Raw genomic sequence first — 72,089 nt, forward strand, 5'->3', positions numbered from 1 at the left:
GATATAAAAAGTGAGTTCTAGGCCCGATTCGTCTATAGAAAAAGGCTTGTCCTTTTAGAGCTCATTGGATAGGAGAGAAGAGTTTTCAAGGCATTTTTCAGGACATATTTATTTATTTACTCTTTTTATGACTGGCCTAAGCGCCCCCGAGAACTTTTAAGGGGACCAAGAGTTGCAAAGATCGAGTGGAGCTTGGGAGAGTAGATTTCCAATCTGAAAAACCAGCATCTGCTTATGGTGCAAAATCCCATATTCGCTTTTCAGCTAACTAAGTAGAGTGCCCGCGGATATATATGTTCTTTTCAGGGATACGCTTTTTATGAATATGCAGTTCCAGATCTTGGTAGGATCTGTTTTTTCTTTTATTGGCGCCTGGAGGACTAGCCAACTACCTTGGGAGGGTCAATTGTTTTGAAAAAAGGTTGCATCTCCACGGAGTCAAGGGTGCTAAAGCGCTTTTCAGCCGGGCCATGGAAAACTTTTTACTTCTGATTTCTATCCTTAAAACTCCGATTTTTCGAACTCTTTGTCCCGATCTCTTAAGTAAAATCCGGTTGATGCCCAAATTCCCATTGAAATGCAGAAGTCGAAATCCATTTGGGTTAGGAGATATGAAGTAAGCAGTATTGGATGGATCCTTAGTTCGGGGCTACTGGGCCGGTTCTTGGAGATCAAAAAGTTCTCCCGTTTTCTTCTAAGTGTTGATGGGAACAGTCGTAAAGATCCTTTCTAGTAAGAAGATCCTTTCTAGTGGACCTCGGGAAGTAGTGTAAAGCATGAGCCCATCTCTTCTCCCGATATCACAAGAAATGCTTCTACCCGACCGGATTTCATCCAAGTAGATATCCGATACTTGACTCCTAAGCGGTAGGACATCCTTCCAGTCACTGTTCTCAAAGGACAGGCCAGATCACCGAATACTGCCATTGGTAGATCCTGAAAAGGATGAAGCGATAGAGCCTTCTCGTAGAGCGATAGAAGACAGATAAGCCGAACCCTATGCCAGCCGGGTCATGCTGTTATTGTTGATGATGCCGGTGATCATCTAGCCCTAGCCATGGATTGTGATGTGCCGGATCTAGATGAGTGAGCCTTTACATTCCGTCCCCAGTTGGTTCTTCCAAAAGGGATGGAAGCCCGCGCTATAACATGAAATCATGAAATAGAGAAGTAAGTCTAGTGGGCCCCGTTCAAATCAAGTTCTGCTTACCGCTGATTCCCCACGGGCTACTACTGATTCTACAGCTCTAGGCCCAGGCCAATCCAATAATACGAGTAGAGAGGTGGTAGGATATGAGTTCCAATCTCACCCACAAGGGTATGTGCTCCTTGGTTATCGAACTATTCCAAATAAATCTACATAGGTAGAGATACAGTGCCAAGTTCGTGGGATTTGACTTCCTTGTCCATGCCGTGCTTCCCTGACTCGAGAACGGATTATTCTTCTACCTCTCAGAGCGGAGCAGCTTTCTTCCTCGCATCGCGAAACAAGACAGATCTTCGTACAGTCCAATCAAAAGTCTATGCCGAATCCTCAGATAGGTAGAAGGAATTCACCTCCCCTCAATAATCAATAGCTCCACTCCAAAGTTATTTTATTCGTCACATGGCGTAGTTCCTCATTGGATTCAGGATTGCATTGCATTCATCCTTAGCTTTGCTCAGCTCCAAAGTTATTTTATTCGTCACATGGCGTAGTTCCTCATTGGATTAGATACTGTTCCAACAGAAATGATACCCTTCCACTCACTTCATTCTACTTCCAATACGGGACAGGATGCATATTCCATAACGGATTAGAATCCTTTTGTTTCCATGAAACCCCACCTACAAGGTTCGTTTTCCCACTTGTTGGGATGGCCTTCCCGGGTTGCCAGAGCTATTTAATGATTCCAGAAAGAAAAGAGTCACTGTGAGGAATCCAAAAATATCTGGGTGCCTGTGCTATTCATGATTTCGACTAGTTTAGTTCTCTTAAGGCCTATGGCCCGCGACCTAGAAGGAAGTGTGCTGCGTTCCTTCATCTCGTACATGGATGAATACCAGATTTTCCCTTACTAATTCTGATTATGAAAGCATCTCCTCTTCTCGAAGCAGATAGAAGAACTATTTTGGGTTGGCCCGGAACTTACTTCTAGTGATCTCTATGCCTTTACCCCAGACTATCAAGTAGAGCTTAGAGCGCTTTTATCCCTAAAGCATTCGTGCTAGCAATCATGCCAGAACTCACTTCCATGGACTGAGCTATTTCATGAAAAAAGAAAGATAGGTGTCGACCCAACTCAAGAACAAGTATTTCCAGCAAGTAGGAGTGACGGTATCAAATGATATCAAGTTGAGCATAGCCGCTGGGCTAGCATGAAAGAATGATGTGCTCCAGAATCTCGTACTAGAGACGGTAAGGTAGCACGGAATTCATTGAAAGGTGTGCCAGAGAGATAAACGGTGTGTTCAGTCTCCCGCGCATGTTCGCGTTCTCCACAAATCTTGCTTTCTAAGGGCTCACCTTGAGTGGTAGTTCCCGATCTTAGTTCTCATAGTGGACTCGCAATGACATATGGAAATAGATCTTCTCTTCTCCCTGGCTATCAACGGAAAATCTCCTATCATCCAAAAACAAGGGGTTTCTTACTTCGGGTGGCCAGTCTGCTTTCAAGACAGTTTCCTCTGCATAGGTTGAGGGGTTAGTCTTCTTGCTTGAAAGGCGGGGTATCTAATTTCGAATAGAGTTTCCTTGCTTGCCGCCTAGCTGATCTTGAAGATTGTGGAAGACTCCTACTGCCATCTAATGGTTCTTACCAAATCCCACTGTCCTTCTTTTGGGGTGCCGGGCTATCTACTATGGTATGCAAGAAATCAGCCATCTCTTCTATTGGAACCTTATGGTGACTATTTGCTCGCTCGGAAGTAGATCTGGATCTGGATATTTACTATTAGTATCTCTCTTTCTGGAGTGCCGTTCTAAGGTTTCTCTTGACTCAAGAATAGTAGGTGCGGGTCTAGTAGACGTAGACAGACAGTGGCATGATTCATATTCCGGACTTTCATATTCCTCTACCTAAGATAGATCCGCGCTCGGTGCGCTATCGCCTATATAAGTTAAGTTAAGTTAAGTTAAGTATGGAAATTGGGAACTCTTTATAGGAGTGAGTTGCTCATCGGAAACTCAAAGTCAGCAAGCAGTTCTTGGATTGGCCCGAGAAATCTCCATTTGCTAGTGCTCGTCCCACCATCAGCCTCATAGCATTGAAAGGACAGGATGGCATCGATTCCATTCAAAACTGGAAGTGAAACAAAGTCAAGTAGTCACAGACCCATTTATTCTTTTTTTGTCATTGGATTGGATACGTTACAGGGTTCGTTCACGACCCACACTCGAGACTGTTCATTTCATTTCCATATTCAATAGCAAGCACACTGTTAAGGCTCATCTTTATGCGGGTTCTAAGCTAAGCTGGCACAGAAAAATTCTTGGATTATGGACACGCTACTGATCCTCATTGATCGACTCGGGCCTGCCCCTATATATGTATTTATTTGATCAGGGCCTATTCCCACTATCACAACAAAAATAGAATTCCCCGGGTGTCTACGGAGCTCACTTCTGAGATAGAGCTGGCTTCTCACTACCGGCACTCGCTAGAAGAGAACTCTCTCTTGACTGATCCTGATCCCATTCATCGCAACAAGACTGGTACCAATATGGACTTGCTTCCTACCAATCCTTCCTATAATGAGTTCCCATTAAAGTAAAGTAGAGTTCCCACCTCCGCCTAGTCCGTTTTCCCGTGATTTTCGCTATCAACCAGATTTTCCCTCGTACGAGAGTCTGAAGAAAAGAATCAAGTATGGAATCCCGGGATTTTCGTCCTCAAGCCTTTTTTATTAGCGAAATGGGATGATTTCATGCCAAAAAAATGGACTTTCGCCGTATAGCGAGATAAAGAATTTGAATTGTCAATCGACTCTCTAGAGGGAAAAAGCGAGAATGAACATTTGCCGTATAGTGAGCATCAAGTTTTTCATTTGAAATTGACTCGTACGAGGGAAAAAGCGATAATGGACGATTTTCCCATTGAGACTCAGTTTTTTTCAAAAGAAATCTGATCCTCCGGCCAAGCCGAAGTTCCTGGAACATATGGATCAATCAAGTGGTAAGCCGCCCGGAAGAAACCTTTCCCTTGCCTCCCTTACCGAAATCAAATCAGGGCGACCAATCAAGCTAGGAAGAAGGATACCGACCTTCTCCATTGATCATATAGAAATGAATAACGAACTGGCTAGATGAGAACCGGCTGAAAAGCAAAGAGACTATTTCAACCAAGCAACCATGGGAACACAGACCCGCACCCACGATAAGAACTCTTTTCGGAGGAAGCTTCACCTTTATATGTATGCCATCCATTTCTGAGTGAGGCAGGCTATTATCGTTCTCCGCAAGGAATCAACCTTCGAGAAAAAAAGGGAGTCCATCTTTAAAATCTTATGCTGCCCCAAAATGATGGAACCAGCCACTAAAGGCAAGCTACATCTCTTCTAAAAGAGGAATTAGGAACGGGAAGTAGGACTCATTTCACAATGCAAAACACATAAATGAGAGCACTTTGCTTAAAGCTGAACCTACGAATCTGTACTTGCGCTTTTTCACTTGCTCCCCTCAGAAGAAGTTAGAGCTGACATTTATTCAGGAGGAAGTGTTGTTGGCCATGTAGGTTAAGTCTTCCTTGCTTTCAGGGACTTCTTTTTGTTGTCATCTACTTGGTTTCAGGGATCTCTGTATGTGTGCTGTGCATATACTTCCCTATACCCTCACTTCATCAGGAAAGCAGTCGATTCTCATCTCAGAAGATCTTACTAAAACGCATCGCTCATCTACGTAAATTCCAGTCAAGTCAGGGAAGTTGCTGAGTTGATAGGTCAAAAGTACTACTTTTGCCACTAGGTGAGATACACTTTTTTGTCAATCGAGCCTGCCGCCCAAGCGAAAATAGGGTTCCGTGGTTTTCCCACTAGGGGAGATAGACTTTTTCTTCTCTTCTCCCTGTGGAAAATAGGCTTGAGTCATTTTCCAGCACAAACATTTTTCAAAAAGAAATCCACTTTCCCAAGCTAAAATAGCAAGTACTACTTTGACAGCTATATGAGATAGACTTTATCTCAATCCATCCTCTCTTTTACGAGAATGAAGAGGAACAGGAATTTGGGAGTTAGTTGGTTTTCAAAAGATAGGAGTCATTAGAGTTGATACCGCATCCCTTATTCTTATTCGAAGGAAGCAATCCCACTACAGGCTAGCATTACCGATACTTGTACCAATACTTCTCTTAGCTTGTCATTTCTCCTATCTTTTGAAGAAGGAAAGGAAGAAGTAGTTTTAGTTAGAAATTAGGATTAGGAGAGTGCTGCGCTTGTGTTTTTGGAAGAAAATGCAGCTCTATCCTGGATAGATCCTTGATTCACCGCCAGCGGAGGGCCAGAAATAAAGAACTTTGTCTCAACGGAGAATCTCTTCTGCTCATCTCCGCGAAGAATGAACCCGTTACCACTACAAAGTGAGAAATAAACCGCCAAGGATATACCATTTTTGGCTTCCATATCTGCACGGGGCAAGGGAAGAAATATATCGTAGAAAACATCCTCTCCTCAAGCTAGGAAGCAGGATTGGAAAGCTATGGTTATATGCTGCCCAGGTCTTGCGGTATAGGACTTTACTACTCTACTCGGATGCCAGAATCAGAAGATATCATATTCTCCCAGTTGAGGTAAGAACCAAGGTCATCTAGCCTCTCATATCTTAGCTTAGGTATGGCTCGGTGCTGCTTACTCGAAAGGAAAAGAGAACTCGACTGTGTGTGCTACTACTATCTCCATATCAGGGTCGGGGGTATCCTTTAAGGAGTTGTGAGATGAGAATATTTCCAGATCTAGATCTCTTTCTTTGTAAGTGGACACCATTCCAGATACGGCTAACTGCTTGTTTTTCTTTGCTTGGCTTGAAGGTTGTATATGTTTCCATCCATTGATACGTTAATATTTCCATCCTTTCCTTTAAGCTACTCTCTTTCCTCAAGGTTGGTCCAACTTACTGATGTCGAATTCAAATAGTCAAAGCCTTATCTTATAGTTCTAACGTTGAAAGAGCTTAAGGATGCATTTCTTTTGAAGGAGGAAGGAAAAGGAGTTTCGATGCAACTACTTAATTCGTAACGTATATAAGTCGTGGGGACACCAAAATACCTCTCTTCTCTGTCGTCGCAATAGAGCAGTTACGATACTGCTTCCAAGGAATACTCTTTTCACCAAAAGCAAAAATCCCTTTCGTGGCCAGAGGAAGATAAACGGCGATACAGTCTGAAAAGATAGTTGGTCGTGTGCTAGTGGAAAACCTCTTTGATAGAGCAGGGGAAGTCCCCATTGGGCATAGTAGCTCACGTTGTATTGAGGCAGATTCTCCATCCAGGAATTCCAGTCTTTGACTCGGGAAACGAAGAAGGCCGCCCTTAGACCGGAGTCCTTGGGCACCCTATATACCCACCCCCGAATGGACAGGTAGCCAACCAACCTGGCGGGAGTCGGCGGCAGAAGTGCCTGCTTGGTACGGCTAAACACTTCTCTTTTCTTATTTTTTATCCACAATTCCTGGCTCCCTTTCTTAATTGGGTAGACTTGGGCCATTGTGCAATTACCATCCTTTGTGCGACCAGGCCCCACGGGAATCGCCTTGAAGATGTCCACCCCTTTCTTAGAAAAATGGAAAGAAAGGTGCTCAGCGACGACTGCCCCTTCTACCTTTACTTTTTTGCCACTCTGTCTCTTTGGAGCATCCGTTTCCTCATATTATCGATTCATAAAGGTCCATGAAAGGAAAGAAGACCGCTTTCCCTTGCTTCGCACCTCGTCATAGCCCTGAAAAGCTCACCCGGAGTTCTAGTTAGAGAATGGGGTATGATTCACTACTTGCCTACTGCTACCTGGGTCGTGAGATCGAAGAAGGTATACTATTAGACAAGGTTCATTCCAGCTTTGCTGCTCTTTTTCTTTTGATTCTTTCTGTTTCTGTTTACTTGAGCTAATTCTTTACTTGCTTTCGAGCTAACTTGGCGGAATGGAATCACAGCAAGAGACAGGGCTAATGGTTGGTTCTGTCTACTATATTTAGTATGATTTTTATATCTTCGACCTTAAGAGGCGGTTTACGAAAGAGAGAGAGCTCGTGGAAGACTTGAGAAATGGAAATATCTTTCCATTTCTTCCTAACAGGATGCAATGCAGGTACTGTTTAGTTTAGTAAAGAAGGAACAATCCTCGTATTGGAACCGGTCGAGGAATATCCCTCACCCTCGTATTTGAAAAGAAGTGAATCAAATACAATAGTAGGTAGGAAAGAAAAGCCATCCTTTGAGTAGTAACTTTACCAACCAAGGTAGGGATAGTCGAGAGCAGGATGCCGGCCTTATTCTGTTTAGAAGAAATGAAATTGATTCACCGGCAAAGAAACGACTACTGCGAGCAGGAGCGATGCAACCGACGGGAGGACAATCCTAATTGGATTGGCGGACTAGTGAAATTCATGTAATTTAGAGTTGGCAATGGGAGCTGGTGATAAACAGGTAAGGAAGCACTCGACGAATAGTGACATTTATGAATGCAAAGCGGGGCCAAGGCAGATATACGGATCAGGGGTATAAGCTAAAACAAGCAGAAGCAAAGCCGACTTCGAACGGGGATAATCGATAAGGCAAGGCAGCCCTCCATTCATAGGATTAACGGATTAGCTGGAAAAGTCATATGCCTCGGAGAGCAAGGGTGGTACACCAGGAACTCGGATTGCGATGCTCCGGAGAAAGTCATATCGGTTTAGTTTCGATCATATATGATATTTAAAAGAAAGAAGGATCTGCCAATGGTACATTGGTGCATTGGGGATTTCCAGGAAGCAGGTCGAATCGGAGCGGAGCTGAGGCCCCGGATGCTGATTAGCGAAAACAAGAACTAGCCCCGCAGGGCAGGACCATATTTTGTAGTAGTAGCTTTTCTCACTGGTAAAGCTGGATAGGTTAGAGGATGTGAGCTAGCAGCAGCAAGTTAAGTAAGGGATAAGATTGGTCCCTCTGTGTCCGGAAAGATACCTTTCTGATCGCGACTTCGGTTACGCACAAGAAGATGGGAGCTATTGGCAAAGGTAACCACCATCACTAGGCAACCAACATATGCTTTTCCAAAGCCAGAACTAGGATAGCGAGCTGGAAAGGAGAAGTGAACTGGTTGAGAGGAAGAATCAAGTAGAACCGATAGAAGCTCTTGTTGCCTTATTTGAATATGGACCAATCGACAACCTTTTCTTTGAAAAAAAAGAGGAATCATGTTTCCGACCTTGCCACCGGACTGTTTGATGGAGCGGGGAGCCTGTAACAACTAGAACAGACAAGAAGGCTTGCCAAGAATAGACGAAGGCCCTTAGCCGAGGAGCAAGAAAACGGATGTGCGAACAGAGAACCTCTTAAGGTCTCTTACAGAGAAGATTCTTGCCTGGGTCTTCGGTTCCGATGTTAGTCCAGTGGCAGTTGCCTGTCATATAGTGGGAGTCCTTCTTCCAGCGAGAGAATTGAAAAGCAAAGTGAAGTTTATCCAGAAGTTGACCCAAGTTTTGTCTGCTCGTGAGAAGACGGAAGAGGAACTTTCTGAACTGCTCGGGCAGGGTCACCAGTTGGCAAATAGCATTCGCGCCTCCCATCCGCACGTGAGAACTTGGAAAGCTCAACTGGGCTCGAAGCACACTTTCGCAGACTGATCTGCTTAGACTTCGGGCGTTGGGGCTTAAAGGGAAACCACGCAAAGCTCCGGTGATCCACTCTATTCTATGGCAACCTCCACCTCCTGGATGGATTCAAGTTAATACAGATGGATGCTCGAGAGGTCAGCCAGGACCGGAGGAATCTTTCGAAACTGCAGAGTGTACATGGATGCTTTGCGCTTTCGTTGGGCAGCGGATTCGCATATCAGGCAGAGTGGGTTGGGGACGGCTATCGCTATAGCACACTCCAAGGGCTGGAAATACCTCTGGATCGAGTCAGATTCAACATATGTTGTTTTTTTATTAATATTAATAAGTCAATGGCATCTAGGTAAATTGCTTACTCTTGCTGTGACTAATAGTTGGCCTATTCGCCAACTCGATGTAAATAACGCGTTCTTGCAGGGTTCTTTAACTGATGAAGTATTCATGGAACAACCACCTGGGTTTTCAGACTTTTTGACTCCTGATTATGTTTGCAAGTTGCATAAGCCTATTTATGGCCTTCGGCACTCGTGCTTGGTATAACGAGCTTCGTACCTTTTTAGTATATGAAGGATTCCTCACATTCCTCATTGTTTATACTTAACTCCCCATTTTAGGTTAGGTTATTTATATACTAGTTTATGTTGATGATATAATCATCACTGGATCCGCAGCAGCTGAAGTGAATGCTTTTATCTCTACTCTTGCCAAACGATTCTCTATAAAGCCAGCTTTCTTATTTCCTTGGAGTTGAAGCTCACTACACTGCTAATGGCTTGTTCTTATCTCAAAGGAAGTATATCAGTGACCTCTTGCATCGACTTAACATGGCTGATGCCAAGGCTGTCTCAACGCCTATTGCTACTACTGAAGTGCTTAAATTATCAGATGGCTCGCCACCGGCTGATCCAAAATTATACCGTCAAGCTCTTGGGTCCTTACAATATCTCTCTTTGACTCGTCCTGACGTCTCCTTTGCCATCAACAAGCTCTCTCAGTTCATGCATTGCCCATCCACACTTCATTGGTGTGCTGTAAAACGCCTCCTCCGATATCTAGTTGGCACTCTTGACTAAGGTCTCTTGCTCCGTAAGAATTCTCCTCGCACTCTTCACGCATTTGCAGATGCCGATTGGGCCAGTGATCCTAATGATCGAACTTCCACTTCAGCTTATGTTGTTTTCCTTGGAGCCAATCCTATCTCTTGGAGTTATAAAAAGCAAAAGACAGTTGCTCGATCCTCCACCGAAGCCGAATATCGGGCCATTGCCTCCACTGCCGCTGAAGTCAATTGGATCATGAATCTTCTTCAAGAGCTGAAAGTTCCAATCTCACCCACTCCAGTCATCTATTGTGACAATGTAAGTGCCACTTATGTTTGCGCCAACCCCGTGTTCCATTCTCGTATGAAGCGCATTGCCATTGACTTCCATTTCGTTCGAGATCAAGTTGCTACTGGTAAATTGCGTATTTCTCATGTTCATACTTCTGACCAACTTGCCGATTCACTTACTAAGCCCGTGCCTCGCCGGCACTTTTAAACTCATCGGAACAAGTCCTCAATGGCCAGCCAATCTTGCGGGGGCATGATTCAATTCTAAGCTAAACCCATTCAACTGCTGTAAAAAGGTCTGAGCCCTGCGTTGATAGAAAGAGCGCTCTTTTCATGAAACTAGAAATCTCGTAAGAGAAGAAGTGAGAAATCGGATCGACAAAGCACCATTTCCTCCGCTCAAGGAAAATCAATGCCGAAGACTGACAACCAACATCGATAGGTATTACAGTGCCTCTGAGTTATCTCGTACTCGCGGTTTGACCTACCCAACCAGCAACTGAAGTGGAAGACTGACTGACTCAGGTGTTGGCTTTTAGCTCACCTGCCAGTCAATATTCTTATTAGACCCGTGTGACAATGGTGTTTCCAACACAAAAAGTATGGTATACTCAAGTAAAGTACTAGCTTCACCGGAAAAACAACTGTAACTCATGTGTGATCGCGGATTCCACGGTAACTGTTTGTTGTAGTTCCAGCTCTACATTAGGAGCATAGGGGCTCTATCTACATACAGAGTTTGACCCACGGTACGGCTGAAAAAGGTAAGCCGGTTAAGTGCTTTAACCATTTAGTCAAAGAGACTGAGCGAGTGAATTGGTTTTCTGTTTTGTCAGCGGATCTTACGAGCTTTCATAGAAAGCATACTATACTATATATTTTACCGCGTACAAGGACAAGTGGTGGCACGACACGGAAAGTAGCATCCCCATAAGGATGAATTGTTGGTTCAAATCGGATAATCAATCAATAGGGAAAAAGGAAGGGATTACTGTAAGATGGAATGCTCGCGTCGGAATTCATTCTTCTCGTTACGGTAGCCTAAGAGCATTCAAGAGCTCAGTTAGAGCCTCTCAATTGATAGAGGCATGTTCATATGAAGCGCTACGCATATCTTATTTTACCAAAATAGGGTGGGGCTGGTAATTGAAGATCTGGGATCTATCAGTCAAAGTGGACTACTAAAAAAAACTTCTGTTGCAAGGTAATTTTTTTTTAAGTCTATTTAGCTTCTTCGTAGAAAGAACGGATTTGCTGCTTTCTTAGTAACAATATTCTTATGCTATCTGGCTATCGAGAAGAAGAATGGTTAAAAAAAAGGGAAGATAAACAAACAATTTCTCTCCCTTCCCCTAATCTAATGGAAAACTTTCCCGAATCTAAAGGAACTAGCCGTAAGATAAGATAAAGAGGTGGTCGAATACGGCCACTCATCCGCTTCCTAGCCGTAACAGATGGAATTGGAATCTCACTTAATGAAAGATGCACTATGCTTCATTCAATTGGACAGCTTTGCCCGTCTCTGGACTGTACTCTTTCAGATTCGGCAATGGATCTTTTTTTTTACCCTTCTGGGGACTAGTCTAATTCTTAATTAGCAATCTAATCTTGAATAATATCAAGCAGTGTTCCACAATAGCCTGTGCCGTGACCCATCCTCCTGTGACACTGACAGTAGCAGGAATTGTTTTCAGCACCTGGAAAAGGTTTTTAATCGGAGTCAGGCAACTCGAGAGCTCCAAAGGACATAAGAACTTCAAACAACTTTTCAGTGTGAACGAGATAGAAATTGTACTTCTTTTGCTCTTTATGTTCTTTGCCCTTATTCTTCATCTACTGTGGTTGTGGTACAAACTTTTTTGAAACGTCTGTCACGACTTAGTTTGAGCGGAATGAGATAGCTTTCACCTCTTTCTCCAATATCCATAAATTCTGAAGCTCGTTCTATTAACTACGCAAATGTCGTTATCCCGACAGGAGCAAGAGGAATTCGAAATTCATAATGCAATCAAATAGAGACTTGTTTTTTGGGAATAGGCTCCGAACATTGCATCGCCAAGAGTCTGAATCGAGCAATGAACTCCTGGGCTTTCTCTGTCGGTTCCTGGATGCATTTCCTCAAGTCGTCAGTAGTGACTGACTTCTTTCTTTGGAAGGTCGGAATCCGCCTGAATAAATCGCACATATGCTCCCAGGACTTCACGGAATTAGGAGGCACAGAGGTAGGTATACCAAGAGAAAGCTATGTGGGTAAGCGACGAGGGTTAAACCTAAATAACAAGTTTTAGTTTCCAGAAGTATCTCCACGCTGAGCGATGAACCTCGCCAAATGCTCTTTTGGTCCATCTTTTAGGTTCAATTTGGGCAATATGTATCCCGTGGCTCGTAGTCAATCTCTGGAGGATATGGAGGATCATAGGCTAGGTAACCTTTTCACTATTCATTTATAAAGGTACCTTCAAGTAACCAGGTCTCTTCATCCTTATTGGGCACTCCCACAAGAGACAATTCTTTTTAGCCTCTAAGAGACAACAAGAAGAGCCTAACCAGGACCTTGAGATAACAGCCCATAGGGTAGCCCCTACAGAGCAAAAATCTAAGGCCGGAATACCGGAGTTCTTTCTTTGCTTCCAAGAACATAGATTCCTTCTTCAACCCAGGTCATGACCGAGGGCGGGTATCTCACTCGCATATCTAGAGCCCAGCATCTCTCCTGAACGACACCTTCCGCAGACTCTACTGGTGGTATTTCCCGAGGCGAGGGGTGCATCCATATCGGTCAGGAAACGACAATGACTCTTCTTCTTCCGGGTCCGGGAAGCTATGGGCACCTCACAATTCTTAGACGACATTAGTGGAAGCGAACATTCGTAGCATTCATTGTCACCGATCATTGAAAAAAGAAGCCGTACGAGGTTTAGATTTGGCGGCTATAGACTCAAAGGGCACAGACAGGCTGCTGGTACAGTTTTTTTAGCTAACTAAAGTCCAACTTCCTTTGCCGAAAGAGGATGAAACGGATCAGCCGATTCAACTTAGCATTACCCGACTCGTAACTTCAAGCACAACCATCCATCTCAATCCAAAATCTCCGATCGTCTGTGATCCCTCCTCCGGTTTTGGATATATAGACAGTGCCTGCTCTCAAACCAACCAAGACAGCAGCAAGTTCCTATCGAGAACAAGACGACAGATCAATATGACCAATTTATCTAAGGTGAATACGTGAAAAAGTGTTGCTTAGCTCAGTGAAATGGAATAAGGAAGAGAAAGTGTAGTGTGATAAGGGAAGAATTTTTAGGTTTTCAAGCAGATAGATATACAAACAAGAAGAATTCACATCAGAACCCTTTCCTGCTTCCCTTTTTTACCCATCGGACTCACATTTTGATCTCCTACGCTTGCTTTCACAGTCCCCCTACGAGCAGCCCGGAATCAATGAAGGAGTTCATTCAGCACCGAGCCGAGCGAGCGTAGATTCAATATGTTGATTGTACCGAACGAAGGATTTGCCTTATCACGAAAGCCACATTCGTTTCGTTTGAGGAAGTCACACGTCCTGTTCCCTATAAATAAGGAGATTCATTCTTTTTTTCAGAAATCCCCTCTTCTTCCTCCTCAAGCCCCTATCACAAGACCAAGCGGATCTCATCCTGCAGAAGACTCAGAGCGGATCTATCTAATGGCATGGCTGGCTGTCGGATGTGATCTATTCTCGTGTCACATCGCTTTCTTTCTTCTCCCTCCATTTTCTTCACTACTACCGCTCCTACACATAAATCAAAGAAGCATTGTGGAATAGTGGCATTTCGTTAATGGCGAAAATTTTCTTAGTGAAAGGGTTGCCTGCGGCAAACTCAGAGCGGTCTCTGAAAGTGAATAGGAGCATAGCGGTATCATCCAAGCCAAACACGTCTCCTCAGTCAAGGGTCTTCTCGCGCAAAGAAGATCAAAAACATAACAACTGATTTCGCTTAATGCATGTCACCCACCCGCTCTCAATACAGCAAGTGACTCTCTCTCACAAGACAGAGAAAGATTACCGATTCACCCAATTTGATCAGAAGTGAGTTCATTGTTGTTGTATAGCGAAACCTTTCCTTGACAAAACCATTCTCAGCTAATAGAAGCCGAGCTATCTATCGGTTGAACGAAGCGAATGGAAAAGCCAAAGAAAACAGAAATCCATTGCGATTAGAAACCTGTGACTCTACAGCCAGGGCTCGATGGCGATGTAAGATAGAAAGAATGGGGAGTTAGGGCTTCGGTTTCCTCTGTGGCCAGTTCCAATTCCAAATCATTTGCCGACATGCGGACTCACTTCTCTTTTATGGGATGAAAGCCCTTGTCTATTTACGTGGGTGAATCAAGTACAACAAGTCAGGTCAGAGCTTGTGGTAGAAGATTGGGCTCTGCTACGCAGATCCACTCAACTAGGAAAGAAGTACGCATTGCTGACTGACTGTTTGAACGATCCTAGTTACTAGTAAGTAGCTAATCAAGTCAGAGTAGGGTGGCCGAGAAGCTTCTTGCCGGTGCCCCCCAAAGCAAAGCACAGACTCTACTCACCCACGCGTTTTCCACCTACGGAGGGAGAAATCATCGAAATATCCTCATCCCCTGAAAGGGAACCCGAAAACAGGACGAGAGTGGATAGGGTGACTAAGGAGGTAGTCAAAATTAGTAGTGAATTTTGGAAAGAGAAGATTACAAAAAGGCGAGAGCAGCATAATCGTTAGTTAGGGGTAAGAGGGGACGGGCCCGTATAGAAAGTAAATCCTTCTTTTTCCGATATGCCGCTCCGCAAGCAAGGAGTGCCACGCACGAGCGGAGCGAAAACTAAGCAAGGGGAATTCCGGCATTCCATGGAAAGCATGCGAAATCCTTTGATTGTTTATAGAATCAAAATCACTATATAGTCTTTCTTGTTCCACTTGCAAGGCAAGGAAAAATAAAATGTCAGTTTCGTTATTACAACCTTATTTTTTTATGTCAAAGACAAAAAGCTACGCGCAAATTCTCATTGGATCTCGGTTGTTCTTAACAGCGATGGCTATTCATTTAAGTCTTCGGGTAGCACCACCAGATCTTCAACAAGGTGGAAATTCTCGTATTTCGTATGTACATGTTCCTGCGGCTCGGATGAGTATAGTTATTTATATCGCGACAGCTATAAACAGTTCCTTGTTCCCATTAACAAAACATCCCCTTTTTCTTCGCTCTTCCGGAACCGGTACAGAAATTGGTGCTTTTTCTACTTTGTTTACGTTAGTGACTGGGGGGTTTCGGGGAAGGCCTATGTGGGGTACCTTTCGGGTGTGGGATGCTCGTTTAACTTCTGTATTCATCTTGTTCCTTATTTACCTGGGTGCACTGCGTTTTCAAAAGCTTCCTGTCGAACCGGCTCCTATTTCAATCCGTGCTGGACCGATCGATATACCAATAATAAAGTCTCCAGTCAACTGGTGGAATACATCGCATCAACCTGGGAGCATTAGCCGATCTGGTACATCAATACATGTTCCTATGCCCATTCCAATCTTGTCTAACTTTGCTAACTTCCCCTTCTCTACCCGTATCTTGTTCGTTCTGGAAACACGTCTTCCTATTCCATCTTTTCCCGAATCTCCCTTAACGGAAGAAATAGAAGCTCGAGAAGTAATACCACTAAAAACCTAGTTCGCTCTCAAATAAAAACCTAGTTCACTCGCTAAAGCATCCATGGCTGAATGGTGAAAGCGCCCACCAACCTAGAAAGGCTAAATGGGTAAAAAAGTAGGTTCGATTCCTGCCGGATGCACTGCCTCTTAAAGACAGAAACAGAGGAGGGAAAGAAGGTAGTATAGGGAACTTGCTTTTGGATTCTTATCGAAAGTGAATCCCTCTAACACTTCAGTTAGTGTTTTATGATAAAATCTTTGACACAACAAGTGTTAAAATCTTAGTCACTAGGCAAGAATGGAAAGAGCTTCTTTACCTGCTTGAGAGGGGAGTCAAACAGAGTCTGAGGAAGCATAGCTATAGCAACGTAGTGTTTGAGAAAAGTGTGCCTGGAGTAATAGGCCTGAGAGCTACCCGCGCAACTTTAAGAGTTAACTTCTAGAATAACCGGGAAATTTATTTTAGTATAACTCTAATTCTAATTGTGGGTGGTTCGTTACTTTTTAAGTGGTAAGCAAGTGATCCTCACAATTCGTTTTACCTGACTCTACTCTAATTGTAAGATAACTAGAAATAGGAGATGAGAAAGTCGAGTAGCAGCACTGATGGGAACATTTTTTGAAACTAGAATGGTTGATAATAGGAGACTCGCGTTGTAGGTAAGGCTTTTCAAAAGCCTCGACTTGGCTAACGCCCTTTGGTTTTTAGGATCAATTTGCCCGTGCTTGCTGGTGTCAGGGTTGCAGATAAGTTGTTTCGGTGCCATTTCCTTTGTTATGAATGAAATTTTGGAGCTCAGTTGATACCGAATTTGAAGATAAGCCCTTCCCTCTCGTGAACACCTTCGTTTAGTAGATCGGTACGGTTCCATTCAGAAGAAACTATTATACGTGGTCCCGTGGAGTACGAATAAGGCTTTAAAGTCTTCCTTCATATTGTTTGCTAGCTTCCTTCTCCTTGTTTCCTGCCTTTCATTCTTTATGAAATTCTTATTTATTTTCTTTGCTGACTGACGTTACACCAAGAATTTATTTAATAGCGTATATATAGCCTGGGCATCGATACCAGCCTTCCGTTCGCATGATATTAAGAAAGTGCCTACTACTCAATTTCAATTCAATTTCGCATTGGCAAATCCTTCCACTTGCTATCTAATGTAGTATATGAAGCCTTTCTTTTCTATTTCTTCTATTGGCTTGGCTGGTCTGGGGGATGCGGATCACGCGAAGATCTATAGTGTTTAAGTACATCTTTCTCTTCCTGCAAGCTACTGAGATATGCCTCAGCTGCAGGTGCTTTGTATCTCTGGTCAAGAGTTGGCAAGGGATACCAATGTTGTCGACCACCTACTTTTGAGCATAGCTTTTACCATATTCCTCCCTCGATTCGCCATTCATTCCTTCACAGCTGAGTCAATAGCTGTGTCACTGACTGAATGTAGTTCTTTTTTTTAAAGAACGAGGCCGCTAAGGTCAAGGGACCTGATCCAGAACATTGAATCCAACCATCAGCATTCGCAAGAAAGAGAAAGAACTCGGTTCAAAGAATCGCTTCGGTCTAAAAACGAGTCTTCCGAGATCATGTCTATGCGAAGAGCTTGAACCAAGCGTTCACACGCATACGCCCTCGCCCCTCAGAAGATTGGAAAGAATCCATCAGCGAGGAAATAGAGTTGTAGCAGCAGTGTCTCCACTATTTATTTATAAAAGTCCCACCCAAGTAAAAGAGTCCGAAGAAAGGCCTTATAGGAAAGCGTTACCAGGGATTAGAGTTAGACCACTTAGTAGCACCTTCAGGCTTATCCATCCACGCATGGAAGATTTATAGATCGACGTTCCGGAATGGTAGAAAACAAATCAATTCTAAGTTCTTCTCGCTCCATTCATCCACTCGCTGGGAAGGCTATTTTGATGCCTCACACAGGCAACTCCGCTAGGCGGCTAAGCAGATAAGACGGGATTTCACGTTGAGAACGAATGTAGATTCCTATCATCAAGAAAGTCGGCTACATCAATGAATTACTTTCCCCTAACATTGCTATTCTTAACAACCTAAATCAAAAAACCTCCTTTAAAGAGCAGAAGAATCCTTCTTAGATAAAGCAGCCTGAAGATAAATAAGAGCAACTCCTTCAAAGAAAATGAGAAGGGCCTCTTGAAATGCCTATATATAAAAGAAGGAAACGTTGTAACTACTTACAAGAATTAGCTGCGTATGCAGGTGCATGCAATAGTCTTTTAGTAAGGAAGAACGACGGGATTCCTTGGAAAGCTGGTAGTTCATTTCACTCTGTATCGAAAGTCCCAGTATATTATATATCTGTGTACATCCATCAACAAATCTAACATTTCTTATCTTACATTGAAATCGATAAAGACTAATAAGATGCAAAACCAGCATAACTTGTTCTTTGCGAGTACTGTGGGTAGACCGAGGGATCGATCGGCATTTCACTAACCTTTAGAATTAATCAAACGTATGGCTAACCGATTCCTAGGTCATAATTTAAAGCTTCACTTTTCTATAGCCTTCTAATTCTATCGGGCTAACCTATAGAAGGTTTATAAAAAAGGTACGGTGCAATCAGTAAACCTCTTACTGACCGGGCAGGGCAGACCAGATGAGCGAGATTGATTGAAAGCGCTGTGCCAACTTGCTTACAAGATTTTGAGACTTTAGTTTAGTTTAGTTTAGTTTAGTATAGTAAATCCTCTTCATAAGTTATTTCGTACAGGCTATTCAAGGTCTATTGGCTTTATTGCTTATGTGGTACTTCGACCGCGAAGCCCCGCTTATGCACCGAGAAAGATCGTAGATAGGAAAGATCTGTTATGCACCAACGACGGCCCGCCCCTTCTCTTTACCTTTATCGTCTCATACCTCAGTCCATTGCTGGCTTGAATGCTGTCTCTCTTCTTCTTTGCTCGCGAGAGTTAATAAGAGGACGACCCACCGGGGGGAGGATGGAATGAGTCGGCAAGGGGATCAACAATCTTCTTTCAGTAAAGGCCCACACATTCTCCTTAATATTGGGTGGGATAAAAGGACTCTGAAGAAGGAAACTCTCTTCCCGTCTTGCGTAACTGACCACTGCAAATCAAGTCGAAAGTGCTTATATGCTTAACACGTTTTTGTCTCAATGACAGGCCGCTCGAACATTGTCTGATTTTTTTTTGAAGAGACTCGATCTTATGTATCTACTTATTGTCTTTTTGCCTTTGCTCGGTAGTTCCGTAGCCGGTTTTTTCGGACGTTTTCTAGGATCTGAAGGAACCGCTATAATGACCACCACGTGCGTTTCATTTTCTTCGATCTTATCTTTGATTGCTTTTTATGAAGTCGCACTGGGAGCTAGTGCTTGCTATCTCAGAATAGCTCCATGGATCTCATCGGAAATGTTTGATGCTTCTTGGGGCTTCTTTGGCGACCGTGAAGTCACCGGATGAATTGCCGAGTAGATAGATCTGATCCGGACGCTGCAGTTGTTCCGCGGTGATACGGACTCGACCCGCTCCTACCCACCCTGGGTGGGGTATCATAGCATGTCGGGAATCGAGGGGGGACATACTGGACGTAACAACTCCCGTCGGTTGGGGGCTCTGCCGCCCTGCCTTTCGATCGATACACAGTTGAGGAGGCCGATCACGAACGTGACAGGTGCGGGAGCGATCCTGGGAAGGCAAGGCTAAGACGGCGCCTTGCATATGGGTAGCAAGAGGGCGCTTATGCCCCGACGGTGGGGCCTTATGGGGAAGGGCCCAGCCCAATAGGGACAGCACACCCCCCACTTTAAGCGCATTTCTGTATCGACTGAATAACTCTATCTAAGGGTGACGTCGGTGGAACCGGTGAACCACGCGAGCTGGTTAGATGCGTGGGGCAGAGGGCTCGTAGTACCCCCCTTTTCTTGATCCAGCCTTTTCTTCGTCGGTAGTTAATCACCTAAAATCCAAGGGGGTCTGGCCTGCGCGCCATACCTATACCCATACAGTGCCAGGCAGGCGGTGGACTCATTTTTGGGTTAGGGAAGGGAAGAAGGGGCCTAAGCACGGCAGATGCCGTACACTTGAGTGGCAAAGGAAAGCGAGACCGTACTTCTTTTGCCAGGCCTGTTCTTACATAAGCATAAGGTTCCCGCAGAAGATCAAGTTGGTGAGCCGTGTGATGGGAAACCTTCCCGCACGGTTCGGAGAGCACTGAAGACGAATGAGAGGTTCACCACCACATCATTGCAAGGGGAGCTCGCTCGATTCGCAGATTGGTCTGACTCGTAATTCACTTTTGACTCCGTGTTCGATAGCCTGACCGTAGTGATGTTAATTGTGGTTACATTCATAAGTAGCTTGGTCCATCTTTATTCCATTTCATATATGTCTGAGGATCCGCATAGCCCTCGATTTATGTGTTATTTATCCATTTTTACTTTTTTTATGCTAATGTTGGTGACTGGAGATAACTTTCTTCAATTATTCCTGGGATGGGAGGGAGTAGGTCTTGCTTCATATTTGTTAATTCATTTCTGGTTTACACGACTTCAGGCGGATAAAGCAGCTATAAAAGCTATGCTTGTCAATCGAGTAGGTGATTTTGGATTAGCTCTTGGGATTTTTGGTTGTTTTACTCTCTTTCAAACAGTAGACTTTTCAACCATTTTTGCTTGTGCTAGTGCTCCCAGAAATGAATGGATTTTTTGCAATATGAGATTTAATGCCATAACTCTGATTTGTATTTTACTTTTTATTGGTGCAGTTGGGAAATCTGCACAGATAGGATTGCATACTTGGTTACCCGATGCAATGGAGGGTCCCACTCCAGTATCTGCTTTGATTCATGCAGCTACTATGGTCACTGCTGGCGTTTTCATGATAGCAAGGTGCTCCCCTTTATTTGAATACTCACCTACGGCTTTGATTGTTATTACTTTTGCGGGAGCTATGACGTCATTCCTTGCGGCAACCACTGGAATATTACAGAACGATCTAAAGAGGGTCATAGCTTATTCAACTTGCAGTAAATTAGGCTATATGATCTTTGCTTGCGGCATCTCTAACTATTCGGTTAGCGTCTTTCACTTAATGAATCACGCGTTTTTCAAAGCATTACTCTTCCTGAGTGCGGGTTCGGTGATTCATGCCATGTCGGATGAGCAAGATATGCGGAAGATGGGGGGGCTTGCCTCCTCCTTTCCTTTGACCTATGCCATGATGCTCATGGGCAGCTTATCTCTTATTGGATTTCCTTTTCTAACTGGATTTTATTCCAAAGATGTGATCTTAGAGCTCGCTTACACAAAGTATACCATCAGTGGGAACTTTGCTTTCTGGTTGGGAAGTGTCTCTGTCCTTTTCACTTCTTATTACTCCTTTCGTTTACTATTTCTAACATTTCTAGTACCAACTAATTCATTCGGGCGAGACAGATTACGATGTCATGATGCGCCCATTCCTATGGCCATTCCTTTAATACTTTTGGCTCTCGGGAGTCTCTTTGTAGGATACTTGGCCAAAGTGTGACCTGTTAGCCCATAAGTAAGTACTGTGACGAAGCGGCTGTTGCTCACCCGATACGATCGTACGAGGTCACAATTTACCCAACACGATCATCCGGGGTGAACAAGAATTGGGGATCGGATGCGGGCGAAATTCCCGCCAATGGCTGAGATGTTCAGTCGACTCCCTCCCCCTTTGTGAGGGTCTGGACCCCTACGAGTGAGCAGAAAAGGGAGGAGGAAAGAGGCCCTGGTGAACCGTCATAATAAGTGAACAAGTGTAAGCTTTGCTGCCCGACAGTATGGAGTACTGACCACACCGAGGGACAGGCCCTGAAGCGAAGGACAGGAACGAGCGGAATCAATGTGTTCCAATTTCTGGCCTTGCACCGACCATCCAACGGACCATGGACTAAACGGCCACTGCCTGAAAGGACTATGCTATGTCCAGGGGACCGCCGCCCTCCACAAGGTACATCTTGCGCCTATGGGCCGCTATAACTATCCAAGAAGACACTCGAAAAAGGATGGATAAACAAACCTACCCGGTGGACTGCCGAGCTACAAGTCCTACGACACAGGAGCGGGATTCTCTAAAAAGCCAAGGTCGTGGGTGGCCAAGAGGGCCCACTTGGAGACTTGGGATCTCAGCAGGAAATGTGAAGGTTGCTTAAAGCCGGCCGATAGGCGAAAGAGAATCCAAAAGTTTTGTTCTGATCTGAGTAGGCTCAACATAGGGAATACCCTAACCCTGGGAACCGGGGCATATAAATCCGCTTATGGCATTCACCCAAGCATACAGAGACAGATGGAATGGAATGGAATGAAAGAAAGAAAAAGTAGCTCCGCAGCTCACCCAGAAGAAGAAAGACCCGCCGCTAACCTAACGATTTGGAAATCCCTGGTGGGCTGGGCCTGAAAGACAAGTGTGTGTGGATTTCTACATCCTCGTCTTTACTTTAAGACACAACTCTTCTCTTTCTCGGTCAAATGACTTGCGATAGTCTACCTTGAGTAGGACCATAGGGATCTTATGTTTGTGGCGAAAGATAAGTGGTTCTGTCACAACCAATAAAGTTTCTATGAGTGAGCGACCCACACCGATTGATACGTGTCAATGTCAATAAGTGGATGAGTGTTGTTAAAGACAATGTTTGTTCCTCTTCTTTGAAACGATTTTGATGAATCTCGAAATGATACTGATTGGCCTGAAATCCTCGACGGTGTTGGCATCTTTTTTCTTTGGGAGGAGAGTGATGGATGCCTGGGTTAGCCTCCAAACATAAAGGCCATTGCTATGAAAGAGCTGCAAGAGAGAAAGCAGTTGCGGGTGGATGATGTCCCAGAAGGCTTGGATTACACAGATTCTACCAGAGGATGTTGAGATGCTCCCATTGCAACTCACTGATGGAGAAGAACTGGAGAGCTCAGCTAGAGCTGGAGGAGGTGGTAGTACCAGTTCCCTACTGGTACCAGTGGTGGCTTGATCACTTCAAATTGGAGGGACTATTGGGCCAAATTCCCATATTGTAAAAAAAAGGTTTTTTTTCTTCCTGGTGGTGGTTTTGTGTTTCGGTGAATAATAGGAAGAGGCCGCCAAGGCGCGGAGCGATGAGTATAGCCCATTAGGAGTAGGAGAACCTGTTAAGAAAGCCGGAGCAGAAATCCAAGCTTCTGGTAATTTATTCAATTACTTGTACTTGAACTGTTTTTTCTTTCTTTGTTGAATTATTTATTTCTCTTTTGGTATGTTGGTTATCTAAAAGCATCTGTGACTTGTTTTAGTACTTTCGTCACAACTATGGCATTGGCATGGGCCTTTGCTAAACTAGACTATCAGAGCTCGATCATGGCAAACGAAGGAACTCAGACCCGATCTAGACAACTTGAGGAGCAAGTTAGAGCTATGAGAGAATCCATGGATAAGATCCAAGCAGATCTAGCCGAACGGATGCAACAACAGAGTGAAGAGTTTCAAGCTCAAAAACAATTACAACAACAACAGTTTGAGAAGCAAGTAGTTGAGTCTATTTTTTAAATACAGAGAGAGGTTAGTGGCTTCAACCTCTCACAAAGAGGGATAGAGGCAACACCTTTTGACGCCCTCCAATTTAGACTCACACTGCAGGGGCAATAGAACAATTTAGAATATGCGGTAGTGTTAGTAGTTTTTTACATCTATTAGGCATTTTTGCAAATACATGGATTTTGTGTGTGTAACCAAGACAATACACCTCAACGTCATCTTATCGAACACATAAAGGGGACTGGCCTCTTTCACTAAGACAACAATTATGGCCGTGTAGATGCTGTATTCGATGTTTCACAAAACAAAGACAGAGGAGGTTGTAAGAGAGACCTTGTCAGTGCGAAGGAGAGGAAAGGCGTGTCGAGAAGAAGACACCTGTCCGGAGAGGTGCAAAGGAGAGCCGCGAGAGGAAATGCAATTCTCGGGTGAGGGAATGGGAGGCTAGCAACCTCGTTTGAAGCGGATTTAAAAGCAGGGAATTATCATTCGAGAAATACTCCCCCTCTTGCAGCGAGAGCCCACTCCTACCTAAGGAAGGGGCTTGTAGATCTATATTTGGATTAAGGGGCGGTATGGATGGAAGAGCGCTTCTATTCTATTGGTAGGCAGTCGCTGGCCGAGGAGGCTGCTCTCTCTATCTAGAATGAAAAGAGGAGAGAAGTAGCACGCACTGGAGTGGGAGTGGTTCCAGTGCCGAAATCGCCCTTTCTCTTATTCGTACTAAACTAAGGGGGAGGAGGGCTTATCTTAATATTCCATCTTGTTTGTTAGCTGACAACTCCATCCATCTTGCTTGTGCTCATTCTATCACTATCACTATGGGGCTGGGGCACCACATATATAAGCATTGGGAGATCGATCTAATTCTACCAAAGGCAAAAGAAATGGGAAGCAAAGTGTTGGTTATCTAGCTAGTATAGAGATGATGCAGTATCTTCTCTTCATTGGCGAGACAAGCAAAGAAGTAGATTCAAAAAAGCAAAGTCAAGCAAGCAGCAACATTGGTGACTTTATTGAGTCTTGTCCTAGTTGATCTGGAAATGCCCGAAGAAGCCTTTGACTCATCCAATGCTTAATTGGTTGTCCTAATTTCTTTCTTGAAAACATGTACGAAATGAAAGACTTATGTGAATAAGATCCAATTCTATGAGAACATTCACAATTGATCGATAGCTCACAAGCTACCTGCTTATAGGTGGGGCATCAGTTGTAACAAACAGGGGAGTCAGGTAAGAAGAATCAGCCTCGGAAAAGAAGAATTCAGCGCTCATATCCTCGTTTCCAACATGCATTCGTAGGCAAGTTTATAAGGTGGAGGAAGCAACTGTTTTGAATCCTGCAAACAGAACGTTTGAATCTGATCAGTCTATTGATAAGTAAGCACTTGAGCCAGAGAGACAAGCAACTATAGGTATAAATAATTCAGCAGAAACTCTTGGTTTCAGTTCAGCAGTGTTTACGACGCATTGAGCAGAAACGTTGAAATAGAAGCAGAGTTTCTTTTCTGTTGGACTTTGTGCTTGCCTTTGAAGGAGGAAGAGTGTGGTGCCTGCAGAGATAAGCTGTTGAGATGCAGAATGAAACCAGAAATGCCTTTGTTGAGAAGCTTGTTCATTATCCTTTTCAGTTGTTCAGTGTACGCGTCCTGAGATGTGCAATCCTTTAATGAGAGGAGAGTATCATCTTCTAAGGTAATGAGAAATTCTCTGGTCTTCAAATTGAGGGCAAATGGGCTATGTTTATAGAGCCAATCATGACATCGTATTCTTTCAAGTCCAGGACTCTAAGGTTGTTGTTGAAGGCATGTTTCTGAATAGAGAATGCAGTGTCTGCTATGATTGCCCCAGATGTAAGTTGGCCTCCCCCAGCCACAGCTATTTTAGCCGAATTTTTGGATATGGCAAGTGGTTTTAACTGCGAAAGACAAATCAATGAATGTACTTGAACTGCCGGTATCAATAAGGGCAATGCCTGTTTGTCCACCAACAGTGACCTTGACTTAAAATGTGCCAGCAGTGACCAGCCCTGAAACTGCATGAGCCGAAATATGCATGAGATACTCATTTGGAGGGGAGTCCTGATCCTGTGGGATTTCATTTCTTCTTCTTCTTGTACTGCAATCTCTTCTGTGGCATCATTTGGTGTGTAAGTTTCCTGCATGACATTGCATTGATAGTAGGGATTAACTTGCATTTGTGACCGGGGACCCATTTCTCACCACATCTCCAGCATTCACCAGCTTTTCTAGCTCTCTGTTGTTGCACTTGGGGAGCCGCACCGCAGGTTGTTCTTTAGTTTTGTCTGGTGTGGTGGTAGCAGGTTCTGCACAAAAGGAGAGTTCTGTATGGAGCAGCAGTGATTTGTCTCTGATATGAAGAAAACTGTTTCTTAGGTGGGGCACTGCGTTCCATGTCTTTGGCCTGCCAGTACGCATCAGTCAGGGACTCTGGATGGAGAGGCCTGAGTTGGTGTTTGATGTCATGACGAAGGCCGTTGACAAAGCATTTTACAAACCACTCTTCGGTTAGCTCTGGTGTATCTTGTTTCAACATAGTCATGAAATCTTCAAACTTATCAATATAAGCATTGACTGTCATGTTGTCTTGTTTCAGTGCATTGAAAGTTTCAGCAACTTCATAGGGACTGTATGCAGAGAAACGATGAGTAATCATGCGACAGAAATCTGACCAAGAGGAATCTTGCCCAGTGGTCTAATATGAATAAGAAATGGCAGCTATAACAGAGATTTTTCTCAATCGCTCAGCTTGAAGGTAGGTCCTTGTCACTAGAACGAAATGCAAGGGTTGGTGGATCGGTGATTTCTGATAATACAAGCAAGGACACACCTCTGGCTGTATCTTGTGAGCCAGCCCTTACCGAAGGCATGATGGAGTGAAAGATCGGGACTCTTGGCTATCAAAAGAGCGAGCCGAAGTAAATTCGACAAGAAAGCTATCCGATGTATATTCGTTGGATATGATAATGAGCGAAAATGGTGGAAGGTTTCACTCCAGCAGGGGCCGCCGTTCCGGACCCAACCCAACAGAGGCAGGGGTAATTCTTTGCAGTCTAATGAGGCTGGGACAAGCTTGCGCGGTAGCTGTAGATAGGAGATAGGAGTGCGGACCAACACAAATACTCGAATAAACTGAGCCCTGGCGATAAGAAAGTATTTCACAAGTTCCGAAGTGCCGTTCAATTCAATTCAAGGAAGACGCATCCCTGAAAGAAGGTCGTAGGGAGAGAGGGTTCTCGATACCGGGCATGGAAAAGGCAGAGAAGGTTCTCGATACCGGGCATGGAAAATAAGTTCCTTTGGGCTTTTGAGTCGGAGGAGACTGGCCACCTTTCCTACGCAAATCTTCAGCGCAAATGCAAATATGACTTGAGATTGGAAATAGCAATTCCAGGCATCCATGCTTCTTTAGGCCCAGACCCTATAAACCAACTTTAGGAAATCTTATGAAATACGCCGGTCTTAGTCTTAAGCAGCCTAGCACTATCGATCAAAGCGACAACCCTCTAAATAAACTTCCATTTTCTTGAACACGGGTAAATGCCATTCTATCTCAACTATGGCGCATTTGACCGAGGTTTTCGTCTCAAGTCCACTCCTGAAGCCCTGCCGATTGAAGCAGAAAGGCTCTTCTTATTCTTTTTAGGGTATGGTATCGGACTCGAAACCTTCAAAGTCGCTGCTACGTGCTCTGTGGTGCGTCTCAAAGCCCTATTCCATGTGGGGGTTGGAAGACATTTATTTGATCCCAGAGGGAGGAATAATTAGACCTCCCTCTGGGTTGAGGATACGTAGCAGTGGAAGATGCCGGTACATTATACGTCTACTCACTTCCTAAGCAAAAATCACGGCAAAACTTTCTTTCTTTTCGAAAACTGGATTCGGGTTTCCAGAGGTAGGGCAAAAATACGGGGTTTCTTCCCTCGATCAATCATCCGGCACCTTGACTCGTAGTGCCGCACTGGCACTGATCTAGACTAGAGTTCGACACCCGTGCTTGTGAGCGAGGTTTTCACTTCTCACTCGTATTGATTGATGCCGTGGACTTGCCAGAGAGGAATATAGGAAGGAGTGTCAGCGCTATTCAATACTTTTTGGTGTCGACGGAACTCAAGCAAGGAGTTCCCATCAAAAAGGTGAGAACGAACTCACTCGATCTTTGCTAGAGGTATTGGCCAACGGTGCGGCTTCTGAACCAGACTAGAGAAATGCTTGACTGCCCGATATGAGATCCGCTATACTTAAGAACTGTGGCACTTGTTAGGTCTGGGCCAGGTACGAGCACTTAGAGGTTTGAGCAAGCATTCATGCAGAACGTAATCTGAACGTAAGTTTTCGATTAGTGAATGATGTGAACCAGTGGAATCTCGTACTAGATAGAGACTGCCATCCATCCGGACTAGAGGGCTATCTACATTTCTGTGCTCGTATCACCTTTCAAAGACAGGTTTCAATGGGGGTCAAATCTTTCTTCCCTCGGAGCTTTGAAGCTGTTTGGTTCGCCATTAGAGCAGCACCTTTCTCCGCTAAAGCCCATGCTTGGAATAATAGGGTTCAGTGATCCCCGGTCTCTGGGGAGTCAGTCTCGTATCCAGTCCAGAACAGCTCGTTTAGTCAGCAGGCTTATGCGCTAGTCGCCATCTCCAGATCCGGCTAAAGAGTTCGTTTACCCACACTGGCATCAACTTAAACTACTTCTCTCTTTTATGTGGATTGCTATCCTACGACGAGCTGTGCTTACTCCCCCTAAGTGGCATACTTGCGCCTGTGCTTGAAATCAAAAATATATTGCCTTTCCACAACGGATCACATTCCTCTAGCCATGACTGAGATCTATCTTCTACCAGGACACGGATACGAGTATAGTGCCAAAGAGTAATGCCGCGAAGAGGTCAACCTTTGCTTCCGAAAGCCACTGTTTTATGTTTATGTTCCTGAGGTCCCTCCTCTCCAGGGGTTCAACAGAAGGAGTTTAGGCCGGTGTCCGCCCTCAAGAGTGCCAATCCTGAGATCTTAGAGTTGTAGACCGAGTCGAGGGCTGCTTCTCAATCAAGCGATCGGCAACAGCCACGAGAGGAGAGTGCACTATTCATTCTAAGTGTGGGATGGGATCAGCTTCTAAGCTTTTAAAGCCCCCCCATCTGCCCAAATCTTATTAATCTCAAGCGGACCTGGTGGTTGGAAATACTATTAGAGGCATAACCTACGTACGTGTATCATTAGGTGCCGGGTGGGTAAGTTCTTTCAGCTGCAATATGGGGCTTCTTCTTTGTTGGAAAAGCTTTGATAGAAACGGCAGGCTTCTACCAATGGAAAATAGGTCGAGACCACGAACACTAGACACTAGGAGATTGCTTTCGCCGTCGGCATATGCGGAAGTATTCGTTCTTTGAAATATTCGATCCACAAGCAAGCTCTAGTCAAGTGTATTCGAAGATACAAAGCATAGCTAGGAACAATGCAAGATTACACAGACTGTACCCATGATAGTAGTGGTGGCTAATGGAAATTGAATTTCCACTTTTTCACATAAATCACTACAAGGCCTGAAGAGGAAGTAAAAGTCCCCAATGGGTGAGATGATGTGTGGCTCAGCCTCTACTCAGATTGAACGTTCTGAAAAGAGCAGTTCTTGAGGGGATCTTGTACCAATGGTGAAGATTGAGGCAATGGAACGCCTAAACCAAAGAAAGAAAATAAAGCAATTAAGGCATTTGATACTAATGGATATAGCCCTAGCCTTCAGAAAAGGAAATCCAATAGTGCGTCCGTGTCCAATTCGAAGTAAGACCCCATTCCCATTCCAGTTACTTCATAATGTGCCATACCTGATTATGGCCACGATTCCAATTTTACATAAAACCAAACCAAGGTCTGGCGAATCCTCTTCCCAACTGGCCTGGAATGAGATCCAGAAAAGGACCTGGCAAGAGATACGTCTGTCTTGTTGTGATGCGAGGAATAGGCGAATCTGTCGTGATAGAAAACAACCCTTTGTTGCTATGCTAATGGATCTGCTTAGGGAACTGGCCAGGGTTCAGTTGAAGACAGGAATGGAAATGTTTCCCAACTAGAGCTACGGCACTTTTCCAATAAACGGAAGCTCAAGCCAAGCCTAAAGCGAAGCATCCGCCTCCTCTTTACTAGCGAGTCTAGTTTCCTACAGGGCAAGGGCGTAGACTGGTTTCGAGTCCTATAGGAGGATCAAAGTATTAGAGCTCAAGTAGTTCTCTTACGACCTAGTCAATACGCATTGGAATCATGGCATCCCCTCCACCGTAGTAAAGTAAGAAGTAACGGGTCTACGCCCAGCTTCCTTGTTCCGGAAATGAAGGATCCATGCAGAAGTGGACTCTCTTTCCGTTCTGTTCAAAGAGTTGGCCTGGTATTCTAGTTACTCTAGACCTATTCCCTTCGAAATAGAAACTCTTGCCAGAGCTGAGTAGAAATCATCATTACCGCCGCATTTACTATACTAGACTAGCGCCTAAGATAGCTATAAACATGGTATGTCTTAGAGCGATATGAGTATTCTTTACCAGCACCACCCAGGGATCCAACCACAATCAGAAATGGATACGTTATAGTTTCCATCCTTGACTTTACTAGTCCTATAACCGGCATCCAAGCAAATAGACTTGTCTTTCTCTTTCTCTTTTTCCCTAGTCCCTAGTAATAGGAGATCCTTCCTGTTCTGGATATGTCCTCTATTCCATCCGGTTTGGACACAGATTGTCAACGGTGAGGTGACATGACCTTGATCAATAGATCCCTTACTCTGGTCCCTAGTTCCTTACCTATTTGATAGGGAAGCGTTTCGATATCACCTACCATGAACTCAGATGGTGTTTGCTGACGAAAGAAAAAGGCTGGTTTTGGCCCATAGTGAGCAGCACTGGCACTCAAAAGGGATCCTTCCGCCTGCCGGGAATAAGTACCGGCACCCTTACAGGAATCAAATCTCTTGGAACGAGATCAAGGGCCGAAGGAAGTCAACTGCGAATCGGTTCGGTAGTGAAGAAAATATCTCTTGTCTGCTCTTCATCTTCAGCAACGCGTGATGCGATAGTGCCAGAGAATATCTTCTCTTCTCTTGTTGGTAGGAAAGCAGTGGTGAATGAAAAGCGGTTCTGTTCCCTTCCGGGTGAATGGATGGGAAATGGAAATAGACTAACACTCACACAAAAGAGACAAGGAACCAGAAATGCTTACTACTGACCAGCTCCTATTCCTATGCCAAAGAGGGATTCGAGTTTCAGGGGTAGAGGGAAGCTTTAGGAAAGGATAGATGCACACACAATCTGATAAGCCTGCCGACTAATCTCCCTAACAACCGGCGCTGGATACCTGAGACCCAGCTGGCACTTCTCTTGATCCAAGCGTTGGTCTAGTTTCCATCGGAAAGTTATATGTTCTTGTTAGGCGGTAGCAAGCAGTATCAAATTTCTGTCGGTTCAGTTCAGAGAAATAGGTCTAAATAAACCGGGCTTGTCCCGTAGATTGTACTATCCCCCTTGCCCAACAGGAACTGGAACTGGAGCTCTTGCCTTCTATTTCAATTAGTTGCTTGATGGAAAGCAATAGGCAATCGGCTAGATTGCACATCCAACCTGTTCACTGATTTATGCTGCAGGCACTTCAGAAACCTGAGCTGGGTTAGGTAGCGGTTCCACTTCTCAAGTTTGGAGCCTCTAAAGAATTCTCCGCCTCAGGATCTGGGTCATAGAATTTGAGCCATTGGACCTTCCTCTTTTCTTTCGAAAGGACCTTTTCTCTAGGACCGAACAAGAAGATCCATACTGTCTACTTTTGAACTATGTAGCTATTGAGAAATCTAGTGCGGAGCCAATATCGTGTTCATGGTGGCCGGCGCTTCCGAAAGACATCACGTCCTTCTCTTTAGTTTTAAGCAATGTGGTCTTCCCTGGTTGAGTGAGTGAGCCCGGTACCTACAGCCTGATCTAAGCAGTATTCCGAGGGGATAGAAACGGAAAGCAAGACGAAATCCTGTGTTGAAAAAGAACCTTGCAAGGAAGGAATGAAGCTATGGATATATTTGAGTAAAAAGAGGAAATTGAAGCCCAATCACAGTGGTGAGCAGAGCCCTCGTCCCCGATATCGATATTTATTTTCCTTCGCAATCCATTCCTTAGAACCACTTAATCGGATTTTGAAACAGGCAGCTAAAGAGAGTCCCATGGGCATGCATGGGGGGAGAGTCATTCCTAGCGGTAGGTGGGTCGTTTCCTGCGTCTTATCATGGCAAGGACACTTTTTACAGGTCCATCAAATAGAAATCCTTCTCTTCTGGGAAACCTAAATTCTAAACCAAAGTGGTGAACTGGTTGGCACTCTGCACTCTTCTACTTCAGTTTCTACCCCTGTCCTGTGGTATAGGCAAATGCACTTTACTAGTTATGCGGCCCGCCCTAGATTACCAAGTTCCTCTTGGAGGAGGAGGTACCAGTGCCAGTTTCTAGAATCGTATAAGGATCTGCTTCTCTTCTGCTTCTGCCGCTCGCTCTCGCTATAGTAGGTAACCTCCCCTCCGGTCGATAAACAAGAGAAGTATGTGGCAGCTCGGTGTTTGTGATTGAACTGATATTTATGTTATTCCTCGCATCGCAACAGGACGGATCTTTAGATTGTACAGTAGGAACGGAAGGCCCCGCACTCTCTTTCCTTGGTTCTTACTTCCGTTCGTGGTAGGACCTCCATCCTTCCACTCACTCATACTGTCCGTCTCATACTCATAGTACCTATATTCCTATCTTATCCTATCTTTCTTTTTTAACCGGACAAAGAAAAGGGAGATTGTTCTACGATTTTCCTCAGTGCGGAAAAGGTGCAAATATGTCTCGTTTTTCTGTCTTTTTTCATCGTTTTTGATGGTTTTTCTTGTTTGTTTTTCAGAGGGAAAATAAGCCCTTACTTAGATGGGGTGAAATGAAAGAAAATGAAACGAGTTGACTGCACAGTAGAATATGGGGAGTCGTCTAGTGAAGTTTGAAGGAAAGCCCTCTGGGGGTTAGGCCAATCCAAGAACTGCTTGCTTCCCCCATTTCTACTGCAAATAGCCAATGCCATCAACAACAACTCTGCGTTTCCCAGAACGATAATACGACCGAGAAAAGGAAGGAGTAGCATTCCTAGAACGATTCGCTTTACTCTTGACGGAAGTCCCTTCCTCTAATTGGGTAGCTTGACTCTTATCTTAGAATGAATAGCCTGCTGCACTAGAACGATAATACGCCTTTCCTAGAACGAGAATACGACTGATCTCCTATTCCTCGCTAGAGAAGAGATTCTTTGACAACTGCTCCTATTCCACGCTAAAAAAGGCCGGGTATCTTCTGGCGCACTACCCCAAAGGACAGTTCCGATCTCCCAATCCGGAAGTCCGTATTCACTTGTTCGAAACGAAAGACTGTTCTCACAACTGAGTGAGCATATTTCCAAGGCATTCCAGAGTAGGTGCTTTCTGGGCTTAACTTAAAGGGCCTATTCCCTCCGCTTCTCGAAATTACATACTTAAATATCAAGATCAAGTCATCTGAGTTCCGTTTCGCAAGTAGTATTCGATTCTATTAGCACGCTCCTCTTGCGTCTGCAGATCCCAAAATACGGATTCTTACGGCAGCAGCAACTGATCCATGTTTCCCTTCGCCGGAAAGAAAAGATAAGTTCAGCTAACAAGCAAGTGCCACTAGGGAATCAGACTTTTGCAATCAATCAACGGCAGCACTCTGTTCGTAGTGTAACTCGAGTTAACGAACTGATTCGAATAGTGCCGGTTCCCATGTTCAAGAAAATGGAAAGCAGTTGAGTGCGAATGCCAATTGAATGAAGTTTCAAAGTGGGGTTCTCCGTCTGCTCTAAGTACGAGATAGAAGTTATCTCGCAATAATCCACAGCGTAGAGGCTGCCATAGCAGGTAGGAGTTTTGCCATCATATCGGATCATCCGAACTAACCGGAGTAGGTTATGCGAACTCATCTCAGCCATCCCATCCCTTGGAGCTTGGGATCTTAAGTGTGGAAACAAAAGCTAGGCGCCACTATAGTCGCTACAAGGAGTGCAGTGCAGCTGTCTGTCTTTCGAGTAAGTAAGTTGATCAGTTACTATCGGTAGGGAGGTTGGTCTTCAGTCGATAGAACTGCTATTTCCGGTACCTGCGCCTGTGATCCAATGCTCAGGGCTGCTTCCTAAGTCGACACTACTGTTTGTTTCTGGAATTGCACTTGTGTGACACCACTCTTACCTCTTTTGAACTTGTGTGAAGTCGGTACTAGACTATGTCGGGAACGGAGTGCCACTATTGTTGGGTTCACTGGAATCTAAAAGTGAATCAAAATGCTTAATGTGGTTGGGGAGGAAAGCTGCTTATAAGTCCTCCTCTTCTCTCGCCAATAGAGTGACAGTCCAGTGTTCTTGAAACAACATACTAGGAGAAAGAATAAAAAAGATTGGTCACCTTAGGGCGGAACTTACGGATTTGAATCGTTTTAGTCAGGAGGATACCCATGCCCAATGGACTGAACACAAACTGAATCTTGTTCTGGTCGTTACAACCTAGTGGTTGGCGCCCTTGCAAAGCGTAGTGCTTCTTTATCCAATTTGGACCCTATACTTTCTTACTTTCTAGCAATTAGGTAGAGCCTCGTCCAGGCTGTTTTAGAACGGAAGTCTCGTAGCGACGGTCAGATCTTCAATAATGAACTCAATGGGATCTTCCACCATAGTATGCTTTCTGCTCCTGAGGTGAGACATTGACAATTGCCCCTTCTTTTTAGTCAACTTCGGGTTCGTCAGGTAGTCACCGCGCTCTCAATTTCTTGGACTTGAATGCCTTGCTTCTTAACCACCTTGAGTAGAGTTGGGGGATACCAGACCATGTGAGGCATCATAAACTTGGGTTTTCTTTTCTGGAAAGTATCGTGCAAGAGAGGATCAAAGCTATCGAAAGTATCAACTGCAACGCCATTTTGAGGGTCAGGAGAAAGCAAATCCCTCAAAGAGTTGAAGTTGACAGCCGTCTTTCAAGTGGAGGTGCAACAAAGAAAGCCATCCATCTTAGCAGGAAGTATGTCTATCTACCCTAGGAAGTGAAGATTACAGGTACGAATTCACAAGTAAGGAAGAAAGACTAATTGCTGTTTTCAAGGATCGCCGAAGAGATGAACTAGGTTATTTACGGGAAGTCGTCCAGGAGCACTTCGTTAGATTTGCATGTGTTAAGCATATAGCTGAAGTAGCCTAAGCGCTTCAACCTGCTCGCTCTTACAAGACGAATCTCTTTCTATACGCAATTGAAATGAAACTTTGGGCACTTCTGTAAGCCTTGCACCTCTATCTCCTTTCCTTTCCTTTCTAACATGCAAATAAAACCTATGGATACCATTTTGTGATCTCGTGTACGAGCATCAACCAAAAAGAGCTATCCGGGTTATCTACCCCGCTGTTGAGCCAACTTTTTAGTCTTTTCGACCGCTTATCCAGATCTATACTATCTAGATCAAGGTCGATAATAGATTTTATAGTATCCTTCTGCTCCGCCGGGGTACCGGGCAGACCTAGCCCATAAAAGTGACCTTTTTCTACTGCTTTGGTTGCGAGGGTATCAACCTCCTCTTGCACCCGTAGAATCTCCTTCTCCGTTTTACGAAGCAAGGTTTCATCCGGGTGCCCTTTCATCCAATCCGATGGGCCATCCGATGGGCCTGCAGCCTCCGCCCTTGTCGTTGCAAAGAAGAAGAAAGAAAAAAAACAGAAGGAAAGAAGGAGAGCACTCCCACTCCCGTTATTAGCGAAAATCTTTATGGCCCAAGTTAGGCACAATTGAGCGAAGGCAGCCACTTCGCGATATTGTGCCAATTTCTGTTTCCCCAGACTTGTTTCATAGCTTTCGGAATAGCAGCAAATACCATATTTATACCCTTCATATCCATTCCACTAAATCTCATTGTGACTCTCAACTTTATAAAATACAATACAATCTGCTCCCAAAAGAGAAAGGGAGACTTGGATTTTGGTTGGCGTGGGTTTTTCCAACGAAACGCAAAAAAGAACAAATAGACTTGATTCCATGACAAAACAAAATGCTAGTTGCCTACAGCAACTGCTAATTAAAATAATTAATTGAGAATCATTAAAAAGTAGTCACTACTGTGTCCATGAACGACCAGATCAAGATAGATCCGATTTAATGCTAGAAGCTGTTCTTCTATAGAGTCCCCCGAGAAAACCATATTTGTAATGATATCCCGGAGTGAGAATCCCTCCGGCAATTGCGCATTACCAGAAGTTTGCTCCAAAAGCATTTTTAGCTTATATTCCAGCTTTTGTTTGAGTATTTCCATTTCCAATGTGTGGGAATGGATTCGTTCAGCCAGCTGCCCCGCTTTATAAGCGAAAAAAATGGCAACGGAAACAATGATTCCGATGCCTACATAATCAATGAATTGGTTATCCATAAATGAAAATAAAGAAAGCTTGATTTGGGTTCCGCTTCTTGCTCTAAGCAGAAAGACTTCTCTCAACTGGCCTTGGTTTTTCCAAGGAAAGGAAATTCTATCTTTAGTAGCGATCACATGACGTCGACCAGTATACGCACATCTTTTTACAACTTATAGAATAGATTCCTGTCCCTTCTCTCTTTTGAGCAAAAGGACTCATCTGGAGCATTTGTCCCATCGACGAAGGCCAATGAGATTACTATACGCGTTTTCTGAGGAGCAACATTTCACTTTGAAAACAATTCTGATTTTATTTTATCACTCGATCCATGGCACCCAGCATCTTGACCTCTAGCCAATATCTTTGATAGTCCATCTGTAACTAAATCAAACAAAAGACAGGGTTTCGAGGAGTAGAAGGCTTCCAGGAATTGGGAAGAAGAGAAGGAGCACTAGCCTCATCACTATCGAGAAGAAGAAATCAATCCTAGCCCTGCAGATGGAGATAAACGGGAAGATCGTATTCATTAATGGATTCTTATATTCTGGATTAGGTTTATAATTGTTGGATTAGAAGGAAGTAGTGCAATCAGAAAACGTAACGAATTGGAGGAAGAAAGGCCCTATTGTTAATGAGAATAGTAATTCACTATCACTACTGCTCTACTTTGACACAGGATGACATCACTGCCGTTCCAGTGACTTCGGAATGTTTGTCCTAAGGCCTCCTCATCTGGAGGTAGGAAAAGTAGGTTTACAACGCCTGTCGCCATGATAATAAGAAGTTATTCGTCATAGGTAGAAAGAAAGACCCTTTCTCTAAACCCCTACCCCTAAAGCTTTGCAGAAGTACGAATTTGGAAACTTGGAAGAAAAGGGAATTTGGTTGTTGCAAAGCAAGGGGAAAACTCATCCTCAAGTAAGGCAATAGTTGCTTACACAGAAACAGAACCAGGATAGGATTTTCCAAATAGGAAGGCCGTTTCCGGTATTTGGATAGGAAGGAAAGGAATCAGTTCCGATCATCACGATCCAACTCGTGGAAAAGCCGACTAGGAAAGCCGAAACCGAGGGTTCTATGGACCGACCCTTAGCCGTTGAAAACCGGATAGGAACTACTGCCGTATCTCCACTTCAGCCGCAAGCGAACGATGTCCTTTCGGGGAACTAGAACTATTGCGAATCCGCGGATAGGACCCGTGCCTTGTCTGCTTTGCCCTTAGCCGTGCTCTTCTCGGAACATGCCAATCACAAGCATGCCTTGCCAATACAACTAGAGAATCGTAGGCCTCGTACGTGCGTATTGGTTTCTAGCGCAAGGAAGCATATGAACTGCACCGGTAAACCAACCCGTCTCCTACAAGGATTCGCTGTTCCTATCTTTTCCATTGATGTGCAAAAGCACAGGGTGATGCATACAAGTTGGCAGATGCCTTGCTTTGCCTAAGAGCTTATCCGTGTCAATATCCCTAGCTATCCAGATGCCTCCTCTCTTAAACCAAGGCATACTCTATTCGGAACAAATAAACAATACTTGCGAAAAGCGTAGCCTACACGAAAAGCATCGTATCTAGTAGCAAAGGAAAAGAAATGGTTTCTACACCCTCCGGGGTTGACGCCAGGGAAATATGCTTTTTATATTTCTAATGAAATAGCCGAGGATACGATCTGTTTGGAGGGCGTAGTACTAGGTTTGTTTTATCCTGGTTAACCTGAATGTCCTTTCCGTTGTTGCCGTGCCTTGCCCCAAAAGGAAGGTTCCGCTCAGTTATAGTTGAATTAAAAAGTAGTACTTTCGCCTATATGTGTTCCTAACTTTTTTGCAATGGGTGACCCACTTCCTTTTCCAAAGCTTAGTGAAAATGCTATTCATTGATTTCCCCGCTATATGAGATCAACTTTTAAAAATCCATCATCTACTTTCCGAAGGGAAATCGGGTTTACTACTTTTGCCCATATATGAGAATGATCCTAACTTTGTTAAAAGGAGAGCCTAGCATTGGTACCGTGCCCCTTTGCCTTTGTTAGAGGGATAGGAGCAGAACCGGAGACATGGGACTGGATTCGATTAGTATTGCGCTCGTAAAAGGAATAGGAAGGAATAAACCTCAGATGAAAAGGAATATCTCTACTCTAGCGCTCACTACGTTCTCTAGCGTTATTATTGGCGAAAGAAGGTGAGCCTCTAGGTGCGGAGCCTGTATATACGTAATTAGATCGATCTATGAACAAAGGAAAGAGTCAGTCCGGAAAATCTCATATTGGCGTACCTGATAACAACGCTCATATACGTCAATTCAAGGAAAGGATGCTGCTCTGGCTCGTAGGAACGAATGCTTAGGATAGGAATCGCGCTAGGGGATGATTCGGTTGGGATAACTGATCATGGGGATAGCCTTGCCATACCAATCATTACCCGGTATGGAGGGGGAAAGCATCCAATTGTATATTCCTTACTCCTGGATTCGATTAGGCTGGTTTAAAAGAGAAACCCACCCTAAAGCCGAAACCTTTTAACGGGATAAAGGTACCCTTTAACGGATGCCGAGGAATGGATATCGATGGATGAACTACAGTTAGTTACGAGGATAGTAGGATAAAGGCTAGGGGTAGTAGGCTAGGCGAACAGACGCATTGGGATTGGAATGAACTGCACCATCATTTTGGCATGATTCAGATCTCTTACCTGAGGAAGAACTAACTTCTATCCGTATTGGAGCATCAATTCACTGACTTCTATGCGAGGCGAGGAATACTTTCTTCGGGGAAGAGAGGAACGAAAGCATAGAAAATCGATAAACAGAAATGAGTAGTTGACACGGGAGACTAATTGCTTCAGCCTAGTCCAGAGTTTTCTACAAGCCGAGTAAAGTGTTCCTTTTGCCAATAACAACCATTGCTAAAAGCAGGTGCCTTTCCCCAAGGATACCGTCAACCGATTAAACCTTTGCTAATGGTGGAATTGCCAAACCTTTGCCCATGCCGAAAAAGAAGCCAAGTCCGATTCAATAATTACCTTTCTTTTGTCTCTATCTTTGGACTGAATCAGAAGAAAAGCAAGGCTAAAGGAAAGGAAGCAGGCCAGGTTGGAGAAACTGGTTCTGGTCCGGAGCTCGGGGATAGCTCCTCCCCTATGATCTCTGTTCTCTAGTGCTTTGCCTCCCAAGGGTCAGATACTTCTTGGGCTTGAGCAACAGGAGAGGACTCGTTTTCCTTCTTAGCAACAGGCCGTGGTTTTCCAAGAAAGGGTCTGGATCGCATCCGTTGGGAAAGGTCGAACTACCGGTATTAAGCACTGCCTTCTCTACCGGAGAATCACCCGCGGAAGAGATATCAGCTCCGGTATAGTTGTACCTTACTAGAGAGACACGCCACTCCAGCACTCTCACTCTTTAGAAGAAGAGACAAGAAGAGCATTGTACCAATTCGAGAAATCAAGCTCATTCGAATACTGGAGGGATGTACTACACTACAGGCAAACAGATCTCATGTAATGAACGCGTACGAAGCACTATAAGTTAAGTGAAGTTTCATTCATAGCTTTCTCTGGTTTCTTGGTGGATATGTCTCCAGGTCTAAGGGAAGGCAAGGCTTCTTTCTATCTTTGCTTGGGAATACCATTCCTGCTTCTCCATTTCTCATAAGAGCATTCCTGGCCTGCTTCCTTGATCATAGCTTTGGAAAGGAAAGTCAATCAAAGTCAAGGGAAAGTAAAGTACCTTAGCAGGATAAATGACATTTGATTTGCTATTGCCAAAATCTCTGCTGCTCAGTTTCTTCCTTGTAGAAGGAAGTATGAGTATTCCAAAGAGGGATTAGAGATTCCAGTTTCTTGGTAAGGCATCTTCAAGTCATCTTTGCTTTGTGTATGCATGCATGGGCATAAAGAGAGCCTGAATTACGCATATAGCAACAGAAAAGTAGAAAAATGGGAAGTCGGAATAGCATCTGATCGGAAAAGACTAAATTAGTAGGACGTAAAGCTCGGCTCGTACAGTATAAAACGGATAGGAAGTGAAGACAAAGAGCCTGGCTTTATGCTCAGCCCCCACTAGCATCCCACCCAAGACTAATGAACGGGAGGAGGCCTATGTTACCCATATATCGATGTCCTTTTTTTCTTACTAATGTATGCATGTTTCTCTTACTTTTACTCCTTTCCAACATAAAGTAACTCATCTCACTTTCTTGAATTGAATGTTAACCTATGTTATTAATGTGCATGTACTCGCGTTGATAGTCCTTACTACTAATATTAATATAAGGTCTTCCCCCAGTTCTGAAGTTCTGGTACTAAATTAAATGCCCTAACACTATTTCTCAAACCAGAGTGAACTACTCCATCCACGTGTTCAATCAAAGGAACTGAGACATTGCTTGATAGAAGAAAAAGACTTTTGAGTTAGCGAAAAGAAAATCCTCCTCAACGGATCAAACAATACTACCGTACCCGCCGACGCCGAAGTAATATCGATCGAACCTATTCCACTCGCACTGACACTATAGAGAGCTTCCACCTTTCAAGCTGTCTTGCCTTTACCCTGAGAAGTAGCACTTGGGGCCTCACGGATGAGAATCCAATTTCCACAAAATTGCATTGTTTGCTTTTTCACATACATAAGCCTAGGGCACGAGGAGATAGGGACGATACCCTGCGCACCCTCTCTAAAGCAGTGAACTCGATAGCGCAATTCCTGTTTTTTTTTTGTTTTCTCTCTCTTCTATTTTGAATATTAAAATATGCTCTTTGGAGCCGGGAAATAAGATCGGTACTTGAATAAAGAGATATAGATAGAGATAGTAAGTTTTCCATTCATTTAGGTTGGCGGAAGGATAGCGATTTTTTTCATACAGCTCGGGACAACCATTATTACAGGGGTCAAAGACCAACGAATGGCTTGGGTACTACTTTCATCACTTATTGCTAGGATAGGACTTTCCTTACCAGAAAAACAAGGCGCGAAGCGATGCCGCCCTCTTGGTTTTGATTTCCTCACAAGTATACTTTTCCGGGAAAAAGAGATTCATACAACTTCCTTTCTGCCTCCACCTTACTCACCGGCTCTCGCTTGTCAGTTTGGCTTTGTGAATTTGAAATACCCTCTCTCCTCGCTTCTAGGCTAGGGATTGGCTCGTATCCTGGTTGAGAAGAAGCAGTTTTCAAGCTTGACTTTTCTTGTAATAAATGATAGAGCAGAGCACTCGCTCGTCAACTCGCTACTCTCTCCCCTTCTACTTGTCTAGGCTTCATACCCGAAAGATCAACTGGCGCAAGCACATTCTTGAAAGATAAGGCCAGAGAATAGTAGGTATAGCGCTGTTGTAGGTTAAAAGGAGGAAGAAATAGCTGTACGAGTTGCAGAGCTGGTGACAAGTGCCACTGTACGCTAGAAAGAATGAGTCCCTAACAAAGTAAAAAAAGATAGGTCGAAATGCCTGTATTCCTACTGGAAAAGTGCGTGATGGTTACTCTTTATCATTGGCATACTTGCATTCCTTTCCCCAACTATCCGAGTTTGGGTTTCCTACCAGTCCTTTCCCTTCGCCAGTCTTAGACAGTTCGCTTACCCGATAGGCTTGGCAATTCCACTACTTTAAGTTGGGATTTTTTCATGTATCTTTCCTTTTGTCCTCGAAAGCCTGTCTTCCCCGAGAAGACAGTCTTCCTCTATAAAACAACAACATTAGTGGATATAGACTAGGCTAAGGGACGGACTTCATCTCTGTTCTTACCCAAGGAAACTGGGTATCGGGGCGGTATAGTATAGTATAGGAAAGGAGTAGATCTGCCAGTATCTGCCTTCTGTTTGGGGCGCCAGGTCGAATACGTCAAATAAAAGACAAAGTGTGGAACAGCAGATCTAGTTTCTTGGCATGTTGATCGATCAACCCTTTTGCGGGTCTATAGTGCCAGGGCTCTCTTATAGACTTATAGATGGGTTTCTTGCTTTGGAGGCAGGCTATTGGAGTGCGAGGGTTAGCCAGTTAGTTCTTTCTTATTTGAGGTAAGGTGATCCGCTATAGGCTATAGGACGAGAACGGGAATATGCAAATATACGAGTGCCAGACCCGATAAAATATACGAGTGCAAACACGCCCTCCATGATCATTGCAAGGTTTAGAGCAGTTAATAAGCCAAGCCACCAGCATCCAAAATAAGTAGCGAAGGATATTAATATGATTGCTTAGCACGGCTCACGCACGTTGCTATACATCAAAAAAGCTTCTTCGTCTGTCTGTCAGCAGCGTATACAAAGGCTGCATGATAAACCTATCATTATCCATCTCACGAACCCACCCTTGGGACGAACTCACTCCTGGTTCTCAAGCTTCCTGTTTCTAAATCGAGGAAACAGATACCAACCAAGTCGTAGACTTACCACTTGAGTATGCTCATACAGCCAAACCTTTTGATTGCAAACATTAGTAGTTAAAGCCATACTGTAATCACCCACCAACAATACAGGACGGAAAAAAACAAACTTACTGCATTTTCTTACCAGCAAAGCAAAATGCGGCCCAAGCAGCGTAGGCTTGTGAATCTTCTCATCCGCCATAAAGTCTTGCACACACTTACCCATAGCATAAACAGAGTTCAACAGGTTGTCACCAACAGACTGCCCCCATGCATACTCCCACAACCCTTCAAGATCACCAACATAATCCCAGAAAAACATTTGAACAACGTACCGGACGAAAGGTAAGTGCGAAGGGCGAAGTTGCGAAGGAATAGTTGTTACTACTCTTAGTTTAGTTTAGTACCCACGGTCCATTTGATCATTTGCTGCGGTACCAAAGTTCAATCGTCATCTTCAGTTGAAAGAGTACACATTATATTGAGTACCTCCCTATCTTCGATCTCTCTTGTAAGAAATCCTACGCATCCCTCCCTTGTCAGAAAATAAATAGGAATATGAGCCTGTACTCACTCACGCTGCCGGAGTACTTTTTGAGTTGAGGGTAACGTAGTAAAAATCCTTTATTTCTGGGGATTTGCCTTTTCTTTCAAAATGAATTTATGCTTAGTCTAAAATTGGTAAATACCAAATAATAATAATATAAAGATATAATATATATTATTATTATTATAAATATGTACCAGTTTCCTGAAACTAACAAATAGAGTTATAGCTTTGATTGACTTACTAGCTTACGGGAATGCTTTGAATCTCAACTTACTTTTTTAGAGGGGGGGATTACTACTGCATGGAAGGATGGTATACTGGAACGCAGGTGTTCTTACTCTTTCTCAGGTACCTGAGAAAATAGAGTTGGCTGACTATAACATGGAAGGCCCCAAGCGTCGCCTTGAAAATTATGTGGAAGAGTTCCGGCTTGCTTGCATTAGGATCCATCCCTCCAAGAAACCATCAATATATGAAGCATATGGCTCCTCTTTGAGTTCTATTTTCTTGGGGTTGGGATGAGAGCACGATATGAGCATGCGAATTTCTTCGAATCTACCATTGGAGAGAAAATAAGGGGTTATGTGGATGGGGGATTTGGAGATTCTTGAAAGAATGTTTTGGCTTCTTCCTATTACGCTTCAACACAGAAGAAGATTGTTAAAAGGTGCTGGAAGGAGGATATATTTTTCCAATTGTTTCAATTGCCCAACCTCGGAATGGCCAAGGTTTAATGATTTCATGTAATTCTTCCGCTTACAGGTTTTTAATCGGTCTGTATCTTTGGACATCCTCGGGCGTATTTATTGCAATCTTTTTCCATGTTTGGCCAATAAAACCCATATCTGTGTATCAGCCATCTCATTCTTCTGCCCGCTTGATGTGCTCCAGCGATTCTTTCATGGACCTCAGCCATTACCAATAAAGCCCCCCTTTACCTTCTCTTTCTATTCTATAAAAAGGCGAACATCTAATCTAGGCCCGGTCGCCTTTCTATGAAGGCGAGCAGCCCAGCCCCCTTGTGGAAATTTGTATATTAAGGAAGCCGTATTTCGCAATAGCAGCTCCGAGAAGCTGGGCTTAGGGTGCGCCTCCTGCGGTCGTTTCAGTGACTCAATTGGCTGGCTTCCCTCAGCTCAGACTGGTGTCGCCACCTCTCCCAGGACCGGAATGATTATCCCTGCCCGATGGGTCTACATTCATCCCTGAATGTCGTCGGGTACTCTTCACTTCCCCGCCATTCTTGTAACCGTCACCTGTAATCCGCGCAGGTGTGTCCGCACCCCCTGGAGTGGACGAGAAAGAAAGGATTTTTTCTCGGAGCAACCCCCAGACCCAGGAGTTCACTTTCCCGTATGAGCATTCGGTACATATATAAGTCAGTGGAAGAGTCAAAGGGTCACCACTACTGAGGGTCTCCCCCCTTATCTTAGAAGGGTCGTCTGAGGGTTCGCCGCGGTTCATTGCTGTGCTTACACACTAGGCTACCCTTCTCCGAAAGCTCCGCGGGACCACCTATCACTAGTCTTCGGCCGGAGGGGTTTATTGCACAAAAAGGCCGGGACGCAGAGGAAAGCCCAACGAATGTCAGATGCAAAGCCCCGCACCTCATTAAGATCATATTGGCATACTCTCCCAAAAAAAAAAGAGCAGACCCCATTGAAGACGGGAGTGAGGTACAACAAATTTCCGTCCACCTTCTCACGGAGCCGTACGTGGACGTTACCGCTCATACAGCTCCCAGCCAGCAAGCAGTTAGCTTTCCTCTAGAAGTCATGGAAGTGTGGATAAATCGACATCAAACTCTAGTCGACAGAAGGTTTTTCTTTTTTTCCCGCTCGCAGTAGTATAGTAGTCCCAATATTCCAATACTACAGCGTTAGCAGCGTTTTGTCTCGATGAAAAATCTTCTGGTGACCATGAGGATTTCTTCTCTATCCTTTGGACTTGAACGATCCAATTTCGAATCTTGTTGGAGATTCTTTATCTGGCTTTGACGTATGGGGCCCTTTCCCCACTGTTTGAGAAAAGTTTTTCATCTTTCCTTTACATCCGAACAGGACGGGCCGGGCCACTAGTCCCTGATCTGGACGCCGCACCTGGAACTCCTTCTACCTGTGGTTGTGGGGTTGGCGCCTCCTGAGCTGCTTGAGCAGCACCCACAAGGGGGTGGGAAGGAATAAGACTACATAAGAGAATACTCTCTTTTTACTTTATTGACTGGTGTCCCGCGGATCTCTCTCTTTAGGCGCTTCGTTTAGTTCGTTTATAGCGAGAAAGCCCATGCGAGTCAATTAAGTAAGCTGGAAGGCACTTTTTAAAAAGCCTGGAACTTGATCCAATCTCTAACCAATTGCGGCTTGTTAGAGCACCTAAGCAACGATGCGAATAATCGCTTGCCTAATTCAGTAGGGTTTTCATTTGATTTCTATATGATAATATGCAGTAGCCATCCATCCTGGAAAGGAACAACCATAAGTGATTAGAGCGATGCTCCTTTTTTTGCAAAGAGTTGAGTTCTTCCTCTTTCGCGCAGGATAGCCATGGACTCTTCCGAAACATTCAGATATAGGAAAAGCCAGAGCCAAAGCCAACGCGTCAAAGTGGTTCAGCAATCGACGTAACAGGTTCAAATACTCTAAGCTAGGTATATAGAAGGTATATTCGATTCAACAATCTGAAGTAGTGGAGTTAGCCCTCGGTATACCATACTGTAAGCCTCAGATAATCACTAGCTTATTCAAGAATAATATAGTATAGTAAAGTCGTAGAGGAAGAAAAGAAAGAAGAGAAAGAACTGGGAGTATGAGGACAACTTACAGGGAGAAGGAAGGTGGAGACAAACAACAGGAGCTATTCAACCATCGTTAGAGGCAAACCAATGATTAGAAGAATGCTGGAAGAAGAGGAAAGCTGATTGATAACACTTAACCAAACATCGCAAGGACAGGAAGGAGTATCCTGAACGTAAGGCCAATGGCTAGCATACTTCGCTGAACACTCAACTTGATCTATATCGATAGACACATCTGAGAGAATCATAGTTCCCCCTCTGGGGATAACTAGTTCTTCTCCCGAGTCCTTGTTTTGTATGAGATAACAGCAGTCTTTACTTAACCGAGCATCGTAGGGCTTACTTCATCACACATAGCTGTCTTTACTTTCGTTTCGCTAACCGCCCAAAAGCAGGTGCGCACACACAAATGCTAGGCGAGATACGTAGTTCTCTCAACCCTTCCTATCCATCATTACAGACCGGAACTAGATCGGATTAGGTAGAGCAAGACCTTGAGCCTCTTGAGAAACCAATAGAAACGACAGTAGCTAGCTTCACCAGAAGAGGAAGAAAGACTTCTATAACTTAACTTCCCTATTGAGTAGAATGCATGGCAAGTTTCCACTGCTTTAGGCTACTCTACTAAGACTCGAGGGCCGACTTCACGTAACTAAACTAAATGGCTTAACTAAACTAAAAAGGAACTAAACTGGGATAAATCTTAACTAAAGGCGTACTGTACTTTGCTTAACACTCACTATATTCAGCTAAAGCTGGATGCGTATTATATTATATCTTGCCTTGCCTTGGTAGAGCGAAACTTTGAACCCAACACAAGCAACTCTCCAGGTTTAGCGATATTGATGGGTTCCAGCCTCATTCCACTACTTACGCTTCCCGCAAGAGAAGAGTCTTGATTTCGATTCGAGAAGGTAGTTATTCTTCTTCCGATAGTCATATTGATTGATTCGAAGAGACTAGAACGATACACATTCCCTGCATTTCTGCCAGGAGGCAGAAATGGATGGTGGAAACGGATGCACGAAATACCAAAATAGGAGCAACTTATTAAATAGGGCTATCTATACAGTAGGTCAAATAGGATCAAGTTTTGCCAATTCCGAATTCAAGTACGAAAACTAAGAAGTTGGCACTTTTAACACAAGGAAAAGGGAGCCCACATAAAAAATCGAAAGCGAGTTGGTGCTTGGGAAAGATACTGGTACCTTTAGACTAGGGTCAATAATTCATTAACATTTTTTTTATTTTCCTGGCTTAAGGCTTTCACCGCAGTATTGTCTTATGCTTTAGCCAAGTATAGCTCTTAAATCTGTCTGATTTGCCAATCCAATGAATCATGATTTCCCTTGCTTTTCAGATAGCCTTGACATGAATGAAATGTGCACTTGACCGTTATCCCTTGCTTTGATTACACTCTCTCTCTATTCTTATCTCTTGTCCGGCACCAATCCTTCTTCTTGATCCCAACCTACTAAGAGTTTTCCGATCGTCATCCAACCAGTAACATGTGATGACCGAATCGACTGCTCTGTGAAGAGTTGGAAGTCAAGCTAGGGGATATTCTCTCTCAACCTATTCTTGGGACATTGGCCAAAGATAATAAGCGAAGAAGGAAGGCAAAGATACTTGGATTCCATTGATTATCTTCCATTTCATCCTGCACTTGATTGCAAAACAAAATCAGAAGCTGTTCTCAGATCCGTTCTCCGCTGATACCAATAGGAAACCTCAGCTGGAAACTCTCTAGATAGCTTCTTAGCGCTTAGCTACTTTCTCCTTCTGCGCCGCTAGCGCTACTACTCCTAGTGATAGGAATAACATACTCTTTTTCGCGATGAGGCCCATCTTGGACCGGTAACGTATTCTAATGATCTGGATCTCTGGCTTATCTCTTACTTGACGGATTCTATTTCAGCTAGTGGGATTTCATTTAAGTGACGATAATCAGGAAAGAACAGGGTGGATTGGCTCTGATCGATACCATCTAAAAGTGCTTGCTTCATTCATTCGTGACATTACTGGTTATTCTTATTTAGTTTCGCCTCGCTCTTGGAATCATGCGCATGGCTCCATGCATATTCATGGGGGGCCTAACGAGTGCTACGAGTGAATGCGTAGCTTTGTCTTCTCTTATTCAATTTCGAGTTAGAGGTTAGAGGGAAAGAGAACTCCCCCAAAGCAGCCATTCTCTTAAGAAGAGCTATTATCCCTTGTTATTTCTAAAATGTGTATCACCATACTGAATCTAGCGCAAAGCTAGGAATGATTATCGGAAGTTGGCTACTTACTTAGACTTAGGTAAATCAGTTCCTTCTCTAAGACCTAACTGCGCTGTCGAGGGTGATCTTGAAAGAGCACATGAAGGATAGGGAGGGACCGGAATTCCCCTTTTTTAAAGAGCTGCTTGTACTCAAGCTTGAAGGTGGAGATCTTATAAAGGTTGCCAGTAAGCAAGAAGCAAGCAGGTATCTATTAACAGCAATAGTCAGAGTCATATAAAAGGTAGCCAAAAAGAAGCATCGAATCCATCAGGTTGTATGAAATGAAAGGAGACCCACAGTCCCACTTCTCCTTCCCCCCGCCCCAGAAATGGGGCGGGCCTCGTTCTTCTTGACGATACCACCGTTCAAAAAGACTACACCTTCTCCCTAAAAACGGAAATCTGGTTTGGCAGTCACAAGGAAGATTGTGTACCCCAACTCAAAAAAACAGGCACGGGACTAGCCCGCTGTCCCGAGGACAAGAAAAAGGTTGTGTTTAGCCTTTTCGTGCGCGATCCCAATCGTGGACCGTTAAGTCGATATGGGCTTTATCTTAGGTTCCCCCGTATAGGTATAAAAGAAAACCCTTTTCCAGTTCATGTTATCGAGGACCTGGGCGATTTTTACCCGCTTCTCGGCGCTCGCCGTAAAAAAGTATAGCAACACACAATTACGATTATGATCTTATATAAAGACACACTACATAAAGATACCAACCGATACACAATTACGATTATGATCTTATATAAAAAAAAACGACCTTTTCAACCTTGAGCATATCATTCCGAAACACAATTACGATTATGATCTTATATAAATACACACTACCTTATTGAGCATATTCAACACATATCTTCCAGGGTGTCGGATAACATAATGTTTTTGCCCCACCCATACTATCACACAAGTCGTGATAGAGCACAAGGGATAATTACAAATAACAGGTACCGACAGCTCAGTCAAGAAGACAACAACGTCTCAAAGACTGACAGATAAAATCCGCCAGGGAAGAGGCTCTGAAAATGGAATTGAAAAATGACAAAGACATATAGAATATCCTCAGGACTACTGCGGGAGGCTGTAAAAAAAATAACGATAGCTCGGGACAGCGCCTTTTTTGTTGATAAAGAAATCTTGTCAAAGAGTTCGGAACTCAAGAATAGTTTGATTAACCCGTGTCATAATGTTATAAGGGAGTTTGTTAGAGAGTCAAGAGACTGCGACTCTGACGATTATAAAAGAGAGTACAGGCTAAATGATTATAGGCTGGAGCTGACTCAGCCACCCTCTAATATAAGTTCGGGGGGTGATGTGGTAAAGACTGTTAGAAGGTGGGAACTTATAAATCAAAAGTACAACGCCGATCTATGGATACCCCCTGCTAAAAAAGGGGTTGTGATTACACCTGATATTATAGACAAACTCTATCTCTTCTGGGATAACTTCCTAGGAAGTTACGAAAAAGAAGGTATTAACCGCAAACAGAACACAAATCCGGTATCTAAGGGGAAAGTCTTTGACTTGCTAGCCAGCCGTAGTAGTAATAATACGAATCAAACCCCCGAAGAGTTAAGAGAGATTCAAACTCAAATCGAGCATTTGACTATCCACTTTGATGAGGGTAGCGTCCATGAGTCTGCAGGCCAGTTGAAGGGGAAGTTCTTCAATAAGGATAGACAATCAGCTAGGGATTACCTTCTTGATAAATTGAAGGATGATAAAGATAAAGATATTGTTAGAGGTATGGGCACCTATACACTGGAATGTGTAGCAATACATGTGTTAAGCAAGCTGTTTAATGTGTTTTCTTTGGAAAAGACTAGTGTGCTAGCAGCCGCATTGATATCAGAGCTAGATATAACAGCTAAGACGGAATATAATAATGCACTATTAGCTAAAATGCAGCGCGAAAAGGAATAAACTGAAAAGCTAATAAAGCGCTATGATGAAAAGCTGGCCAAGGCTGCAATGATGAATGAAGGTACTGATACAAATATTGATAATATACACGATGATAAAAAGCTTAAGGGTATGGAATCACCTGTGGGTATTATCCCTGTCCTGGGAACAGATGGGAGACATATAGACCAATCTATACAGAATAAATCGAGTAGTAATAAAAAGAGCACTAAAAAGAGTGATGTTATAAGGAAACGAATACGTAAAGGTTAGGTTGGGTTTCTGATGTATATCATTTATTATATGAAACCAAAAAGAAGAAATGACAAGAAAGTTGTATATAGATGGAGGATAAAATTACGATGTGGAAAACAAGACAGGGGTTTTTTTTGTACAATGACACTGTACAACAATTTGGAAAAGGGATGTAGCGCAGCTTGGTAGCGCGTTTGTTTTGGGTACAAAATGTAACGGGTTCAAATCCAGTCATCCCTTCCTATTACTTCTCCTATGGGCAGTAACGAGGGATCAATTGAGATCGATTCAAATTGGACAAAATTAAGAGTTTAATTTTGCTATATGCATGCGGTACAAAAATCATCCTTTTCTTTACTGCTTTATCTCCTGTCGTAAGAAAGCGCTCTTAGTTCAGTTCGGTAGAACGTGGGTCTCCAAAACCCAATGTCGTAGGTTCAAATCCTACAGAGTGTGATTCTTTTCTTGTTATGTAAAATAAATAAAAGATTAGAACAGTCTCTATTTATATAAGATCATAATCGTAATTGTGTTTCGGAATGATATGCTCAAGGTTGAAAAGGTCGTTTTTTTTTATATAAGATCATAATCGTAATTGTGTATCGGTTGGTATCTTTATGTAGTGTGTCTTTATATAAGATCATAATCGTAATTGTGTGGTCGTGGTTGATAACACCCTTACCGTTTAGTTTAGGACAAAAACAACGGGCTAGTTCTTCTAATTTACCTTTAAAAAGGTGGTATGAGTCTTGGAACGACAATATGTTCTTTCGCCTGCCCTTGGGGGATACTGTATAGACACTTATCTTGTAAATAATACGGTTTCGAACCAAGGGTTCTACTACCAAACCCCTGTGTTCCATTGTTAAATGCCTTAGTATAAAAAGACCATCGAACTGACCTAAATTATGAAAGTATACTACCAAACATGTTCTTGCTGATCTGGCTTCTTTGATCAACCTGTTCATCATAACTGTGAGCATCTTTGTACTCATTGACTTAAAATCTTCGTATAGTATTTTGTAGTCATCAGCATAGAACATTATAATTTTATTTTCATCTAATCCCTTATCCGTATCAATCGTCATATACCCCCCTGCGTAGGGGACGTGTGTATTGTATTCGTCGTTTTCTCCTAATTTATAGGGAATCGTTTCTAGATCGGCCACTATGAATTTCGTTTTGTTCTTTATCACTTGATTTTCTTTTGTTATATAGCAATTATAGCGAGCTACTTTATGCTGGTTTTTGGGCGTCATAGGTTTTTTAAAATTAGTGATTTCGCAATACTTATAGAAAACATTCTTTAAAGAATTATCAGATTCTTCTTTAGTAGGAAGTCGTACTACATCTAAACACCCATCGGTATAACAACTTATCATGATAGCCAGGACCTCAGAATCGCCGTAGTTTTCTGCAAACACCTTGACTGCTTTATAGATTTCCTGGAAAATGAACTCCTTAGGAATTAGCGTACCGTCCGCATATGTAAGCCTAATGGCTGTGGTTATGGTAATATTAGCTATATCGTCGTCTGTTTTTAATCTAAGTTGAAGGGTGAACTTGGCCCCACCCTGGATTTGCGGATAGGCATGCATATTCATGAGCTCCATATAGGCTATACTAAGCGTCTCAGTGCTAGCAGGTGTCGGGTATGGTTCCTTGAACTCCTGTACAGCAGTGATTTGTCGTTCATACAAACAGTAAGATCTGGATCTTCCTCTGTAGTACTTTTGTAACTCGTTCAGATATCCACGGAAAGTATTGCCATTTTGTAGAGTAGAGCAGTCATTTTTCAATTCCATTTTCAGAGCCTCTTCCCTGGCGAATCTTTCACTCTACCCCCTCTGACTAAGACTATAGAATGTTCCTGCGAATTATGACCTTCGCCTGGAATGTGAGCAAATATATCATGTCGATTGCTCAACCGTACTTTTGCTATCTTACGTAGAGCTGAATTAGGTTTTTTCGGTGTTCTCGTCGAAACACGCAGGCATACTCCTTGCTTCTGGGGACATTGATCCGAAGCACGCCCGCCCCGTGTGCGTCTTTCACGACATGCTCTGGTCCCGGGTTTCTTCCTGTGGTCTTCTAGCGTTAGAAGAAGTCGTGTCCGTCCCGGACATCTGCAACGTCCTCTCACGCCTTTGGGGGGACAAACAAAGATCAGGAAAAGACGGACCGAACCCATTCGGTGACTTTCGCGGTCGCCCTCACTGAACCGACTTGGATCTGAACTACGATTCAGATCAAGTCTTACCGAAATTGGATTTCCTTTTCGTGCCATATGTCGCTTAGACTTTACTTTTGCCCCTTTCTGCCCTTTCCTCTATTTGTTCGATAGGGTCCTCGTTCTATTCTAATTCTAAACCCATTGTCGTCCACAGTTTCCTTGTCGACGCGAAGGGGCAAGCAGCCCCCAAACAAAGTCTGAGATCAGAACTCATACCGCGGTTGTGGCCGCATGCAAGTTCTTCAATATTTAGAGAGTATGTGTTAGTACGAGATCGCGCTATCAACTTATTTAATCTTTCTCGATGAAGCAAGAAAACGGATGCGCCTAGCGCTAGTTGCTCAATCCGTTGCTTGTTTGGTTGATTAGGACAAAATTGTATCCCTTAGGAACCGTACATGCACCTTTGTTTGGATGCCGATTGAATATTGTTACAATACGAAATACTTGAAGGCCACACGCAATTGACTCACCTACATTTTATGCTCCCACCTTTTTGTAGACTCAGCTTCTGCCTCTGGGGAAGCACTCACATTATGATCGAATTACAATGTGCAGGTTTTGTGACCACCACTGATGCTTGCTGTGGGCTGGGCAAGTATGGAGGCCTATTCTATTCATGTGTGTTCTTCCACGGATGGCGTGCTGCGACGCATCGAGCCATGTCGGGTGCAATTCATCTAACTAACTCCACCTTCCTCCTACGGGTCTGCAGTCAAAAGAGTTGTTCAGTCATATGGTATGTATACATAAATCTGCTTTTCACTCTTCTGCAATGGGATTCGGACATGATCCAATCGACCTTCCTCTACTTGTTGATGGCCTGTACTGTAAAGAAGAGCCCAGCGGATGGAAGCTGTTGAGTGGAGCTTCACCTGGCTGGATAAAAGCACTCTACCTAGGCTTGTAATAACTAGTACTTTCTATAATGCTTGGTTCCAACTAATAATACATCATGGTACCTTATATTCTTTAACTACTAACGGAACTGAGATAGGCCTGCCTGGGTAAAGAATAAGAAAAAACGTTCCGGTAATAGAGATTGCCTTTAGCAGGAAGATGAGTAGATCGCTCACCTGGAACTTCTTAGCCCTCTTTCCTTTAGAAGAAAAACCTTTGTGAATGCTCGCCCTGGACCAAGGCTGGCTATAGGCGGATCGCCCAACCGATCATAATCATAGGTTCAACCACACCAGAAAAGTGTTTATACATATGGAAGACTTACTACACTGGAACCTAGATATCAACTAAACTAGGAAGTAGAAGCTAGGGCAGAGCCGTTTGTTTACCAAACGAACTTATCGCCGTGCTCGTGGGCTATGCTTCAAGTGCGGGGAACTACCCTGTATGCGGTCCATGTACCCTCGCCTGCGGCTCCTGTGCTCATGGTCCCGTTTTTTCTCTTCGCTTCGCCAAAAAGAAAGGAAGAGAAGAGGTCGGAAAGATCACACACAGTACGAAAGCAAGCATAAACCAAACGAAAACCGATGTAGCGAGAAAGAGGGCACCGTCCTTCCTTTTTGGAGCCAAGGGAGCCTTTGGCCTATCTGTCAGTATGTTGTGCATTCTCTCACTTCCAAAATAGCATATAATGGATGTCATGTACCAGCTATCTCTGAAAAGGTAGAAGGGCCCTTTAGGGACAGCAAGAGTTGCTTAGTGCTCAATAGTGCTTGCAAAGAACGTTCAAGATAGCTGACTGACTGAGCTACTTCCGTAATAGGGGTCCTTTCTTTTCAAATCCGACCCACCCCCATCGATTTTAAAATATGCATTGAGAAAGAGCTTACCGGTAAATACCCTATCCCCTGTCTGAACTCTTGGAAGAACTTAGACTTGGGCACTTGTAACATGGTTGGAGGCATAGACTTGGAGTCCAAACGCCATTCCCTAAAACCTTATGAGTAGCTTACTATCCTGCCTGGGTACTTCGCAAGTCCTGCTGCTATCCAATTAGGCTGGCTTCATTACGTAGAGCGGATCCACCCATACATAATAGGAGTACTCTTAAAGTAAGACCTTTAGAGCCTATATATAGTATAGCTTAGTAGCGGCCGGCTGTTCAATTTGAGAAAGGCCCATCTCCTGATTGTCTCAAATCGAATAAAACTCTTTAGCAATTGGTCTGACAGAACGGATGGTAAGGTGGGGGACCCATACCTTTATTCTATTCCCGTGCTTAGAGCGAGTGAATGAAAAGCTACGCCTGCTGCTTGTGTTGATTGAAAAGAAACCTGTCTAATTGAATATGCTAGTAATCAATCGCTGCGCGCCTCTCATCATTTCCTATGCTTCTGCTCGTATGCCAATAAGTAAGTTTAAGCTTTATGCATATGGCTCAAATCTCTTTGCTTTTATTTATCAATTAACAACTTCTTTTTAGCTCTGACATGGCCTAGAAAAAGGTGGTGTCAAAGCCTGGAATGCTTGGAAATCTCATTATTGGCAAAGCAGATGCATACATAGTTAGGGTCAAAGAGTTATTGAAGAAGTCATCATGTGATCGATTGACCAGGAAATAACCTTATTTGGACTTAGAAGCTACTGGTGCGGAAGAAGGAAGCGTAGCTGAGTCATTCCTTATATCGAATCTTATTACCAGCTTTCATAGTGAGCAAAGCACCCGGCGCAGTACAAGGCTAAGATGTAAGTAGGTGCACAGTACCCTCACGCAATAGCATTTAGTGGAGCTATTAAAAAGTAGATGGAGTATGCTTTTCCGAAGAAGAGTGATCCTGGGTAAAGGCAAAGTGTGTCAAGCAGGAATATCGTTTTTGGATCCATGCATAAGTTGGCGAAGATGGTCTAACTTAAGACTTTTCAACCTGAGCATGCGTGCTGTGGATTTGATGTGGAAAGAAGGAAGAAAAGGTTGGATAGCTCTATAATTAATAAGAATCTCAAGTGAAAGGGATCTATCCTGTTGCAGTGAAGGTTATTAAAAAATAGCTTGAACAGAAGTTCGGTATTCAAATAACATACCGAAATAAAAACTTTGGCAAGGAAACTAATTAGCAATGTGGGGGATATATGGCTTAAAGTGGGATGATTCTCTCATAGAAGTAGGGGCAGGAGGAGATAATGAGTCTCAATCCAGGCAGTGTTGTGGACGTCAGCGGTAGAGATAAACTCAAAGACAAAGGATGAGATTTGCATCCATTAGCCAACATTTCCAACGCTTTCTTATTGCTCTTGGTGCCTAACTCGCAGACATTAATTGGTGTACTCTCTGCATTTCACCTCAAAGTAAAATGGAAGGGTCTTCTTTCCGTTCCGCTGCGAACGCAGTTTCTGGATTTTGAGCTTGCTTTTGCTCTTATGGAAAATGAGAGGATGAATGGTAATGCTTTTTTAGAGCATAGCATGAAGCAATAGGGATGAAGGAGGGTCTTGTTCGTAATCCATGCAAAAAGGCTTAGTAGAAGCAGTGAAAAAGGTGCACACATCGGACGCTTTAGTAGCCTGCCTTTTACCACTTACTATACCACACCACAAGTACACACAGGTACTGGCCTTAATCTTTGTCATTAAGTCTGCACACCCTTCAATTTTCCATAGTATGCTACGATAGGTTCTTCTTGTAGTAGGTAGAGCAAGCAATTCTTCACTGAAACTAGGGAGAGGGCGAATAAACGACCGAACTACCATCTATCATAAGGAAAGTACCAGGGCAAGGGACTTGAATCTCATTTTGCTGGATAACTCTTTCCAAAGCTGCAAGAAAGGTAAAGAATGAAAACAAATACTTTAAAGAATACAAGCCTTAGCCTAGTTTCAAAGAAGAAGTTTGTTCCGTCTTATCTTCTATGAAGGCGGGTAGGGCTCTTTTCACATTACCAGTGGAGTTTCTCTTTATTCGACCCAGACTTTGAAGCTAAGGAAACACCTTCTAGTTTCAAAATGTATATATTAACTGGTCCCTATTCAAATAGAAAGTTTGACCTCAACCCTATTATAATCATGCTACTACACCATGGCTAGCATCCCTATGACAATGACCAGTTCGTGCCCATTCTAGCCATGCCCGTGCCAGAGACGGATCATACCCTATTGACTTAGGCTGAGCGAAGCTTTCTTCTTATGCTGTGTCATAGCCTATGGGAAAGGCCAGTTGCCCACTAGCATAACTATCCTACGCACGATTTTGAGTTGTCTGCTCTAATATTCGCACTGAAGATCTGTGGGTGCCGACTTTTCAAAATCACCAGACAATAAAAGAAAAATGCATCAGGAATGAAATCTGACACAGCGTGGCTGGAACTAATTAAACATTACGATCTCGTCAAGGATTATGCAGCTAAGGAGTGGTGGCTGAGGCAGTGGAAAGAGAAAAGCCAATATGGCGTGGTGACGAGTGAGGTGCAACTCTTGAAATAGATGCAGCAGATTTGTGCCTTGGTAAGAAGAATTAGTGGACAAACTGACAACGAGAGAGGGGGGACCGAGCCAACGAGGAAGAGCACTGTTCTTATGCTAAAATCCATTATGGTACATACACCGGGGCAGGATACCCGATAGGCATAGGCAAGGTGGAAGAGATCAAATAAGACATTGAGAAAAGGATGCAAAAAAGAAAAGAACGAAGTTGCAAGAAAGAGAGAAAAGAGCATACTATAGACTCCGCGAATACAAGTCAGTAGACTCAGCGATTACAAGTCAGTATTTGTCTCACCGTACGTCTTCTTCACCCCGACTTGCTTCTTTCTGCTCTTTTCATTCAAATAAGCTCTTCCCACAACCTTTCATTGCCATTTGTCTTCGAATCCTCTTCGGCAACGCTGGGCCGGTCGAAGGGCGCTTCCAGCTCGTTAAAGCAACCACAGGAGAAGAACCACAAGGAACGGCACTACAGGTATGGTACGAACCATGCTCTAAGATTGATAAACTACATCATCCAAGACTTCAATACGAATCCATAGGTGAGGAGAGCAAGCCAATGAAGTCAGCCCATTAGCTAGATTGGCAATAAGCATTACAGGAGTCAGTCTGTCCAGTATGTAAGCCATGAGTCTACTACTTAAGCCTATGCAGTCTGTCCAGTATGCCTCATGCTGTAGTATGTCCGATATGTCATGTAAGCCATGGAGTGTATGGACTAAGTAAAAGCAATGGGCTAGGATTGGGACTGCCTACCTTCTACAACCATTCCTACAGGACACCAACTATGCTGCCTAGGGCTATCATGAACACAAGGACAGAGTGAGGATTTGATTCACCTTAATCGCTACGCGCCTTGATTAATGATATTTAATTCATCCTTTCTATATGATATTGAAAGAGTCTAGTGGGTGAGAAAGATCAAGTAAAATAAAACTCCAAGACTTCAATACGAGTCCTATAAACAATAAAGGGACAGTTAAAGAGAACAGACTAAACAGTAGCGGAAGGTAGTCCATTACAGATGCCGCAGTGCCTTTATTAATTATAAAAGCAGTTATGACTAAACAGATGTCACAGTAGCCCAAGCCATAGGCCCTTACTTAATATAATATAATAGGCTTTCTTATCCACGGAAGAAAATGTGTGGTACTGGATGTGGCCTCCCTAATATTTGAATCGCATCATCCCCGGTGCCATGATCTATCACTTCCTTCGCAGTTTTCTTCTCCTCAACGAATGATAAAATAGGATCACCTCTTGCACCAAAGCAACACACTAATAGGTAGTCTCATCATAGGTCTAATCTTGCCCCACTTTCACTAAGGGAGAAGAATCAAAGGCTTTGACTTAGGCACTGCTGGCCCGTACGGAAGTGCTGCGAGCAGAAGTGAAATGAATGGGCAACGAGTCCAGATGTATGAATTCCCTAAATGGATGGAGACGATATTCTTCAACAACAAGATGAAGAAGGAAAAGCCGAAGTAGATGACCTATGAATGGGGGAAAACCTACAGATGAAAAGCAGGATATAAGTTTGTTTGATAGTAAGCTAAGCTCGTAGGAGCCGCAAGAGGCCATGTTGGAGGAGCTAAGAGCACTTGAAAAGAATCAAACTTGGGATCTTGTCAAACTCCCTAAGACAGCCTGCTACGAGCCCACTATTTGCACTACACTACTAGTTATCTCACTTGAAACCCTTTGGAAAGGACCCACAAATAGCAAGAACCATAGGGCGGAAAGGGGCAAAAGTAAAGTAAAGTTGTGGCAGAGAGTATGACCACACATAGTTTTTTTCCTGGGTGGGGGGTTAGGTATCCCCTTTCCTATCTGTCTTACTTTCATGTCCTGGCTTTCTATTTGCAAATTCCTAGTAGGCCAGTGTCCCTTTCAAATTGGTTACGGGGGCCTACCTCTTTCATAAAGCTGGAGTCTTTCCCAAGCACGCTTAATGGGGCAGGGATACGGTTTTCTAACCAGTTGTTTACCAGAAAGTATAAGTTTCTACTTTTTGACCATCCCCGCTTAGCGCCCTTCGCTTCTTTGCAATGGCTTTCGTTCTAAGCACTAGGCTAAAAAGAAGCTTCTTCCTCTGTGAAAATAAGTCAGATTTAGTTGAGATTCGGCTTTGCCTTAGCTTGGCCAACAGTCCATCCGCTTTCAGTATTGATGAAGAACGCAGGTACCCTATAAGCAGAAGTACAAGCCAACGCCGAGAAGATAGGAATCAGTAAGAAGTCGTACAAGCATAGCATGAAGCAATAGGGATGAAGGAGGGATAAGATAAGACTCAAGAGCTATAAGCTAACCTTGGGGTTCCTTATAAGCATAAGCACTTGTCTTCTTTCTAACATCACCAGGTGTCAAGCCACCCGGTTCTCTTCCTCTATCCTTCTGTACGAGTTATCCGGTGCTTAGGCTTGGATTCCTCCCACCTGAGCATTCTACTTCCCCCTATTGGCTTACAACTCTCGCCCTCTAGTTACATACTATCTTCTTACTGTGGATCACCATCTTGTTAGGCATTCCACGAATTCCAAATTTCTTTAATGCGACTCAAAAATTATTGCGATAAGTTAGACCTGCTGGGAGGAGATTACCTCTGAGAAACTTCTCATTTTTCTTGGTGGGACAGGGTTGCTTGTCTCTTTTACAGATAGTGGGGGCATCAAAGTTAGGATTCCTTTAAAGATGTGGGGGAAAAGTATTAGCACTGGTAGACTGGTCCAGGAGTTTAGGGGTGGCCTTAACCGTCTCACAATGGCAAACTTCCTCAAGCTACTCAATGAACACGTTGAGGCCTACCTACGCACTTCTTTCCAATATCCTCTATCTAAAAATCAAGTCGTTACGCATTTCTCGCTTCCACAAGGACGAAAAAATAGGACGATTACGGAACTTTTTCTGTCCCCAACTTTTCCCACATTTATTCGTTTACTTTTTCGTATCACTAATTCAGGAAAGTCCCTCTATGGACTGATGTTCTCCGTTTTACGGATCCAAAAGTGGGTAACGCATTGCGATCTCTAGATTTTATGGCTGATGCTTATAATATGCCCGCTGCAGAAGCAAAACCTGTTGCCATCGTCATTTCAATCACAATTAAGGGAGACCGAACGGGTTCAAGGCATTGGGCAGAATGAACGCTTTTTCCTCTCCTTTATCCTTGGATTTCTACCCTTAACCAGTACGACGATAGGAAAGATAAGTTGATAAGCGAACTCAGAAAAGGATCAATTCCAGAAGAAGAGACCTCGACTCTGAGTTTAGTAGAGTATAGTCCACGGTGAACGAACGAGTCCCTAGGATAAGTTAAATTGGTAGGTCGAGCTAAGCCAGATGATTAGTAATCAAGATTAGACCAAAACAACTACCGGGGAAATCCTCAACGTGATAAAATACTATTTCATTGAGATGAAAGATGCAAATGGCAAGTCCTCAATGTGGACGATCCCCAGATATACTTCTGCTCTTCTGGGAAATTAGATGGCAAATAAGCATTCGTCAGGAAGGAGGGACGGACTTTGCTTTGGCGGGATCAGGAATTTCCAAATCCTACTCTTTATCACCTTAGATTATATATAATGAAGAAGAAAGGAGTGATTCCTCGAGTAGATTTATGTTTCTGCTGAATGAATAAATATGAGATGGAGGGTCACACTTACGATGGCACGCACCGCACTTCGAGAGGAAGGGGTCTTCGGTTCGCATTCTTTTCATCGTCGACAACACGCTAGTTTGCGAAAAATCCCTTGCCTTGCTTCTTAGGAGGAGAGGAGTACGCATCCCGTGCCAACTACATAATGCCTGATGGCCAAACAAGGCTTCTGACTACGAAAGACACCACCCCAGCAGGGAAAGGCGTGAAGCGTAAAAAGCAGCTAATCTGGAAGTCCGGTAGTAATCGAAGTAATCCGTCAAGGCGAGCCAAAGAAGGAACCGAGAAATCTGAGAATTGGCAATCCAGAAGTGGGTGTCGGAAAAGAAGAGACAAGACTTTCCCTCATTCATTCCTTAGATTAGGACGGGGAAGCTTCCTAGAGAGTAGTTAACCCGGGTTAGCTTTGATGGACTACTTACTGGCGCACGGTATTCATATGAGAAAAGGTTGTTCGTGGATAACAGTTGTATTTCTTTACTTGACCCGTACTTCCTTCCCTTAACCTGATCCAGCTAGTCTTTCCTAAGAGATAGGAAGCCGAGAAACTAAACAGGGGATAGCTATCGAGAGAAGCATCGAAAGTATAGAACCCCGGAGCGAGGGGAAGGTCGGATCCTTGACCGAGAGGAGGCCATCCCGAGTTGGTAAGAGGTTGGAAAAGAGGAAAGCAGCTACCCGACCGCGCTAGTTGCTCAATCCGTGGCTTGTGATACTAAAGAAACCAAGCAAGAAAACGGATGCTATGCTAGTTAGCGCTACGAGCAATCAAACGGATATGCTCAAAGGAAAGAACGGACATTTCTACGAGTGAACTCTTCATTCAATAAACAAAGCATGATTGGAGCAAGCTGCCTTGACCAATATACTGGACCATCTGAGAAGAAAGGGGTGATTCCTACTATGACACCAGATAATCCACCAGAGAATAGTCAATCCTAAACTAGATAAAGCCGAGTATGCGAGGAAGCCTAGGTAGCTGTTTGATCGGAGGAAGCACGGCGGAAGGAGGCGGCTAGAACATTCCCTCAAGGAAGAAGCCATATGTTGTCTTACCATGAGCTGTATCCATTGGTCAAAATGGAAATCATTGGTTATTAGTTCGGAAAAGAGTATCAGTCCCGGATAAATCCACTTAAGAAGCTGCTTCTTTTGCTGGGAGCAAGGAACGAACAAGAAAGGTCTTGAGCTGCCAAGAAGAATTCAAAGCGTAGGGTGCACTGCACCCTGGCGACTACTCTGGTTAATCGCATTACGGTGATCGTTCTTTCCTTCTGGTCTCGTATCCATGCCCATGCTTTCTTCTTTGCGCACTGTTCGTTATGTCCTTAGCCTCCGCTTTGCAATCATTAAATGAACTAGTACACTCAATCGCTGGTTCGACATCTGCCTTCCCTTCTCTGGAGCAGTTATGTAGATAGGAGTGGTAGGAATCAGCGAGCATGTTGCCATTCGAGGTAGTCCAACCTTCCTATTAATTAGAATTCTGGGTAACCCTATCGTTGATTGACGGATCGGAGGGACTAAACTGTTCCCTTTCCTTGCGGTTATCTATTTCCTGTTCGTGCTACGCCATCAGATTAATCGTATCGTGATCCTGGTATCGCTCGAGCATCTCTTTCTGATGAAACCTTTGCCCTTGCTTTCTCCACTACACCTGGTAACGCACAGTGCTTCTTTCTTCGATCTATCCAAGGGAGGCTTATTCCTTTAAGCAGAGTATCCAGTTCGGCATTCCCCTTTTCTTTCTGATCGTGGTCCTTCTCCTTTATCCGAATCCGAGTGACTTCCTATTCGAAAAGAAACAACTACTGTCACTCAAGAAAGCAGATCAAGAAAGCTGAGCCATAACTTCACCTCCAACCCAACCCTATGCTAAAGAAGGTGCAAGAAAAGCTTATGCTGGTGCAAGAACTTACCCTCTCTACGAAAGAGACCTTGCCACAGCCCACTTCCTCGGACGAGTTATATTCCTTTTTTGCTATTACCCCACTCTCTGCTTCTTCTATATCTGATGATACCTTAGCCGAGGACGAAAACGACTACGACGAAGAAAAACGAATGAAGGCCGATTTCCTTTTCCCGGTGGTGGGTACCTCGACTCCAATAACAAAAGAAGAACAGTCTCCCGTACTGCCAATCTACACTACACGAAGAAGGGAGGAAAGCCGTTGATTGATTGCAGCCTCGGTTCAAATCTCTTGTCTGTTCTCTAGTCTCTAGCAGCAAGGAATGATTGCCCCGGCCCACGCTTGGAATAATAGGGTTGCCTACTTGAATGCTGGACACACTTTTTCTGATCTGCTGGCAGCCGAATTGGAAACAAGGTCAGATATCAAGAGATCCAATCTTAGGCTGTATCAAACTTCCGACTTCATGAACTCCCCTTCCACCTATCAAGGTCCAAAGGACCGATATCAGCTCCCATCCCATCCCGACAAACAGAAATGATCTCATTCATTCACATCTGGTACCAATACCAATCAATGTGTCAGTTCACTCAATGCGAGTAGAATACGAAAGACAGAACAGGGACCTGGCCAATGGATAAGAAATGGGTAGATTCACACCGGCCTCAAAGAGTTGTCAGTCCCTTTCGAGTAAGCAGCCTAGCCGGCGATTGTGACAGAACTCGGCTAAGAGGTCAATGCTAAGAAGCAGTCAACTCAATTCAAGTCAAGGTGCCGGGATAGCCACTATTTATCCGGCCAGTGGAATAGCTTTCCACCGAGCCCCAAGCAAGTAAGTAATTCGCTTTCCTCCGTTCGTGTAAGCACTCATGCTTCCACTTCACTCCAGAAAGGAAGCTAAGCTCATTTCTGCCATAGAAACAAACTCATTTCGGGGCGGGGTTCTTCCCTAATTGGATGCTGAACCAAGCAAGAAAACTTAGGATGTGCTAGACTCGCGATAGTGAGTAAGAGGAAAGCGTTAGCGCAACTGCTTTCCAGCTAGAAAACATCATTTCAAGCACTGGCCTTCCTAAAATACGGACTAGAACTCATCTCATCCATTCCCAAGGCTAGCTCTGTTTTGGTGCGGGTCTAGTTGACAGTTCCCTCTCGTGGTTTCATACATCCATAGATTTGCATTCAGGATATCATCCGTGGGTACAGGAAAGGTTGACTTCTCTCCTTCCATCAAGTCCAGAAGCAAGGTCAATCAAGTGCAGGATCAGCAGGAGCGCGCCCATTCACTAATCGAAATCGTCTTTTCTAACGATTTATGGTATGGCCCGAGACCTGAAAAAGAGTAGGAATGATAGATTCCGCTTCCAAAACAAGGGTTCATGAGCCTGTTTCAGATGATTCCTGTGTTCGATTCGAAAGGTGACGGGCCTATTCCGTCCAATGACCACAAATACAATCGTACTTTTGATTCTCTTAAAGCACTGAAGAAGCACTGAAGTCTATGGCACGCTTTGGTTGAGCTGGCCTTGGTTCTCACATGAATCACATAAGCAGATTTGACCTCTGGAAACCACAATATGGATTTCGAAAACTGCATTTCCCCGTGATTTTAGGCATCACTCTTGCCCTCTATGGACGGTACGAGGAAAAGAAGAAAGTGTGTTTCGTTTTGCACAATCAATGGACTTCAACCGATTCTTCAGTTGGCTAAGAAGAAGGCAGCCAACAGGATGGGAAACTTAAAATGGATAATGCCCCGGCAGGCTCGGCACTCATGCTTTCAGGCAGGCGCGGAGTTCATCCCACTATACTAGACTAGGTTCGCGAGCCCTGTCCGATTGGACGATAAATCTTATTTTTTCATAGTTTCTTTCGAAACAGCCCGCATTCCCACTCTTCCTTTTAGGAAAAAAAATAAACATGTGAAGAAAGCCCGCTAACCCACTCTTCCTTCCCTTGCCTAGGTAGGGATATGCAAGAATAAGCAGGACAACCTACCTTATGAATTCAGTAATATGACGCTAGCTTAGCTAAAATAGCAAAAAATAAACTCATCTTAGTTGGCAATATGTCTTCTTTCTTTGTTCGTAACTTTAAACTCATTGAACTAGCGCTAAAGCACTCGCATCTCTGAAATTCTAGGCCAAAAGCTATGCTGACCGATCCATAAATCTATAAACAGAGTTTAGAGAGCCATTACTTCTTTCTTCCCTTGGATCTGGAGGCAGACTTGAGTATTAAATAATAGAACGCAGCATGGACAACGAATAAAGAGAATGTACGGAACAACGCCTTCTTCTTTTTCCGGCCTGGCAAATCCCTGACCAAAGACAGTGCCAGAAGATAGCCAACACAGGACAGAATACTCTCTAGAAAACAGATCGCCAATTGGCGACTTGGTTCATCGTCCCACGAGTCGGTGACTCATCTCTACTTTTTAGTTCGTAACAGTCATATGCCAGACGACTTTCTACTTTCCTCCTGATGAAGAACCCCCGCAGACTCTGATTCCTCTGGCGAACAACTTCCTTCTTTTGGGAGATATTATTGATATGGAAATCCAATACTTTCCACTGTTCGACCTGACCTCTTCGCGACTAAAGACCCGCCTGTTCTAAGAGGATACTACTTACTTAAGAATAAGCCTCAACTCTCAGATAGAATAGATCTCTTTTCAAGCTCCTATTTAAGTGTAAGTGCCAGGACTGGACTTCCCACACGTATTATATACCTGCCGATGTCCCAATTCATAAAAGAGCTTCCTCTTAGCCACTTGAACTGATTTAAGAAATCTATCTCTGGCAACTTGAAAACAACCCAACCTATTCCTTGGGCGCTTATGCTTTCAACAGAGCTGACTTCTTTGTGACCAGCACTGATGCTTCGTCTGCTGCGATCGGACGATCAATACAGATATAGAATGTGACACCGTCGACTCTGCTGCCTTACATTCTATTAAAGAAAACCTCACATATATATCATTGAGTCATACTTTTAGTTTTCATGCTCGTATAACTGTCAAATCACTACTAATCCTTTCTAGACAATCCCGGCACGGCAGGCACTGGATAGAGATCTGACCTTATGGAAATGGGAAATGCCTATGCTTTTTCGACTCTGACTTCCCCATAACCTGGCGCTTCGCCCGTGGTCAATGGTACACTGGCCAACGGCACTACGGAAAAAGGTCTAGTTGATACTAGAGAATCCCCGCTCCAATTTCCTACGACACTCTTTCTTTCTGTGTGAGTGCATACCTACTTTCCGGATAGTTTCCCACTTCTTAACCAGCGGCAGGCTTGCCCGTCACCCCGTCACCATTCACATTCACCTTGGGGGCCCCATGCTCTTCAAGACTTCTATGTATGATACCTCTCCCTCTGCTAAGCTTCCCAACCCAAACCTTTCCCGGCAAGCAAATAGAATAGAATCCTATCCTATGAAACAAGCTTCTACTATTCAAATCAAACCTCAGAGTCTTCGGATGCACGTGCTTTGTGAACATTCCATCTCCTGCACAAGACAAACTCAGCTGTGAAGGAATGAATGGGAATGGGCTTGTCGGCTGTGAAGACTATCATTTGTAGGCGAGCGAAGCAAAGCCCTAGTTCAATCTAGAGGCCGTCACGAAGGGATCCCTCGGGTCAACAAGCAAGGGATGAGCGCTTTGTTGCTTTATTATCACATTAGAGAAGCGGAACCTCCAAGCTCAGACATCTCGAACTCAGAAACTACCCTTCTATCCCATCCTGCTCCTCCGGCATCGGAAGCAGAACTACCTGACCGAAGGGAGATAGACAGGAAGGGAAGACGGTCATACAAAGGCCGAATAAAGCTCTCTTGAAGCTGCATCTGAATAGACCTAGAGTCACTCAGTACATACGAACCCTTGAATAAATAAGAATTGAGAAGTATGAAATGTGGGCATCATAACAAAAAAAGAAAAAGACCGAACCTGTAAGACTAATGTCTACTTATTTATACCTTTGAGAGGTCCACTTAGACTATTATTATTTTCTCTTTAGCTACGTAGGTTATATAAGATTCAATTCAATCTAACAAGCGGACCCTTCGGCTACCACAAGATATTTAGAAACCAAAGAAGCTGAGCCTACTTTACGCACTTAAGGCAGCAGCAGATGATGAAGAAATGGGCGGTAGATGATAATGAGAAAGGGCGCCCCTTGGCATTTCCTGCGGGGGAGTCTGATTGATCCAATCACGACGAATGATGTCAACCCCCTCTTTTGCGCCTAACTTGACTCTGATTCCCCCACTATGAGAGCTGATCCAGGGGCTAGTTCGGCTACAGAATGGAATTTACGAAAGCCCGTCTTTCCGACTCAATGTATTGCCCTTTGGGACCAGGATCTGACGAGGAAGTGAGAGAGGGGACACCAAACATAGGTGCGTACCATTGCCCCAATCCAATGGACTATGTCATACAGGGAGGAACCCATGGAGGTTGGAAAGAAAGCAGGTTTTGCTTCTGCTTCCTTCGAGCTCCCACAGCAGTCTAGAAGTCTTCCCCAGGGCGCTAAGCGATAATTTCTGTCCTCAGGACGTGGGGGAGCAAGTTTCGAACCCGACACATCCACTGCACGATCCTTTTCAGCTGTAGTTCCGGGATTGGATTTACAAGGGGGCGGGAATTCTTTGTTAGCTTTAGGCTAGCAATCCGGTTCAAAGCCAGATTGGCCCACTTATTCGAATATAAAGAAGAGGAAGACAAACTAGCCAAGAGACAGAAAAAGGTAGAGACCAACCACCGAAACAAGGGAGTAAGGGCTAGGGGTATATGGGCCAAGAAAGGTCCGATGTATCGGTCAGCTATACCTAATCCTTCACTTAAAAACGCATCACACCCTTTGTAGGTTCAAGCCGAAGTCAAGCATGATCACCTACTGCAAACTCCAAATATCGTGGTCGGCGTACCTGGTCCTGAGCAGCTTTTAATCTAGAATAAGTTGAATCTTCTCGGCACTCTCCTTCATCTTCTGTGGCCCCGTCGGTCGGTACGTGCCAACCCCAACAAATCGGGGTACGACAAAGGTTCCCGTTCGCGTGCATCCAGCAGGAATTGAACCCGCAAATTTACCAATTATGAGTTGGGCGCTTTCACCATTCAGCCATGGATGCTTAACAGGGATCATCGTACATCGTAAATAACCAATTTTCATATAGAAAGACATATCATAGAAAAATGAAATCGAAAATATTCGGAGATGACTATGAAAACACCTCTCCGGATCCTCGAATTGAAAGAGAGATTGAGAGGGATCAAGAATCCTAATTCTCGCTATTTGGAATGGATCCAATTCTATTGAGTCTGACCCATAGTGATCATTTCTCTTTAGCAAAGAATGACCTTGGTTATCAAAGGATTGAACAACCGAGATCCATTTACTTATGATACCTAGTTGACATTGCTAACAAGGATCTAATGAATTATGAGTTTAATAGATTCTCTTTAGCAGAAAGACGTATATTCCTTGCTCATTATCAGACAATCACTTATTCCCAAACCTCGTGTGGGGCTAATCGTTTTCATTTACCATCTCATGGAAAACCCTTTTCGTTCCGCTTAGCCCTATCGGGTATTTTAGTGATAGGTTCTATAGGAACTGGACAATCCTATTTGGTCAAATACCTAACGAAAAATTCCTATTTTCCTTTCATTAAGGTACGAGGGCTTCTTATTCCACAAGAACGAAAGCACCTTTTCATTCTTTCATATACTAGGGGTTTTTACTTGGAAAAGACAATGTTCCATACTAAAGGATTCGGGTCCATAACCACGAGTTCCAGTGCACTAGATCTTGTAGCACTTAGCAACGAGGCCCTATCCATTAGTATTCCACATAAGAAATCCATTATAGAAACTAATACAATTAGATTAGCTCTTCATAGACAAACTTATTACTGCAATGCAATCTCGACATGTGGAGTGGAAGAGAAGAGGATTTTAGCTTCCAATACCGGATTGATAGCTGTGAGTGGAAGGATGGATGTCCTAACACGAACGGAGTCAGGTTTACTCCACAAGTGCCGATACCTCTGCCCTCGAATGCGGAAGTTGATTGTGTTTGTATCATATCAAGCCCTGCTCTTGTTTCTATATCGATAAGTGCCAGCTCTGGCAACCCAGTTTGAAGCAAGCGCCACTTTAGCGCGTGTACAGAACTAGTCTCAGAGGATGATTCTTGATTCTCTAAGCTTTTCGCAGCGCAGCCTAGGAGGTAAGGTAAAAGAACCTAGGTGTTAGTTGTTCATTTCACTCTAGAAGTTTTTGCTCCAGCAATCTACTTCCCATCCCAAAGGTAAAATCCGATTCATTGATTTCGATTCAAGAATCTCTTATTTCTCCGGTAGAAGGTGCCAGAAACATGGATTTCTTGACTGTCTGCAGAATGCGAACCTGACCGATCTCGTTCCTCGGGGCACTTACTCTATTGGAGCAATCCATCCGGTGGGGCCAGACGCATCGTCGGCAGACTAGAGCGAGCCTTAGTGAATCCTGAGTGGATCCAAAAGCATGAAGCTTCCTTTCCTGTGCTGAATATCTTACGCGGGGCTGCAGTGATCATGCCCCAATCCTCGTCTTATTCCGGCTGCCAGCTCTGGACCAAAGCCATGAATTGAGCATGTGGAAACCCACCCCGTAGTGAAGAAAGCTCCCGGTCACAGGAAATCCAATGTTTCTGAAAAAAGAAGAAACTGTTTTAGACCAAACTAGCGCTCAAAGCATGGGATAAGCAATCCTTCGGAAAAGCTGGAGACAGAGTGAGGATATGCACTCAGGCAGTCAAAGAAAATCGATTCAAGCAAGACTTGATCCCTCAATGCTGAGCTTCTTGATTTGATCCAACCCCTCACTCAAAGCTGGTACAACTCTTGCAAGAAAAAGAGAGCGAGAAAAGGTCTACTCGACGAGAGAGACCCACACATACTTTAGCCCCTTTGGGACGGTTCCCTGTATTGCCTAAAAACGATTCCGATTGGAAGTAAGAATTCCTCTTTCTCTAAGGCAAGTTCACCATTTCATTTCTATTTTTGAGCAGATCGGACTTATGAAAGATACGATTTCTTCGAATTCCCTTTCCCGATCCACGAAGGATGCTTGCTCGTAAACTGGTGCGCAGCGAAAGATATTCACTCATATTCTATTTGAATCTAATTCTACGAGCCCCTTTTCTCCTCAAGAAAGCAGAAAGCAGGAAGAAAACACGGAATACACGGCGGAATACACGGGTTCTCAGACGTGCCGGAGTTCTTGGGTTGCTAGAAGAAGCTCTGACGGGCGCAGTTCATGATTGTGCTGGCACTTCCTTAGCGGCCTCAGCTTGAGATATATTTGTCACATCCATAAAAAACCCTCTTGATTCCACGTTCGCGGATGAGCCTCTAGCCTACTCCACGGGGGTGCCAATCTAGCGGGCCTATCTTATCTATTCTTCAGCGGTTTCGACGGGAGATGCTTTCAATTAAGAAGGCGTCATATACCATATACGAATGGGAATGGGAATGGGATTGATTGGTAGCAGATGTTCAACATTCACACAAGCCTTAATCGACCTTAAAGAGCGTATTCCATATAGACTTCCGGCTTCTTTCTTCGTATCTCGCAATGCTACTTTATTTCAATGCAACACCTCAGTTACTGCTTGAACAGCTGTCTTCTTCGTCAATGATTATGGATTCTTTCGTTGATGCCCAGAATGGCTCATTCCGCAAGGATAAGTTTGCGTATAGAATTATTGAGGGCCATGGCTCTACAGGTGTGGCCTTAAGCTACGCTCCGAAAAGTTGGATCTTTATGTGAGAAAGAGTATTTATGGTCTATAAGTGTTTCTTACTCTTTAAACCAACTTCTTCTTAAACAAAGGGAAGAGTACACTCCACGAGATCCAATGAGGAACGTATAATTACTAGAATCGTGCCGGTCCAGGCCCGGGACCTCCTTCTTGTCTGGTTAGCTAGCCCAGTTCATCTAGAATTGTCATATAAAGTCAAGGCGCCGGGATTCCAAGTCTAGGTTTCTTTCCTTCTGTCTTTCTTTGGCACAAGAATGTGGGGCTAAGTCACAGATAGTGAAGTCAAGACTCAGCTCGGGTAAGAACGGATGACAGGTCGATAAGTTTACTAGTTTTGCAGCTTTACGAGCATAACTTTAGAAAAAGGAATCCAATTATCTTAGTAGCCACGTGTTGAATAACTTTAGGGATGAAGCCTTACCAATCACCCTATTCCGCCGAACCAGCATTCCTGATACCTTCTTCCTGTGCTTATACTCTCTGAAATGGAGACTAGGATCTTTTTCTTTCTTCCGGCACCTTTCTTTAAGCTAGTCGACTCTCCCTCGATGGAAAGTGGATGACCGGAGGATAATTTCTGTTTTGATCGCCAGTCTGGAGAGTCACTCTTTGATTCCTTTATTCGGGGGAGTTCCACAGATCCATTCGACTTTCTTATATATTCCCACTCCACTTTGGCAGTAGATCAATTCCAACAAGGGTCTCTTGGCACAGCCACTCTTATTGAGGAAGCTTCTTACGTAGTTGATATTCCTCTCCTCGAGTATTTTCTCCTCTCCCATTCCATTATAGTAGTTCCCATTATAGTTGTGCAAGAGGAAGTAGTTTTGAATCAACCACCAACAGGACAAACCTCTTACTATGGCTATCAATGAGAAGCCCTGAGTTTTGAAGTTAGCCTTTCTCTAGCCAGATTAGATACCTGATTTATTGCACCCATTTCCATTGCCAACTAACGCTCATACGTTTCCATTGCTGGGCAGGCTACTCGTAGAAGAATATAAACACAGTCTATCAGCAGAGTTAGACTGGGCTGAGGTGGAGACCAATACAAAGTTTCTCGAGAGACAAGCAGAAGATCTATCAAGTCAATTCCAAGTTTCGGCCTTATGGGACTAAGACTCTTTCAGATTGATGCTGAAATAAGAGAATTGACGCTCTCCTTTCGATTCGATACGACATTTTGAGATCTTTGAGCGAGAATAGCATCCGAACGAGAATTCCACTGGGCTTGAAGGCGCAGGCCTTAATGATGTGGTGGTGGCAGTTGATTATTTTCTTAAGTAAGTAAGATTCCCTAAATAAGGACTTTTAGTGGGCCCAGGTTTATTTCATGATTTTCTGCTAAAGTGCCAGTCAAAGGATAGATTGATAGCTTTATCACTCAGCTTATCAGGTGATTCCTGTTTATGTTGGGGTAGGATGATGGATGGCTATAATCCTCCAAGAGGGAGGGGAAGAGCCCGAGTCAAAGTTCTTTGTTGACCAATCAAAGAGAATGAAAGAAATATAGAAAGAATGGATTAGTGTCAACTCCATGAATCGGTACAGGTAGAAGTAGAGGGGGCATGCCAAAAAGAATTTGAGAAGCCTCGTTTCTGAGCTTTTACAGCATCTTTTGATTCAGAAGCATCTCCCACGAAATCACATAACATAAGTGATCCTGCGGAACCGGCTTTCCTACACTCACTGATCCATTCAAAGGATTTTATTTTCTCACGACTGATCCGCACTTCAGCTCCGATATTAATAAGCACTGCCTTCTAGCCAGTCTAGTCCCGGAGACATTATACTCTGGGTCTGGCATCGCCTCGCAAGATCATCTAGTCTAGATTTACTCGGGTGTGCCCGATTTCCATGATCCCTATTTCATAGCTTGGCTTGGGTTGAAGGTGAAGTCTTTATATTCTAGTTAGAGTCACTACTTTAGCTTTAGAATGAGGAACGTATCGTATATAGAATGAGGAACGTAGAATTACTAGAATAGAAAGGCGAATAGAAAGACTAGTTACTCGCTCTAAAGTATTATACGTGAACTATTCTCACAGAGGAATGAAGGGAGCTGGAACCAGGCTGCCCAGGAAGGATTTCTGAGCTCTACTCTAGTATTGACTGGCTTTCAAGGAATGGAGCTGCCTATATAAATAGAAAAAGCTTTGCCCCGCACCCTAGCGAGAATTTCATTTCTTTAAGTAAGCTGCTAGGTCTTATTTGATGAA

The 72,089-nt window shown here is 43.8% G+C and overlaps 1 protein-coding gene and 1 non-coding gene across 3 annotated transcripts; both read left to right on the top strand.

The window, feature by feature from the left end:
* Positions 1-11,365: 11,365 nt before the first annotated feature.
* On the top strand, positions 11,366-22,013 carry LOC118473842 (NADH-ubiquinone oxidoreductase chain 5-like). 2 transcript variants are annotated; one of them, XM_035963629.1, is made up of 2 exons: positions 11,366-19,193; positions 20,064-22,013. In XM_035963629.1, the coding sequence occupies exons 1-2, from the start codon at positions 18,965-18,967 to the stop codon at positions 21,284-21,286; spliced, it is 1,452 nt and encodes a 483-aa protein (XP_035819522.1). In that variant the 5' UTR covers positions 11,366-18,964; the 3' UTR covers positions 21,287-22,013. The 2 variants fall into 2 exon arrangements, with proteins under 2 accessions (XP_035819522.1, XP_035819523.1); XM_035963630.1 differs by lacking the exon at positions 11,366-19,193 and having other exon boundaries at positions 19,229-22,013.
* A 28,247-nt stretch (positions 22,014-50,260) lies between these two features.
* On the top strand, positions 50,261-50,334 carry TRNAW-CCA (transfer RNA tryptophan (anticodon CCA)). Its single transcript has one exon. It is a non-coding gene; the product is annotated as a tRNA-Trp (tRNA).
* Positions 50,335-72,089: the final 21,755 nt, after the last annotated feature.

This window comes from Zea mays, unplaced genomic scaffold, assembly GCF_902167145.1.
Source record: "Zea mays cultivar B73 unplaced genomic scaffold, Zm-B73-REFERENCE-NAM-5.0 scaffold_143, whole genome shotgun sequence".
NCBI classification, from domain to species: Eukaryota; Viridiplantae; Streptophyta; class Magnoliopsida; order Poales; family Poaceae; genus Zea; species Zea mays.

Excerpts from the sequence above, each read along its gene's own strand:
- LOC118473842 (XM_035963629.1), top strand. The coding sequence starts at position 18,965 with ATGTATCTACTTATTGTCTTTTTGCCTTTGCTCGGTAGTTCCGTAGCC. Across the intron at positions 19,194-20,063 it reads TGATGCTTCTTGGGGCTTCT|TGTTCGATAGCCTGACCGTA; the intron begins TTGGCGACCGTG and ends CTTTTGACTCCG.